Here is a 71432-nt window from a genome sequence, read left to right as displayed (position 1 = left end):
AAATGTAAATGAATGACATCCTGCCCCTTCTGCAGCCTGGTCCCTTTGAATAGAGGGCTCTCTTTCCTTGAGCCTTCTGAAAGAGTAGATATGATTCAGCAACCATTTCTTACTCTGACATCAGAAACAGAAAAACAAGTAAAGCTTTGTTGAAATACTATGTGAGCACAGAGAGTAGGAGAGAAGAACCAACAGAAAAAGGGTTGAAACACGGTGGCACAGATCAGACGTCAGTTGTTTCCATCGGTTCCACAACTACATCCCCAGTTTTCACACACAAAATGCGCTCAAGCCGTTTACCTGGTTCTGACCCGGCCACGTTTCACAGGATGTGAGGGCAGACAGCCGAGGGGACACCAGACGGCCACTAAATCATTTCACACTATTCCACCAACGCGGCTGACGTCAGTGTCCGTGCTCAGAAGGCAGATGTTTGAATCCCAGGTGGTTTGTAGTAAAATGAACCCGTGACTTGGTAGTTTACCTCTGCTGTGGTAATGACTCGCTTCAGGCTGCAGCTCTGTGACACGGAGTCGTCGAGAATTTGAATGAGTCAAGCCGAGCGATGGACGTGTCCTCACAGCGAGACGTCCATTTGCTTTGGGATGACAGGAAACGTGCAGGCGCATTTCAGGAAATAGAAATTACAACCTGAGTAAATAACTGAGCTGATTTGCAACGGGAGCTATTTGTCCAACACGTTGACATTACACGTTGATCATCTTCCAGCGGAGCTCTCAACACTAAACGACACAGGGAACAGCCCGACTGGAACATTTACTGACACCAGCCACTGTTGATGTAATTGTCATGGGAGAGGAATTCTAATAAATAATGACTGTGATTGGAACTTTGACTTCTGAAATGCAAATTCGGAGAAAGATAATGTACCAGAGTCCCTGACAGTGTTTTGTTGATTTGTTTTTGCAGCTGTGGAGAAGCGGTTAGCACTCACAGCACAAAGGTCATCAGTTCAAATCCCAGTCGGATTTTTTTTTGCATGTTCTCCTCATGCCTGCAGGGGCTCTCTATGTTAATTTTCCTCTGTGGGATAATCCTTGACTTTCTTAATAGCTTTAACATTTGTAACTTTATCTCCTGACATTTCCATCTTTGATTCTGATTTTCAATTCATCCTAAATTTGTATTTATGAGCAAAAACATGCAAAACAAACGATGGCAGCCCCAGGACCTGGCTCCGATCGCTCTATGACATTGTGAAACAGACTCTGTTGTGTTTGCTCTGCATGAATCCAAAGATAAAGGCAAATTGAAAAGGTAACCTTATCTTTTAATGAAGGATCAAACAGGTTTGACTTGCTCAATTTTATTAGGACACAATAAAAATCATCTGTAAAATTAACATTACCTCTGAGATGTTGCCGTTTAATCATAAAAAAAAACAATACTAGATGAAAAAATGAAAACAACTAAGCCTCAAGGATATGAATGAAAATGAGATGGGTTAAATACCGACTTCACAGAGTGGGAAGTCGCTCAGGGTCGCTCTGTTAAAAGGTTGATGCTCGAAGTTTGAAGGATTCATTTCCCCATTGTGGTCGCGTACAACTCTCTGAACAGCATTCCTTGGCCCCTGCTCACCTAACTGCCTGCTTGTGTAACAGACAGGAAGTGGCTGCTGCTTTTAAACAACACTGACGACTGAGCTGCTCCCTTGAACCGCTAATGGTCACTTCCGCTGTCGAGAACAGAGCCTTCAGAAATCTATTAACCTCACATTTATCCCTTCAAAGGTTGAGGCTTCAAAGTTATTACACGGCACAGTGAGTGAAAGATCTCAGGTGGGTTTTTGTGTTTGCCTGATCTTCTACAAAAGATATAGAAAATAAATCCATTGATCTAAAAGCAGCTTTTATTTACCTTTGAAGTCCGAAGTTCTCGCTTTTCAGCAACTGTGACACGTGAGAATCATTCTGAATCAAAAAAACACCAAGAACGACCACACACATCTTAAATTTAGAGAAAAGCTCGAACCGTCGAAAGAACTGTGAAGCACATCAATGTTTTGACAGTAAAGTGAAGGAGGGCTCGGAATCAGGGTTAGAGAGAAGTGGAGAGACGATCTCAGAGATGAACCGACAACCTGCTGCTCAAGGGGTGTGCGCCCATGAAATAAGGACTCGTACATTAGGTCACCGGGTCGCGTCTACATGGTGCAATTATGTGTTTTCCACGAACATGCAAACAGAGGTTTTTCCCTCAAGGGTAATTTCCACATCTTCATACCTGAGATTCCTTTGTGTTTTTCTACATCTCGTAATTACTCCCTTTTTTTCACAATATTAATTTTTTTCAAAAAGACAGGGACCCCGGTTCAAGGGTCATGAGCCGACATGAGTTGAGCTGGAGGAGGAAATGAGCAGGAGCAGGAATCTAGAGGGAGAAAGAAACACCGCAGGACGAGTTTGATCATCGTGGGAACTGACAGGTTTCTATGTAATTTTTCAAGGTCTGAACCTTACTATGTAAATTGCCTTAAGATCATTCGTGTTATGATTTAGCGCCTTTCACGAAAACATATCCTAGTTTTGTTGCTGTTTTACATTAAAACAACAATTTGGTAGAAGGAGTGCAGGGCCCATTTGAAATCTGCCTGTTTGCTTTAGTGCTCTGGAGCTTTATTCCTTTTCATTAGTGAGTCCTTCTCAAACAGCACTAACCTATACTGTCACTTTAAAGTGTTAACGTGCTGGAAGCTGTGTGCAGAGCTTTTTAACGAACAGTCTATGGTGAAGAGCGAAGTTAGAAAAACCTTTCTTTCATTCTACCTGGTTTATCTGCATAAAATTCATCAAATTAAACCGAATGTGCTTAATTAATGTTCACGTGTGTGGCTTTTACTTAAGTTGGAGAATGATCGAGTCAACTGACAGACGTCTGTGAATAGTGCGTAGATACAGGATCGCTTTTAATGTGAAGCCAAGGAAAGTACTGAGAGTACAGGTTGACACCTGTTGTCTGAAATGTGAAGGGAGTAATGGAGCACGAGGAAGCTGCCATCCTGAACTGTGAGAGGAAGGTTAATCAAATGCATTTGAACCAAACAGGAGGAAGTGCACAACAAGTCCGGGGGTTGAACTGAAAACAGAAAAGTGGGTCAAATGCTGGTCTCATAAAGCTGAGTCACCGGATGTCCACAGGGACACTCCACAGACTCAAAGTCATTTCATGCCACTGGCAAATCCATCAGGGGACGATCCAGATGTCCGAAAAATCCCCCCCAACAAAGAGGGTGAAAAAAAATGAAATTATGACGTCACCGGAGTAGCAGGAAGAAGAAGAAGAAGAAGAAGAAGAAGAAGAAGAAGAAGAAGAAGAAGAAGAAGAAGAAGAAGAAGAAGAAGAAAGCGGCCAGCCTCAACAACTTCTCACAGACCTTGTTCACTCCTGTAGACACAAATTAACCGGTCACTCACGCACAATCACACACATGCACGGTGCACGGTGCACGGTGCACAGAGCGAGAGAGAGAGAGAGAGAGGGACAAGTGAGTGGGCTGATGGCAGTTGTCGAAACACAATGACAATATGAATGACAGCATCTCAACAGCTGAAAGACGCCTTTGAGTGCAGATGGTGAAAAGAGGCTGAGAGCAAAAGACAAAGAGGGCGAGGCAAAGTGGAAGGATGGGAATTCAGGGTTAATTTGAAAAACCACAGAGACACACTCACACCGAGGGGATCAACAAAACACACAACGCTATTTTTTAATTCATCTGAACAGAATGTGCATCAAAAGCAAAGGAATTTGTCATTTTTCTTCTTTATTCTCCGTCTGTGATTTGGTTTGATTTCATGTGAACCACTCCAACTTCACATTTCAGAAAGACAATCCACCTTAAATCAAAGAGCACACCGAAGAGGTAAAGCGTGTGTACATTTGTGCGATGTGCCAATCATCATTGTGTACAGACGTCATTCTCCCAATACGAACATGTCTCTGCACAGTAAAATGCTTCGAGGTTGTACAATCACTTTTATTTTGAATACTTTTCTAAACAACAAAGTGCAGCTGTTTCACCTTCACCGCAATTCCACCGAGTCCCCCTCTGGCCTCTGCAGTTCATTTCTGGTGGAGTATTGACTTTTAAAAGACAACCAGGGAGAGAAAATTGGGTTTATGCAGCGAGTTCGCAGGTGGAGATGATGTAGAAAGTCTCCGGAGTGTGTGCATGCGTGGCCAGATTGTGTAATGACCACATTACAAAATAATGGCCATATTTTTCAGTTTTCAGCCAAAGGTATGGAGCCTTTGCAGATGGTAACGATTTGCATGTGAGCATCGAGGAGATTTATCCTCTCGGTGAAATCACTGTCTTCACCCGTTTCTGAAATTGGGCTGAGAGCAGCAGTGACTACAGGATGCATCCATTATCTATATCGCATATCCTCTCGAGGGTTGCGGGGTGGGGGGGCATAAGTCCATCACCCTTTGGTCAATTCAGAGTCTCCAGTCAATCGTTAATCTGCTTGTCTTTGGCCTGTGGGTGGAACGTTGAGGAAACATGCAAAGTCCACCCCGGCCCCCGGCAGCACAAGGCTTTAAACCAGGACGTTATATCTCAAAATATATAAGTTTGAATTGCTAATTACAGTGGAAATGGCTCTATATAGCGGAAGATGGTAAAAGGCTGCTAGCGATTCTAATTTGATATATTTCTCTGCAATATGTAAGGAGATAAACTCACCTGGGGCCACATACTCTGGGTGGAAAATATACATGTTTGTGATAAGCTTCAGTAATCTGTTTTCCAACTCTCATATCTTGCACACACACGTGTTTCCTCTTTGTGTTCTGTAGATAAAGGCGTGTTCACGCTGTGAGGGATCCATCATACCATGGGCATTCTTCAGCACTGCGTTGAAAGAGATTTATTTGAAAGGACTCACACAAGCAAAACTCACCACACACATCTTTACCTATCGCTGTTCAAGCGGTACAGTATCAGTCCCTTTATTGCTTTGATAAATATATATATATATATATATATTGAAACAAATGTCCCTCGCCCACGGTGAAGGCAGAGGCTTCACCTCACTCCGACTCAGTCATGAGCTTCTGGTGGCCAAGATGCAGCAGAGAGATTTGCCTCACGCACGTCCACTGACGCACATCACTGTAAAAAAAAAAAAGGGATGCTCGGTGAGGCAGGAACATGAAATCAATTCTCTGCAGGAGCACGGAGCTTCTTCTACAAGCAAATTGAATATTTTCAGATTTCTAGTGCGGCAGGTTTCTGCAGCAAATTGTCTTTGCACGTGTTGCACAGCACAAGTTAAAAAAAAGCTTAATCTTAATGTTTTATAAATAAGACCACCAGGAAGAGGTCAGGCATAAACACAGGCTGCAAGAGATGATCTGTGTCCCTCAGTGTGCACCAAAGAACGTTTTGAATTACCACGTTAACATCTGCACATGCGAACACACTCTTTGCATGAGCAGATGCATGCTGGGAGTGACTCAGCAGGCCACAGCCGGAAGTTAACACCAAACTTAGAATATTATTGTTGTTGTTTTTCTCACCTCAAGGTAAAATTGCACTTTTTTCCTTTTCAGCCAGACGTCCCGAACCTCCTGCACATGGAGACGCAGGGAGCTCCTCTGAGCCGGAGCTTCACCGTGAATCATGTTGTCACGGTAACCGAGCCCTTACATATGGAGGAACCCTTCGCTTGTGATGGCCGCGTTGCCATGGCGATGTCATTCCTTTTAGAAATGCGTTAGAGGAGAGTTTGAACACGTGCCTAATGTCACAATAAACAGGTTTTATCAATGAGATGTGAGAACAGAAATCAGGAAAGGGAATAATGATGCAGAAGTGAACTTGAACCTGACCTGATTTCATATTTCCGATGACACAGACGTGTCCTGGTTCACATATTGAATATTTCCACTTTTGTGAAAATTCATTTCGTGGGGAATGATTTATTATGAGTGAGGACAAAAGCTCAGATGCAAGAAGGAAATAGGAAATAGGCGCTGTGCAGCCTTTTTGAAGAGAAAAGATTGGATAAGAGATGGAGAACAACAATCTGCACACAGTCAAAACAAAAGTTGAGCACATGGGTTTTCAGAAGACTCAGACAAAGGTAATACAGAGGGTCTGCTGTGTGGTTTTGTAAAACGGTGGCTTGCAGAGGCCCTCGGTGTCTGGTGGAGACTCGGCTTCCGGACGCGGCTCAATGCAGAATACTAATGCCGCAATTAGTGTAACCCAGCAACACGAAGTCGGATGCCCTTGAAGAGAGGCGAGAGAACGGAACTCTGACACCGACAGGCTCCAGTGGCTGCTGCCATGCTCTCTGCACAGACCCTGAGAGGGACGCCGGATCAGAGGGGGCACCGCCGAGGGCTGCAGCAACCCGAACGGCGGCGAGGACAGGGAGGTGACGAGGTCAAGTGGCGCAGGATCTCTGAAGGTCATCCCTGCGGCGGTGGACATCAAGTCACATCCCAATGCTCCCATCTCTTTAGAAACGGTGCCACAGCAGGTTTTGACAGCGGCGTTGTTTTTCAGAATATGTAATCTATCCTGCTCAGCATTAACTGGACACAGGTGGCTGAGCGTGTAGTGAAGTGTTCATCAGCTCAGGAGCCAGAAGAGACTGAGAGCAGAGATAAAAAAACACAACTCTACACAAATCATAGTGTTTCTCTGTAAGTGCAAAATGTGTAACTTAAAGCAACTGTAATTGTGTCTGGAAAGTTTTCGATTTTGAACTTGATTTTGTTCACAACTTGTTATTTCCTCCGCTGACCTTTTATAGAACAGAAGAAGTTTTATAGTTGGTTATCGGTTTGGAATATTTAAAAGGAAGAGCCATCAGCCTCATTCAAAGGTTTTTTGTTTGTTTTCTGACACAGTCCCCCCCCCCCCCCCCCCCCCCCCCCCCCGCTAAACAGTGTGTGTGTGTGGGGGGGTTAACATGTAGTTAACTTTCAGTCCATGTGAACCTCAGTGTTCCATCAGGTCGCCCCCAAAAGACTGAAGTTATCGACCAGACGTCTGCTAATTGAACTAAATGGCTGCGTTTGAGAGTCTGTGGAGTGCATCAATCCCTCCTGTCTGCCCCCCCACACACACACACACATATACACAACAGAAGTGGAGACAGATCGCACGTGTCATGCATTCTGATGAACCCGTAGCCATGGCGACCCGTCCTCGAGCGCTCACTCGTTCGATACAACACACTTGGAAGCGTTGCACAGCACTTTTACACAAGTGCAGTTTCCCCCCCCTTGACATGCTTATTACACAGGCCCTTTGCAAACCACCATCCCAGTATCGATTGATAGACACAATCCATTTTTCAACAGATTGTACACACAGGCGCGGCGGGGGGTGGGGGGATAGTGTTTTTTTTCTACTCATTGACAGCGCTGCCATGTCTGAGTCTCTGCCTCCATTCAGGTTTTTGTTTTCTTGGATTGGCGCCAGGAGGAGGAACGAGAAATGGGAGGTTCACTAGTTGTCATGTTTGACACAACCAACGCACAACAAGCTTTATGTTTGCATTCCAGCGGGAGACGTGACATTTATGCGGTAAGATAATTATTAAATCAAACTCTGCGAGGGAGATAAGATGAATGACACAGAACCAAATGATTATGAAAGAGCTGGAAACCCTTTTGATGGAGAGAATCACACTTTTGGAATTACTTTTTTTACACCTTTTTTCGTTGTCTGTCACCGGCCTTGTGATTTAATTTGCTCAAAAAGTTACAAATCCACTCTGAAGAAAGTTATGAAATGTGTTTCATAAAGATTATGTGATCCATATCCTCCTGCTCCTTATACAGTATTTTCTAGAATGATGGATTTTCATCCTTCCTGCTGAGGAGTAACGTTGATTAAAGTCTTATTCAAATTTTTAATTGATTTTAATTGATTCTTGAAAAAAGTTTTCTGTCCTCATTAACTTTTGTCTAAATTAGAGTCCGCTGCTGGTTTTGTTCTACAGGGGGAGGAACAACAAAGGTGGGAAGACTTCAAATAGAACAGCACATGCATTGTGGTTCAGTGGGCTGAGCTGTCTCACCAGTCACTATCTTTAAACTGTTAAATGTGTCACTCATGATTATTTTGTGCTTTATTTTGGAAGGCCATCAAACGCTTTCTTTTAAATCCAAGGATACAAAAGCTCTTCACGTGTACAGAAAATATCTTTAAAAATCAGATGACGAGCAATGGAATAGATATTTCCACAGGCAACCTTTCTGACAACAATAAAGAATTGTTTACAAAAATCACAGTCAAGACCTTTTCAGAGTAAGGTTTCCCCAGCGTTTCACCAAATGGGTTTTTCTAGACTGAACCTAAAGAGCGAGGACACCGATGAAGCTCTGCAGGTTTCTACTGCGACAAACACCAGATCCATCAAACCCATAAACTTCCTGTCTGCCTATCAGAAATATGTGCCTGCACCTAGATGTAACCCAGCTGGAGGTCGTGTTTCATTTCCTTGAGCTTATTTTGAAAGATCTTCGCCTCCTTCCTACTTTCTAAGTTTAGATTCCCCTTTTTTTTTAAGCTGGCTTGATTCCTGGAAGAACCATTTCTATCTGTAGCGGGCTCCATTTTGGGACGACTATGCCCTATAAATACAAGTCTTGCCAATGAGCCATTGGTTGTGCGTCACTAGTAATTATCTTTGGTGCCTAAGAGCGGTTCCAGGGACTATTTTGAGGCGGTGGTAACCGATCGTTTACTGGCGTGAGGACCCATTTTGTATCACAATGCCTCATCCTAAAGAGGTCCCTGTCCGAGCAGTGCACGCCCAACATCTGCTGAGTGGGCCCCTGCATCACAGGCCCCTTGTGGAGCCCCCCCCCCCCCCCCCCAACACATACCACTAATGCGAATGGAAACCGTGCAAGCAAATTACCCTCCAATCTTCTTTAGTTATTGCAGCCCTTCTCAGCAGCGGTGGAGGGATCTCTCTGGACCAAATAGCAGGGAGTTGACCTTGCCTAATTTGTACATCTTTCCTTCCTGCGGCATGAACAAAAGTGTTGAGTCACGCGCATTGTCGATGGCCTCATTCCTTCTCTTTGCCTTCTGGGTGCTGCACAATTGAGACTTCGAGCTAATGCGCGAGAGCAAGTAAAATAGCCTCATGGCATGCGATCAAAGGTACCTCAATGCGTGAGTACATGAGCAGCATTAGAGAAACAAACAGATCTCTCCTCATATGCGGAAACTGTAATTCCTGCAGGGATCTGCTCTAAGCCACCTGAAGTGCACCGTATGGATCTTGCAGAAGTCAAATATTGAGTATGTACCCCTCTGTCTCTGTCTCTCTCTCTCTCTCTCTCTCTCTCTCTCTCTCTCTCTCTCTTTTCCCTCCCTCTCTTTTCTTCTTGCAGGAACTCCGTTTATGGAGCTCCTGCAGACTGGAAACCTGTTTCCATGGGGATGCCGTGATTTAAACTCGCCAGACACGTGTGCATGTGAGGCGGCCGTGCACTTTAAAAAGTTTTTGCTTCGTTATATACCGCAGCCTGTTGACCTAATATGAATCCCGGTCGATTTCTCTCCAGTTAATCGATTGGCCTAGTTGAGCATGATTGCGTCAGTTTCCAGTGGAGCCGGTGACAAGAGGCTGCAGAGTGGAACTAAGAGCACGGACACAATAATAACTGTCAACATCACAAGGAAATCCATTCAAGCCATTTGAACATGTCTTTATTTTCTAGGACATAAGAGCGGATTTATCCATTCTCTAAACCCACTGATGTCATGAAAGGGTTTGTGCACACACACACACACACACACACACACAAACACACACACACACACACACACACACACACACACACACACACATATACACATCTATGCAGGTTCGGTTTCTGCATACAAAGTGAGGACACAACTTGCCACTTGTTTCTAAGTATGTGATCAAATTTGGGGTTTGGGTTCAGGAAATCAAGGGATGCTGCTCCTCACTGGTTTATCCATAGGTTTATCAGCCTCTTGGTTCTTGTGTAAAAGGTGAAGACTGCCCCCCAGTGGAAAGGAATCCACAGGAGCTTTTTGAAGCTGCTGCAGCAGCAACACTTAAAGTTAAATGTCAAATGTATAACATAGTTATGAACACATTTGGAATTACTTTGTATTTAATGATTTTGTCCCTTTGGCTGTTAATGACATATTCATGCATGTGCAGACTGCAAGTACCATACCATCCATACCTTGTATTTGTATATGTTTATTTCAAAATAAAATGCATGATGCACAAAGTTCACATCATCCTGTGCCCCTGCACTTTCCTCGAGGCTCTTTCTTTGCAAATAATGTTTCTTTTTATTTAATTTAAGGTTAAAATGTTCTACTTTGTTGTCTATTTTATTCTATTTTATACATTTACATGTTCTCTTGTCTTCCTCACTCTGATTATCTGCAACAAGAATCAACACATTTTAACTTTACTTATATCTTTTAATTCTAAACATACAAATAAATGTGCAACAGGCAGAAAAATATACAATATCCAGTTTCTATGAAACTTGAAATGTTACTCTGACTCATTCAGGCTGCAGACTATTGTGTAAATGAGCCCCAGCCGTAGAATGAGGTCTACTAATTATTGTGGCACACTGGCAATCAACAAACCTGACATGGCCTTTACCACAGTCGGTCCTCGGAGTTGAGACGTGCAGTGAAAACCTCCTCCTTCCTCAGCTTGTGACGTTCTCCACACCAGTGACTCACTAATTGTAGGCAACGGTCATGAATTAAACTGAGGGGGCACCAGGGCTCCGCAATCCATTGTACAAGTGCTGTCTTTTATCTATTCTAACAGTGTTTTTTTTTTTATGTCGGTAAGGCAAAACCAACCCTGTCTTCAGAAGAAAAGGATTTGCTTCACAGAAGGTCTCCGGCGGATGGAGAAATAAACAAGATTCAGCTCATACTAAGCTTCATGAATAAAATCTACACCATGAACTTCACATTCACAGATTTTAACAGATCCGTCTCACATTCTATGACCTGTGAAGGACGCTGCAAACTGAAAGTCCTGAGCAGAAAAACCTTGACATCTGATGAACTCTGCGGAAAGTGACGTACAAGCAAAGTATAATTTATGACCATCGTCAAAATAACTCTCTGTCGGACGGAGCATCATCTGTTAAATGATTGAGACGTCTGACCTGAAGTCCTGACACTGCAGGTTTATTAATATTTATTTCCAAAGGCCTCTGCGTGAGTTGGCTGCACTGGCTTACTTATTAAATATTTCATAGTTTAAGTAAACTTTGCTGAGATCAGAGGGACTGGTAGAAACTAGCGTGAAACAAGTGAGAAGAGAAGGGTCTAATCTTCACTGCATATATTACAGATGTATTTGTAATTTGTAATTTGAGGCTGACAATGTCGAATTTTATGATGTATGATATTTCAAATATAGATAGATGGATAGGTAGATAGACAGACAGACAGACAGACAGACAGACAGACAGACAGACAGACAGACAGACAGACAGACAGACAGATAGATAGATAGATAGATAGATAGATAGATAGATAGAAAGAAAGATAACTAGATAGATAGATAGATAGATAGATAGATAGATAGATAGATAGATAGATAGGTAGATAGATAGATAGATAGATAGATAGATAGATAGATAGATAGATAGATAGATAGATAGATAGATAGATAGATAGATAGATAGATAGATAGATAGATAGATAGATAGATAGATGAAGATTCCTACAGTCAGAGACATCTGCTGTAGAGAAATCCCTAAGTACTGTGCACATCTTGTGTTTATTCCATTCAGTGTGTGCTTTGATTTGACCCATCCTGTTTGTGTGGTGCTGAAAAGATTCTAAAGAGTGTTCTCTTCCTGCAGAGCCCACAGGAAGAGCTCTGAGGGCTCGAAGAGCAGGATGACATTTTACTGGATGAGAGAAATGGAAGGAAAATGATGAAGAATGTGTAGTGTATGCCTAGAATCTCCAAGGGTTAAAACTGGTGATTATTAACCAAAACACCTCAAACCCAACATTTGTTCTAAAGATCACATGTCCAAGATAGAAAACAGCTTTTGAGAAATGAATATGACCTTGACCTTTGACCTCCCCTGTCCATGAGGTTCTCCTCGGGGGCGGGGCCGAGTGAATGTTTGTGCCAGATGTAGAAACACGATAACAACAAAGACACAATCATAAACTTGAACATTTTTTTAAATCACCTTAAAAAAACTCTTTATAGCTCAAATGATGTATACTAGCGTTTGGACAGCTACTATGTTTAAAAATATGAAGTATCATTTTAGGGGATGTAAAAGTACATCATGAGGTGAGTTAAGGGCGACATCATTTCACCAGCCCCCCCAAGCTTTGAAAAATGGTCAGAAATGTGTAATAATACGAGCTCACCCGCTGCTCAAATGAGGCAGGATGTGATGAACCTTTCAGAAGTTGGGTAATAGATGGATAAACACACAGGGAGCGGGAAGTGAAAGAGAGGGGGTGTCTCTAATGCATTAAAAGAGACAGACCACTGCACTGTAAATCATCGGTGCCACAAACACCACGGACGTCACAGGGAAAGTGCTTCTCCCTCCTTCTGAGAGTTTTTTTTTTCATTTTACTGCAGGAAATCCTTATATGGTCGTGCAAACCATCCAGCGGGAGATGATTCGTTAAAGGCTTATTTGCAAACACTAATTTGACATTAAACACATTCAGGGTCATTTAATAAGTCTCGAGGTAATCACAGCACACAGCGGGCGAGAGAAGGACCACACACCAGAGAGAACAGACTATCACGTGACAGATTCTGACTCACTTTCATTGATTTTCATGTAGTCTTCAGGAAATACATGTTTTTTTTTTGAAGGTCGTGATTTTTTTCCATGTAGCTCTTCATTTTATTGTCGGGCTTGAGAATTTCATTGAATGTTATTTTCTGGGTGCACTGCATTGCAGCACAGATTTTTTTCTGGTGAGGATTTATTCTGCACGCTGTGAGTGTGATGTCATCTGTTCATTACCCCGACTGACATTGTTTTAAAAACAGCAGGAGTTTCAAACCTGCATTCACTTCTCAGTGGCCTCTGGTTTTACTGTATATAAATAAAATACATTTTAAAGCGTTTTCACGTGTTTTACAATTTTTGTTTTTTTAAACTGGACGTTGTTGCATGGATGTGGCTGCAGACCTGGATCCCCACCACAGAGAGGCCTCAGGACCAAACTCCAAACGTCTTAGCCTTTTGGAAGTCATGGAGGGATGACTAAAATAATTTATAATTCTTCCACGACATGCAGAAAAAACAATACAACCTGCAGGTTAGAGTATTGGGGCTATATACAAATGTATGAATGTTCAAGTATCTGTAAAACACTAAACTGTCACAGTTTTCACTACAATTGGAAATAATGGTTATAAAATTAAACTTGTTTTCATCACTTACATAAATGTTTGTCATGTCTCACTCTTGACTTTAATTTGACTATGTTATATGTTATACATACATTCATATTACTTAATTTAATATTCACTTGACTGTGTTATATGTTATATGTTAAAATGTTATGTTATATGTTATGTTACATAGTATGTTATTTTTTTTTCATTTTGTAAAGTCGCCTACTGCGTAGATGTTTGCCTGCCATGTCATTGATGAATTTCACTGCTCCGATGACGCTGTCATTGGTGCATGTGACAATAAACTTTGATTTGATTTGATCATTACCCAACCCAATAGAAATACTAGAACTCAGTAGAGCCCATATCTGCCCCAAGGCCCAACAGTCCACTTAAATTCAATCAAGCTGCACCTGATCACACATGCTAGAAATCTGTTCCCTATTTATGACTGACTAGTTACCATGACTGGTGGGAAAGGAAAGGTGTGATTGTGTTGGGGTAAAACAAGTTTAAAGAAAATCTCTATTGGTATCAGTGAAAGTGATAAAAATAATTCCTGTTTATCTTGATATGATTTATTTTTTTATTTTAACTTATATCATAAATAAATGTAACTCAAATATTTAAGTAAATTTAACTCAAATATTTATATTAATTAAACTAACACTTTGAAAAGATTGAGATGACGAGAGAACAACATGGACACTGAAGAAATTGTGTCTTTTATGGAAGAGGAAATGTTTAGTAGGGATCGAATATAATAATAAAAAAGTTTCATTTAATTTTTTTTTACATAGTATAAGATATTGTGCAAGTAATAGTCAGTTGAAGTCCTACCAATTTTAGGGGTTCAGTATCTTGCCAAGGACCCTTCGGCATGCAGCTGGGGATGAGTGGGGATCGAACCCCCAACCTTCTTGTTATTATTTATGAGTAACTATAATGTTTGTCTGTGTTCATTCTTATAATATAATATAATATGGTTTATAACATGGTTTTTAATTATGTCTCTGTTGTGATCTTCACTTTCTCCAGTAGGTGGCGGTAGCAAACGTTATTGCAACAGGTAGACAACCACACAGCATCCAACGAAGAAGCGCTCCACCCAGGTCCAGGGTAGTGGTTCGATCTTTAGACGTAAACAACGAAGAGAAACCCGCTGAAGCAGAATCACTGTGGGACGAACATCCGCTCAGAACCAGGTGAGGGATCCACTCGGTTCCGTTAGCATCCGAGCTAACGTTGTCTGCTGGTTTAACGTCCAGCAGAGGCAGGAATCTAGTGAAGCTAGCGTTAGCTTAGCAGCCTGTTAAATACCCCTGAGCAGGGTTAGCAGGTGGATTATTTACTGCATAAAATTTTGTAAGTTATCACAGATGCTGGATCAGTTTCCGGTCTCATATTGTTCCTCCATCATGTCTGAGGCTATGAAGGTGATGGTCTCATGCTAACCTTCTGTTCTGTCCTCAGGCTCCTGCTGAGGAACCTCCGAGCTGGAGATGATCAGCGCTGGAGCTTTGCACCCATGGTTCCGGGAGAAGATCTAGAAAACGAGGACCTTCCAGATTTCTCCCCCCCCTCCCACCTGGATGTCAGATGGTTGTGAGTCATGGATCCAGCTGCTGTGGACGGTCCCGTCATCCTCGTCATCAAGGCTCCGAACCAGAACTACGACGACCAGACCATCAACTGCTTCCAGGACTGGACCGTGGAGAAGCTGAAAGCTCACCTGTCAGATGTGTACCCCAGTAAACCAGTAAGTATTTACACTACTAATAATAATAACACCCCAGTAAACCAGTAAGTATTTATACTGCTAATACTAACCCATTAAACCAGTAAATATTTAAAATAAAAATACTACTACTTGAGTAAACCAGTAAGATTTTATACTGCTAATACTACCCAGTTAAACTAGTACTAGTATTTATACTAATAATAACACTACCCGAGCAAACCAGTTAGTATTTATACTAATAATGACATTCGGTTAATGACATTAACCGAATGTTAATGACATTAACCGAGTAAACCAGTCAGTATTTATACTGCTGAAACTAGCCCAGTAAACCAGTAAGTACTTATAATAATAAGACAACTACCTGAGTAAACCAGTAAGTATTTATGCTGCTAATACCACCCGAGTAAACCAGTAAGTATTTATGCTACTAATACTACCTGAGTAAACCAGGAAGTTATTTATGCTACTAATACTACTCGAGTAAACCAGTAAGTAGTTATAATAATAATACTACACAAGTAAACAAATAAGTATTTATACTAATAATACTACCAAGTGAACCAGTAATTATTTATTCTGCTAATACTATCCAAGTAAACCAGTACTAATACTACCCCAGTAAACCCGTAAGTATTTATGATAATAATAACACCTAAGTAAACCAGTACTAATACTACCCCAGTAAACCCGTTAGTATTTATGATAATAATGACTCCCAAGTAAACCAGTACTTTTTTATGAAAATAATAATAATAATAATTTATTAATGGAGCACCTTCCAGCACAATGTACTAAGTGCTCACACGCATTGAGTCACATGCTTCATCTTTGTGTTGGGATTTGTGAGTGTGAACTGGTCAGTTTGCCAGTGCGACAGGAAACCATGTTCCCAGTCCCCTGCATACTGTTAACGTCTGTCAGGTATTCATAGATCAGGTCTATTATATTTACATTTCCAATGTGACTGGAGTGTATTTCACCAGTGGAGAACAAGAGGCAAGCATTTAAACAGTCCACAATCTCCAGTTGGACTTTTTACTGTTTCCGTTCTGCTGAGATCCCCTGAGAGAAACTTTCTCTGTTAAATAATCATAAAAGTGACCTGGACCATTAACCGTTCTTTGAAGAACAGATCAACCTTGATCTGTTCTTTGAAGAGATATGGAGTCCCAGCAGCTGAAGGAGCCTCGGAGTCTGCAGATCTGACATCGCAGTGAAAGGAAGCTTTTCAGATTCCTGTTGCTTTGTGCTTCTAATCTAATCCTTTTCCTTTCTGCCACTTGTTCTGATGCAATCATTGTAAACACACTGGGACAAACTGCTCCCTCGAAACGCTGCAGTGTTTTCTCTGTGACGGCTGCACTATTGTTTGGATTCAACCCATATTCAACCCAGAATAATACTTCATCAGTTGCAAGTGGCCAAGATTTAAAATTGGCACTTTCAATTCCCAAATGGCGGCACGCAGTGAATGTATGTCTGAAGAGGACAGACTCTGACCTTGTTGCACCGCCACTTTAATCCACCGTTAAGACCTACTTATCCCAATTGAGGTTACAATGAGCTCATCCTCACTACTTACTCACAGAAAGTCTCCGCCTTTTGATGTTGTGACCTACATTTGCAAATTAGCCATTTTCCTTTCTTTTGGTTTCAGTCGACGTTAAATAAAAATCTTCTAAAAGGTCAAAAACAAAACGAAGCTAACCGCAGTTCACATCCTGGAGTTGTTACTGAGATACAGAACCTTTCCTTTGACCCTGCTGTCGTTATCATGAACGTTTTCAGAGCTCCAAAGACCAGAGGCTGGTGTATTCTGGGAAGCTGCTTTTGGATCACTTCACCTTAAAAGATGTGCTCAGAAAGGTAGGTGCACTCTGTTGTTACAGGCCTGTTTAATCGTTACAAGGTCAGGGTAAAAAGGTGAAATCTGTTTTCTTCAACAGTAAACAATAACATAACAGGCCCTTAAATTATTTGAAACCAAAATGTAGTAAAAGAGGAAAATAGGCCGATTTTCAGTTTGAAGAATGTCTGAAAACACTAAAAACTGGGGTTTGTGTTTCATGTGAGTTCAGATACAGACATCAACCACATTACCAGGGACAAAGAGAGAGTTATTTAGTTCTTTATTTGTGCTTTTATTTAATTTGCTGCTTCTATCGCACCTCGGGGCAAAATGTCACACCAAAGAATTTTTTGTTATTGAGATGTACAGAATTATAAAACTAAAACTTCCCTGTGATTGGGTTGTATTTTACTGTATTTTATTGTATTTAAATCAATTTGGTATAAAATATAACATTACACAGATAATATAAAGTTATTTTGGAAGTGTTATGGAGTTTTTCTGTGTTGGCTCCAAAGTTTATTCTTGTTTTCTTTGAACCTGCAGTATTTTGACTCTTGATAATGAGCTGTATTGGTTTCTACAGCAGGACGAGTACCATATGCTCCATCTGGTGTGCGCCTACCGGACCCCTCCCTGCTCCCCCAAGCCCCCCCGTAGCACCGGTAACAAGCCTCAGGAGAACCCGGCCAGTCCCACGGTGGGTCAGCCACACACACACTCACACACACGCATCACACCTTGCCATCCATTTCATCATCAGAACATTTCCTTTCATCATCCAGCTCCAGGAGGACTCGAGATGTTTTGCTCCTCTTTGAGCCGTGACGTGTTTGGTATATTCAGAACTTGTCTTTCTGGTTGCAGCCCTTTACGAACTCGAACAGCCCCCCCACTGGTCCACAAGCCCAGTCGTCCACAGGGGAGATCAGCGAGGGAGCCGGACCCTTCCCGTACCACCAGATGTATTCACAGTTCATGCACAGGTAAGATTCTGGAGTAACTCATGCAGAGCAGACCCCCCCTCCCCTACACATAACTGTCTAGTTTTAATAGTAGAAATATAATTGGTCTGAAAACCTTAATTATTTATATGTCATAACTTAGAAAGTGAAAAATCTCTATCTTACCCTTAAACCCCTTTTTCTCAGGCCCCAGCTCGCCATCAAGTTTGGTGGAAATCAGTACATTTAAACTTGTTCCTCAAAGGAAACACACAAAGTCCATGACTTTCTTCCACTTCGTGTACCGACTGCATTAATTCGGCTTTTAATGCTTCAAACTGTAAAATCTCCTACCTCTGATCGTGGGACCAGTCAAATGTAACCGTCTGTCTCTTCTTCCAGCTGGAATCAACCCCCTCCACAGTCCTATTACAGCCCCATGACACTGATGTGGTGGCAGCAGCTCTACGCCACACAGTACTACATGCATTAGTGAGTTCCTTCATGATCCCTGAATGGTTTCTATAACATTTGTCAAACCACACATCCTCAGCTCAGCTCACATCCTGTCTGTACCCTGTCCCCTCCCCACCTCCTTCCAGTCAGTTACTAGCCGCTGCCGCCGCCTCCTCCCAGCACCTGAGGCCCGACCAGCCCCCCGCCCAGTCCCACCAGCCAGACCCTCTGAGCCAGCGGCCGCCAGCCAACCGCCGTGGCAACCCGGAGATCCAGATGAACGCCCAGGGGGGGGAGATCCTGAACGAGGAGGATCTGAACTGGGACTGGCTGGACTGGGTGTACACATTCTTACGCGCCGCCATCCTACTCAGCATAGTCTACTTCTACTCGTCCTTCAGCCGCTTCGTCATGGTGATGATGGCCATGCTGGTGCTCTACCTGTGAGCGAGCCTTTTACTCTACGTTTGTGTGTATTTACGTTCTGTGCTGTATTGATTTTGCATGTACAGCTTTGTGGAAAGGTGTAGGCAAATGTTAAAATGGGTATTTTTAATGAAAACCCCAATAGTTGAATGTGTTGTTGTGGGAGCTTCATTCTGGTGTTGGTGTGTGTGTGCAGGCATCAGGCCGGCTGGTTCCCTTTCAACCTGGAGAACGAACTGCTTCTCCCTGAAGAACGAGCCAATCAGGACGACATGGAGGCGGAGCTACAAGAAATGGTCAGTGCGTCTCGGGGCTGATGGGGATTTGAATGGACTTTGACTCCTTTTGAACTGGTTATTTTCCATATGATACATTTCAAATGCTCAAAGAAATTGCTGAAATTATCTCAAATATGTTAAATCTGTTGTAGAGACACTGCATGTTACCGTCGTTTGGTTCATATCCCGTGTTCTCATATCCTCATCCCGTATAGGAAGGACTGATGGACGACAGCTCGGACGACGAGGGGGACAGCGGAGAGGAAGGAGCCGAGGATCCGAACAGCGACCCCCACACGGGCTTCCTGGCCTCCACGTGGTCCTTCGTCGTCACCTTCTTCATGTCACTCATCCCAGAGGGGCCGCCGAACGCTGCGGACTGAAAACACGGGCGAGCCACTGGAGCGGACTGATACCCCGAGGAGGGAAGCTGCTGGGATGAGGTGTTCACAGTTTCCCAGTGAGACAATTTACTCTGGAGCTTAAGACTTTGAGCCGGAACACAAATGACTGATTGAGCCTGAAAAGGAGAAAACCAGTCACTTTCTAATGACTTTGTATTGTTTGTCTGCACAAAGACCAACATGTGAAACTGTGCAATGACGAGAACATTAGTTCAACTTCTACAAAGGTTTGCCAGTGAGGCCTTGTAAACCTAGTGAAAAAGAATATTGTCTGCCCATGCAACGTCTCTATGATTCATAAACAAGGGACAGCCGGCACGTTTACAAAGAAAACTAATCACAACACTACTTGTGTTTAACAACTTCAAGCTACAATATTTGTTGAAATAGTTTTGTCTGAATTGCATTGGTTCTTTTTACGCGATGGTTGTTTTCTGTGGGCCACGTTAGTGCGAAGCTGAACCGCAGCAGGGAACCCTGATTCATGTGGCACTTTGTGGTGAAGAGTGACTTTGACCTGAGAGTTCCTAAATGTGTCTGAGCACATTGTGCAGTGTGTTTAGTGTAACAGAGTGATGTGAATCAATGCACCGCTCGTCCTCTCAAACAGCCTGAGAGAGCAGAGGGAGACGGAGGAATCGACCCGCCGACGCTGACAGGAAGGTCGGTCGGGGTGTGAGCGGCGTCAAGTGGGCGCGGCGAGTTTCCCTTCTGCTGCTGAGTCCACGTAGGACAAAGCCTCAAACCCGTCTGGTTTGTGAAATGGCTGCAGCTGTTACTTGTGTTCTGTAAGATAATAATAATCGTGTTTATTAAACCTACAGTTGTGTCATGTGGTTATCTGTTCTTCCAGAGTCTCACTGAGGCAAAAAGCAAAACAAGATTAGAGTAAAGAAAGACACAATTCAGAATTCTCTTTGTATTCTCTGTACACACGTTACGACTGTCCAAGCAAAGGTCCTAAAAAGCCTAGAAATGATTATTTAAATGGTTCCAAATTTAAATCCAAGCATAGAAACATCACACCTCCAGAAATGTGGAAGTGGAGCAGAGGATGTAGAGATGTGATGTGGTTGTGCTGCTGAGCAGTTGTGAGCAAAACAGGTCTCTGCTGCCCCCAATTGTCCTCAACATAAGAAAACACCCCAGGCTTTTTAGAAAGGGAACAGAGCCTCTACATCAATGTGCATCTGTATTCAGATCTACTTCATTTCACTCTTATCGTTGAGTTGGTTTTGACTAAAGCTCAGCGGGACTTTTGGGACCAATACTGATATGAATATTTAAGATTTTACAATAAGAATATATAGACTATTGCAGAGGTGGTTACATTATTCTATATGTTTTCAATTTTGAGGCAGATCCTGGATTTATTTTTTCACTTATAGCAAGATTCCGTTTTTTTTGTTGACATTTCCACGAACTTTCCAGTGAATAGATGAATCTTGATGAAAAAGAAATATGGCATTTTTAGTGAACTGATATCTACTGTATGAGCATATGAAATGTGGTGAAGCTTGATATGTTTTAATGGGCTGTTGGACCTTGGTAGTGGTATGAGCCAATCTAGTTTTAGCCTTGTACATCCTTTAAATGTAATAATCAAATAATTGTGATCAAGATTCTGGTTGCGGGAATTCAACAGTTAAAAAACTTACTTTAAATAGGAGGATTTAGACATTTACATGAGAAACTATGCGATAAGCGTGAGTTGAGGATGAGGAGGGTGAAGAAAGTCACTCACAGACGCAGCAGGAAGTCACCATGTTTACACTTTTATTGCTTTGCATCAAACAGCCATGACACGGAAGTCATCATTCCAGACAACAGCAGGTGGCAGTGTGCGTCACTGATGTCACGTCTGTTCGTGTGCATTGTCGTTGTGATGATGGTTTGTTGCTGATGAAGTTCGTCCACCTCTTTAAGGTGATAAATCTTAATGAGATGGATGATGGGAACATTGGGTCTTTAAAAAAATAAAAATAATCAAAATAATGAATATAATTAAGAAATAATAAGTTAGAAGTCGGTGGACAAATTACATTATCATGTAAAGAGCTAGAACCAGGATTTCAGAGTAAGATTTGGAGTAAACGTCATGTTTGAGGATGCCAGTAAAGTTATTTCCCAACTCACTGATAATAATAAAAAACAAAAACACAGTACCTCAATACTGATGACAGAGCGTTTGTGCTGTGGCAGTAGAAACACTGTGCCGGGGTAGAGTTACAGCAGAAGATGGAAGATAACACAGATCACATGGTGCGAGTCGGTGGCTCAGGCTACGACCTTCACTCGGACGTGGAATCCCATTCAGACGAACATAACACTGAGCCGCGTAAAGTGACCATGGTCAGTCTTTGGCGTTTGTGTGCCATCTTGTTTGTGTATGTAAATGTGTGTACATCTGTTCTGAACACTTATATTAGACTTGTACATTAAGATCTCCAACAAGGCACGTAGATAAGCTATTGTTCGTATAGTCACTGCAGCTACACACAGACAGAGCCGAGGAAAACGGACACGACAATCGTTTCACTAATTATCCTTTTGCCCGAACATGAGCTCAGGGTCACGAGTCCACACGTTGCCACAGTATGGAACACTCACTTATTGCTAAAAACACGACTGCACGCGGCAAAAATAAGAACAACTTCATAGAATAGAATATTTTTTACACTTACTGTAGACTTGCATAAAATGATTTTGCAACGCTAGACGTTCACTAGTCTTTACACCACACGTACACTATTACTAACATTATAACAGACAGTATAAAAACAGGTGCAACTAACCGGGGGGGGGGGGTCACAAATATACTGTTGCTTTTCTCCTGCACCCTCTAGGTTGAATGATTTACAGCATTTATGAAAATAGTCGCGGTACCGGCGATGACAGGGACACAGTGGACAGTTAACTATCGCCGCCTGGTGACAAAAATATCGAGTTACTACAGTCAGAAATCCTTCGAGATTCCTGAGTTGTTTGACATTTGAAGAACAGCTCTGCAGATTTGGTGGGTGAAGAAACCTTTCCGTTAAACACACTATATAATCCATTTTCTAGGTAAGAATCTATACTGGGGAAAGTGCTTACTGTACAGTACAGACTTAATATGGCCTCAGAAGTAGGTTTTCTATATGTTTCAAATGAAGAGAACACAGTTTACATACATACATACATATCGTGATATTCTATAACAGCAGATATTGTATAAACAGTGAGGTTTACAGTGAAAATAAACTGACTGACTTTCAAAGCAGCAATATGAACACTGAGTGCTCCCCCTGGAGGAAGGAGAAGGTATTTGTAAGTAGGACTACAAAGATGTATGCAGGTATCGTGTGGAGTCTGACTGACCGTACCTGGGTTTTGGTTTGTGTCGTGTACTGTAGTGTGCCGGGCCAATTCTGAAACACAACATGGCCTCATTATCGAATGTGTGTTAGAAGCTGGTGTCGTTTAGCGAAAAGGTCTTAAATCGACCTGGAACACACAGAGACAAACAGGACAGGACAACGCACAGACATCTACGGGACTGAGACCAGCTAAAAGAAAGACAGTAAAATTGAAATTAAAATACACGAGGGGTTAAAAAATAAAATCAAATTCGCACAGTCCAACATTCCCCAGGAGGGAGGCCCCCTTCCTTTGGCATCTGTGGTTTGAACGGCCGATTTGCTAGAGAGGGTTCCTAAACAGTGAGCGTCGGTGGGCAGTTGACAGCAGGGTTCCTCTGTTCCTCGGAGGCGTGCGCTCTACAGCACGTCGTGGCAGCTATTTGTACATTATGTGCTTCACCCCTCAAAAGACTGGAGAGGACTCACCGCCCCGGGGTGTAGGGGAGGGAGCTGGTCCGCCGCCCCCTGGAGGTGGCCGCTCTGCAGGCAGGTTGTGCTGCTTCAGGTCTACGCCCCTCTTTCCCACAAAGATGGAGTGTTGGTGTGCGAGAAGGAACCAGGAGGGAAGGAGGGCCTTGCTTTGCTCACAGGAAGGACTCTGAAGTGGAACCTGCTGCAGGCGACTCGGGGCTGACGTCCACTCTAACGCAGGCCAACTTCTCCTGGCTGAGATGGAGAGACAGAGACAAGGTCAGTGCCTCGGACGTTACTGAGGCTGGAGAGCAGCTGGAAGTGAGATTCTGTTAAGATGCAAACTCCTTTGATTTTACCACCGTAAGTAAACCTGAGGGATGAGAGGACTGTGACTGAACTGCGATAAACATAGATCAAATATGCGTTTTCATGTTTTCCTCATAAAAAATTATTTAAACACGAGATGAAATTATACTTTAAACTGACGGGGATGAGAACAAAGTCATATCAGCTTGAACAAAACAGATTTTAAACTTAAGAGGGCTACACAGAAATATTTGGGAGTGGAAAGATTTCCACGAAACTTTCGAAAAAGAAGAAGAAGAAGAGGAAGAAAAAGAACTGGATGATTTTCGGATGAACTTTATGAGTTTGTGCAGTTCGGTGCAGATCCAAATAAAAATCCAGATCTTGTGAATTTAAATGTATTTTCATAAGGCGGCTGCGGTGGCAGAGGTATTTGCCGTTCTAGTTTATGTTAAAGTCGTGCGGCTGAGAGCAAGAACACTTCTGATAGCCCTGACACCTTCCACTACACTTCTCTGGTCGGGCAGACGAATTGAGTTCACTTCTTTACTATTTTTTATCAGAGATGTATAAAACCAAGAGGTGAGAATCAGGACTACATGCTACCATGCAAACAGAAAAAGAAGAAGACAGGCATCTAGACATCAAATCAGCAGCCGAGCTTCACAAAAGTTCTAATCAACAGACGCAAACATGCAAAGGAAAAAAAAAGAATGCAGATTAAAAATCAGAGCTGACAATAAAGAGCACACGTCCCTTTGCATTAGAAGCAGCAGGTATTAGTTGATTGGGTGACCATTACTTGTTAGTCACACAAGAACCAAACTGCTTATCTTATGATCTGATCTTATCGCAGGTCATTTATCCGCAAAACAAAAAAAAGCACACAACAACAACGACAACACACGTAGCAGTGCGTTTTCCTCAGTTGTGGCCATGCGCTAAGTGTCTGAGAATCAGTGAGCGAGGTTAGAGAGCAGCCGTGTGACTCAGATGTTTTGCATCAGACACAGCCCTGCTACCTCTTCTTCCATTGGAAGGCTGTGGGTCAATACTCCTATTCTGTATGATCTGTTCAAGATGGACATAACAACACACAGCTGACGACCAGAGTCAGAACAACCATTTCAGTTTGTATATGACATGAATCTGAAAACGCGTTCACAGCTCAGGACTCTGGGCTGGTTATGGAGGAAAATCATGTTTATTAGGTTTCGTCCATAAAGCATAAAAGCATAATTGCATTACGCGGCCATATTTGGATCCAACCATTAAAGATATAAGATTACATTTTTGGGGAGCGATACATACAGTGCAATTGGAAATAGAAAACACTTAATTAGACGTGAAGTCTTTGCAAAATGCTGCTGTTCATTGTAGAACCGTGTGTCATTGTCTCTACTCACCTCCCTGAGAGGGTCTTCACTGGGATGCTGAGGTGGTTGGCTCCATCAAAGCCGACCTTCAGTGCCATCCCCTCTTTCTGCCGCCTGGCCTCGGCCTCCTGGGGGGAAACAGCAGCAGAAGCATGAATCAAAAACCAGTTGTTAATGCAGTCAGGCTCTTACACCACCATCTTTGTAGCTTGATATTAAGACAAACCACTGATTTATGATCACACAGGGAGTTTCATGTAAAAAGAGTAAAGCTTTTTTGTCCTGTTAAGCTTTATTAAAGTTTGGACTTTAAGCTTGTGTATATCTTTGACAAAGGGCAAAGTCTGAATATGTTCAGTTTTTTTTTTTCTAGCTGGAGTCAAAGGTTGAAGTGATCTCACCACTTTTTTTCCAGATACATATAAAAGATCACTGTGGCATTTGACAACTGAAACATTAATCACTTTATCTTTGAGTCTGAGTGACAATTGATCAAAAGCTGTGGCAGTCCCGATGTGTCTCATTTACAGACACATGAGGTCCCTGTGACCTTGACCTTTGACCTTTGGCTATACAAATCTAATCAGTTCAGGTCAATATTTGCACCAAATTTGAGGAAATTCTCTCAAGGCCTTCTTGAGTGATCTTGTTCATGGGGATGTGATGTACGTACAAACAGACGTACAACTTGAGAACCTAATGCCGCCGGCCACTGTTCTGCCGCTGGTGTGAAGCCATTCAAATTAGTCTTTACCAGTTTTTCCCGAGCTTTCTTTTTCTTGTCGTCCTCTTTCTTCTTCTTGCTTTCTGGAATCAAGTCGTCCAGCCAGCTCATCTCTCTCTTGGTGAAGAAGAAGTCCAGAAGCTTTCGGATGAAGACCAGCGCCAGAACCTGGAGAAGCAGACAAGACAAGAACTATTATCCCAGGTTTCATATCAAAAATATGATAAAAAAAAATAATTGCACTGATACTGGGAAACTGATTGAAGATTAAACAGTTCCACCACGTCGTCATCAGTCAAATCAACCATTTCACTTTTCCTCAGTTGTTTCTGTTTGGCGGTGGAGTGGGTGAGACTTTCTGCATCTATGTCCCTGTTAACTAGTCGAATCCTGTTGTAGTGAAGTGGTGACTAAACAAGAGACGTCTTTACCATCATGGGAAACACAACAGCCGCTGAAGAGGCCTTGATGACCCAGAGCAGCACCAGGCAGGTGAGCTGCACCAGGGTGAAGACATGGACCTTCCACAGCGGCACATAGCGGAGATAGATCAGATCCGGCTGGTGCTTGGCCGGCATACCAAACAACTTGATTCTGTCAAAGAACTGCAGAGAGAACGAGAAGAGGAAGAGACTCAGAGAGCGAGATAAGATATGCAAAGGACGTGAAAGATGAGGGCTGACAAGGATCGGGTCAAATTCAATATATTATTCAGGAGCTGGAACACATTGAACAAAAGCTTTTAAGGATGCTGAATTATGATCAAAGGATTTGGAGCTACAGGGGCCAGACGTATCTGTACTAACAGCTTGTGACTGCTTGTGTGTTCAGAACTGAAGAGCGCACTATCTTCAAAGACCAGCAGAGGAGAGCCTTACTTGGATTCCTTTGAGGGAGGAGACACCCATGTAGAGAAAGACTCCGTACAACACTGGCATTGGAATGAACTGTAAAGAGCAGAAGTCAAATGACATGATCAATTATTCAGCTTCCAGTACAAATAAGGGAAAGAATAGCAGGAGGATATATGACGTAGGTAGAAATACACTGATCATAAACATGCGTATTGCGTGTCCCATGTTAGACATATGACTGTAGCCGCTTCCAGACATCCACTACATTCCTGAAATTTTGCCTATGAGACTGCAAATGTCTGAGTCAGTTACTCCCAACATTTTCCAAAACTTTTTCCAGAAAGCTCCCTAGAAAAAGTTCCGGGGAAGATACAGCAGGAAAAATATTGTGTTGATGACGACTCTAAAACAAAACTTGTATCTCCTGCTTTACTAAGGCAGCCCCCCCTCCACAAGAATGTTCCAGAAACTTGACCCAACTACATTCCTCTTATGGGAAAACTGGGTCACGTCTGAAAACTGCATGTGATTTACAATAAGTGAAATCAAACAGAAGCCCAGGAGGGTGTCATTTATTTCTGCAATGATTTTTCTCACCTTGAGCACTGAGGTCATGAAAACCGAACAACCCATGAGGACAAAGATCATGAACCCGGTGACGCGCTGCTCTCGGATGCCCAGGAACTTGGGCTGCTCTCCGGGAGCCGAGCAGCCGGACTCCACCTTCAGGCTGTTCACGTGGGAGATGGAGAGGACCGTCGCAGCCACAAACCACGGCAGGCCCATAATGGAGCACACGCCCAGCATGATGGCCACGATCAGCAGGTCCAGGTGATAGCCACAGCCTTTCTGTAGGACACGCAAGGAAACAAGTGACGGTTGAGAGATGCAAGAGCAGCGATGAGATGTTAGTCCCTGTTGAGCAAATGTACAACAATAACAGAAGAACACAGGACAAGGAGCAACATCGTTAACAGACTTGTATTTGCCAAAACATACTTGGAACCTTCAAGGTGGGTTGAGTTTATTTTCAAAATATTAGCACTCTAGAAATCTGAAAAACGAAAATGTCTCATTTCTGTGAGATGAACACAAAAGAGGAAGAGACTAGATCATATTTTACCATCAAACTTATTTCAGGATGACAGAAAGAAGTGGTAAGAGATGAGCAAAGTACAGATGATGAGAGAAGTGAAGAGGTTACAAAGAACAGACTGAAGGGAAACAAGCTGGAGGCTGAACGAATGAGCACAAGGTGAAAAGAAAAACAGGTGTACAGACTTGTGGAGCGGAAAATGGGTTTAGTTGATAAAGTCTTCATTACAAAACTATCTATCGAAAAAACTATTTAGTTTAACTCCCATTACAAGATTAATTTACATTTATTTTGGGATAAAACCAGTTCCCAGTAAACTCGTTCTGAATCACTGCAGTGTCTGAGGGTCTTAATGGGGGAAACAATTACTTTTGGCATCATTCAAAATAAGACTTTAATCTGTTTTTAATAATAGATGACAAATATTTTATGGCTTTTTTAAATCCTTCCCTGATACATATTTCATACTGCAGAGTTTTACTTTGCACTATATAAGAGGCAACATGAGGAGAGATGCCTGGAACACTTTAAGAATGACTGTGTGTGTCTTTAAGATGAAACTCAGGCTCGAGTCAATCCCCCCCGGCAGGTCTGACCTTGAGTTTGTGCTCCTTGCGGTTGATGATGACTGCAGTGATCTGCTGGTCCATAAAGATGAGGATGGTGCAGAGCAGGGCAGGAAGTGCAGCTACCAGCAGTGTCCACCAGGGGTTGGTTCCTAGCGGGTCCATTAGCCAGCCCCGGTTCTTTGAAGTAGGCTGCAGGCAAAAGGCAGGGATGTGCTACTTTTAGTGTTGAAGGCATAAAGGATTTACTTGAGGATAATGTGAACATTAATTAAGTTTAAACAGTGAAGGTAGACATTTTTCTTACAAAGGAATAAGGATATACAGGGTTTGACATCCATGGATTGAGATAAAAGACAAAGTAGAACAGATGCCTACCTCAAAGCGGTCAGGAACATTCAGTTTGGGAGATGGGACGCCCATTAGATAGTCGACCAGCACCATGACCATGATGGTTATAAACACAGCAAAGTCGCTGATGGTGGAGCGCACCTGCAAACACATTCAGGCATTAGATAATAAGCTTGTGTGCTACTTTCTACTGTGTGTCAAATGTCATAATAATTACATGTGTGTCCACAGTAACAGCTCAGACAAAACCAGCAGCTGCCTACACAGAACACCAAGTGATAACAGAGAAGCTGCTGCTGTGTGGGAGGATGCAACTGGATCTTCTTTTTGTGTGCATGAGACTGCTCCTGCCTACTGATGACTGATGCATTGTAAACATTTACATAGTAGGTTGTATCTAGACAGACACACACTTGCAGTCACAGGAACACATAAATGAACTCATTTAAATATTAATTTACATTACTTACTGTACTCCAGGTTGTTTAAATCGACTCTTTGTGTTGTTTACGGTAAAATATAACAAGTGCACATAACAAATCTCACCATGGTGGGGAAATATCTCTCCGTCTTGAATTGCTTGAAGAAGGAGCAGAGGAAGAAGGTGGTGAAGAAGAGGATGATCGACCAGAAGAGAACATCTGGGATGTAGGGACCATCGTGACCACAGGCGGGACCCTCAAACTCCCCCTTCAGCGTTTTACACATCTTGAGAAAAAGGAAGAATTAATGAAAAGTTAAATATTGTAAAGCAAATTCAGTAAAGGTATGCGCATGTGCCTGATTAAATTAAATGACTGTACTGAGTAGTAGTGGCTGATGATGTTTGAATCCTTTACATGTGACGCAGTGTGGGTGTAATTACAGCCCGTCACACTAGAGGTCACTGTGTGCTTCCCTCACCGAAACACTGAGGCTGCTCCACGGGACAGAGTCTGGGTCGTAACCCGACTGATTCCACTTCTGCTCATGCTCGTACGTGACGTTGGCTGGTGGAGAGCACTGACACCTAAGGAGCACAGAACAAATCAATTCTCAACCTTGATCCTGTGCAGAAGAGCCTCTAGGTTCATTCTGACTTCAAAACACAGGCTGCAGCATTAGTTGTGTTTTTTAATGTGTTATTTTGAAAGGGAGTAATTTACATTTAAGCTCTGTGGAACACCTTGAGCCAACACAATTACAGTGTTCAGCAACAAAGGCAGAGTGTTCCTAATGAAATAGTATTGAGATTGGGGGGGCTGATTTGGTCATAGAAGAAACCCCTGGTGTTTCAGATTAGCAATGAAGGTAGATTTGGCTAAGAAGGTTTTAAACCTTTTTGGGGGGAACTCTGACATTGACTGGGAATATATCCTTTATTATAGGTCACAGACAAATAGTTCTCATATATAGTTTAAGGTATTTTCCAGCTTCACATGTTACCACAATAGTATAATATAATAATTAAAAATAACAGCATTAAGAAGGATTATGACAGCTAAAAGGGGACTTTTCTAACAGATTACATTTTCATCAAAACCTACAAAACATTGATCCTTGGTTTTTGAGTTGTTGCTCCAAATAAGTTGGTTCTTAGTTTGCTAATCTCAGAAGAAAAATTATTTATAAGCTGTGTAAATTAATATGTGCTTCACAGTGACTGAAATCTCAGTACTTACGAATACAGAGTAAGATTGTCCAACTCGCTGTGCATGTTGACCGGGTAGTTCTCCCCCAAGTGAAACAGCTTCTCTAGAGCCTCGTAGATGAAGATGATGCAGATGAGCGCGGCAAAGGCCTCCTCCGTGAATCTGGTGATGTAGCAGACCAGGGAGCTGGCATCCGTCGCCACCAGGACCAGACACAGGAAGGCCGTCCACAGGCCGATGCTGGTTCGCAGTGACAGGTAGGAGAGGCCATAGTCGCTAGGGAAGGAAGGCAAAGACGACATGATAGAGGTAAACATATGCAGCACTACATTGCTACGATGACCATTATTATTATATTATACTACTATTTCATCATCATAGCAAAGGTAAACTTGCTCGAACATACGTGCAGAACTTGAAGAGGATCTTCTCAAACACTAAAACGGGCCCCGTGCTGCCAAGAATAGTGAGGGGCTGGCCCGCGAAGAGGGAGTAGGCCACTCCGGTCAGCGACGCCCCGAACAGAGACTCGATGGCACTCTGTGGACACAGAGGAGAGGGGGGGCGTGAGGGAATGAGAAATAGAGGATGGGGGAGATGAAATCACGCAATGGAGGATGGAGAGGTGAGGGCTGAAGGAGATAAAGGAGAGAGATGATTCAAAGAGACGAGTTTTGATTAAACAGACACCGGCCTGCGACCGAGAATAAAGACAAACTGTTTGGATGTTTCCACTCGGCTGACTTGTCCAAAGTCATATCTCTGTGGAGCTCCCGCCTGCTGAGTTTACTCAGACGCATCACACACACCAGCACACAGAGCGCGCCTACGCTAACAGTCCCTGGTCTAGTATGGACAGTAATAAAAAGACAGATACCCTATAGAATAGATTACAGTGTGATAACAGATTAGTGCACGGGAGGATGAATAATTATCACACCCTTTTTTTTTGCCAGTGAATAAAGACCTCCCAGTGAAAGACATGCGCTCGGATGAGTCTATGACAGAACAGTGATGAGGGTGAGAGATAATGGCATTTCTTCTTGTCACACTAAATTAGCTGCTTTATTAAAAAAAGGGGACAAATTGGGTAATCAGAAAATGACAATGTGCGCCTTTGTTGTGAAACATTAAGGAGGTTATTAACTAGGATAGTACATAGGCTTTTTATAAAAACTCCTCCCACTTTACAGCAATGAAACAAAAATACCCTGGATGAGCAATGATCACTAGGGATCAGGGGATTGAGCCATGAAAGAAAGGTCAAATAACGAATTAAAACCAAATTGACTAGGAAAATAAGCAGTTTGGCATTTTAGCAGTGGAACAACCCAAATGAACAGAATCCATCTTTGAGAAAATTGGTGTTGTTTGACTTTTTAGCTTGTCCCAATGTCCCATGTGCTAGAGATCATCACAACTACATATAACCGCTGCCCCATGTGTTGCATGTATGTGTTTGTAGACTCACTATGTTGCCTTTGGTCGCCTCTCCCAGCAGACCTCCAAATGTGATGACGGGGGACATGCAGGCGCAATACAGGAAGAGGACGGAGGCGAGACACTGCAGACTGAGGGAGTCCCGGATGTCGCTCCAGTAGAACGGTGCTTTCCGCTTGATGTCCCAGATCAGACCCCCGAATATCCTGACGAGGACAGAGGTGGATTTTAAAGTTCACATAATAATGGCGGCACGGTCACTGAAAATATTCACATCACATAAACAACACAACCAATTAGGTAAATCGTTAAAAACATTTATCATATCATTAGTTGACCCTGTGAATTCCAATTCTTACGATGTGTAAATTCCTGTTGCTCTATTTATAGTTGAGATAAGTTTAATGGAGCGCGTTTGATAATGTTCACCACCAGAAACTAGTGGGCACCGTGATCCTGCTTCACAAGTCCAAATGATTTCAATCCAGACACCGTTTGCCTTGGATGTACATTACAGAATGACTCCCTATCCACACTTCCTCTCTCTGGTCCTGCTTTTATTTTTAAACTTTGCCTTGGAGAGATTTGTTTAATAAATCCATTTCTCACCTTGCATATCTTCCCTCCCCCCCCCCCCCCGCCTCTTCTGTGACACCTGAGCAATTGCTCAGCTGTGTCTTCTTCCAATTTCTTTTAACAGACACCTCTGGAATCTGTCTATCTCCTGCTTCAACCAACCCCTTTCTCTCTGCCTCTTTTTAATGTGAACCCTGATTTTCTCAGAGCTTTTCTTTAAATTAGCTCCTTGCGACTCCCTACAAGCCTCCGTCCCAGAATAGCTTCCTCTCACAGTAGCGGTGAAACGCAGAGTGAATCAGTAAATAATACAGGGCCTCTCCACTGGTGTGTTTGTGTGTGTGTGTGTGTGTGTGTTTGTGTGTGTGTGCAGAGTACGTATGTCTGTCAGGGGTTTTAAAATAAACACATTGTCCTCGCCGTGTGGACTGGACTTGAGAGACCCAGCAGGAGATATCCATAAATGTCAGCATCTGAGGTCCGTTCTGCTCGGTCGAAAAACATCTGCACACATCATCGATTTTACGATTCGAGGCTTGTGATGTGTGAGGAATCCAAATTTCTGATTTAAAAATGTTGCTTAGAGATCAAGTATGACTGCTGTCTACTAGTTGGGATACACATATTGCAAAAATCCCTCAGCCAATGACTTGTGATTAATCTCATCATCATCTTCATTATTCTCACCACAAATAAGTGTCTTTAACTAAAGAAGATAAAATGAGGTCTTTTGTCTTTTGTCTCTTAAATGAGCTTTTTCCTGCGGCTCTTGTTGTCACCGGGCACTTGTCTGAGTGTGATCAACATGATGTATTACACATGTCTACTTACTGAATAATGAACTTGTTAATTCCACTAGAGTATGCATTTAATTATAAAATGTGTCTTTGTCAACACAATTCTCAAGTGGTTTTACAAATTATTCAAGTGAGTGACGTCCCCCTACCTAACAAATGATCGTTTAAGTTGTTAACACTCACATCCCCGTCCTCTGCAGCTCAGGTCCTGATTCATGTTCCTCTTCCTTTTCCATGTCTCCGGCTTGAGACGCACTCCCGTTGAGCGTGGTTGGTATCTTCCTCTTCATCTGCAGATCAAAAGATGTCTATATATGTAACATGGCTCCGTGCATTGAAATCCCTTCGCTGTCAGGATGCTTTTAATCCATAAGAGGGTTCTCTGCGTGTGACTCTAGTGGTGAGAATTAAAATGATATGTACAGAAATAAAAGTCAGTGAAGTCAAATTCTAGATTGGGACAAGACCTTCACACATCATTCAAGGTCAAATAAGTGTCTGTTGTGTTAGTGTGCTGCTTATTGGTTAGTGTGCAGCTGGGTAATGATTTCTGAATCAATCCCAGCGAGGGAAATCTCTAAAAGTTTGTGGTACATTGTAATTTAAGGTTATTTAACACTACCTTGACCATAGAAGCCCACTGACCTGTGATGGGACATTCTTTGGGGGCTCGATCCGAATCGTGGGATCCCATTCTCCAGGAGGCAGGACAGTCACTTGATCCAGGAACTCGTCAATCCCAGAGAGGAGATCCGTTCGGTCTTTGGCTTTGTACGCCACATCATGGAAAATCTACAAAATCATTATTATTAGCTGTTATTGAATGTACCTGTACATACAGATTAAATTATTCACAACGAAACCAAGAGCGAGGGAAGTCCAGCAAAGAATAGAACACCAACAGCACATCCTGCATCTTAAATCCACCAAAAATATGATAGGAATTCCTTTGACACAGTTTAATGAGGCGATTGTCAAGATAAAAATTAATAAATACTAATTAGATTCTAGCTCGTACCTCATCTGTCATGAGTGTGGCCATTGATCTGCCAATTTCATGGTACTGTGGCCCTTTACCGTGAGGACCCAGAAGCAGGAAGAGAAACCTTTGAACAAGACACACACAGTCAAACTCAAATTCACCATAAACCACAGTAACTACAACACTCATCACAACAAAATGCACTGCATTCACTTAATGACGCACTGTGGGGTTCAATCAGTTTCATTGATCCTCGCTAAAATTGCCTTGTGTGTATTCATGAGTTTCTTTCATGTAAAACTTGTGTAAAGATGGATTTTCAAATATTATGATACCTGCATTCTGGCAGTCTAGTAGTCTAATAACTCATTAAAAGTCTGATGATGATATCATTCAGTTCCTATTCAGTGTACCTCGTGGGGACAGGCACCTCTGTGAGGCCCGTGATAAGGACCGCTGGAGACAGCCGTACAAAGGCAATAATGGGCTTCTCCAGGAAGTCCACTTCTCCCACCAGCACGTTGGAAGCCTCTGCACCCGGAGGAATCTTTTTCATGAAGTTCATGTCCACCTAAAACCGTAAAGAACCAAAGACATTGAGGAATTAGAGATGCTGTCAAACCCTAACAAGAAAACAGAGCAAATACTGAGACCAAGAAGAGGAAAGTTGTGCTAAAGAAAAAGAGACTTCAGGTCACAGAAGTTTACGCATGCAGATAGAGAAGAAGAATGTAGAGGATGGCAGCAGGTCGTTAGCTATGATAGCAAATGAGATGAGGTGAGTTAGTAGCTATCCTAAGAACTACATAGTACTGAGCAAAGATTGTCTGTTGCATTGATGCATTTCTCATCCTGTTCCCTGAATAAATATCTCTCGAGTACAAAGGCTAAATACAGATTCGAGAGGGGGAACATTTTTTAAATCTCTGTGTAGCAAATACTGTGTCTTCATCCCTCTTTTTCATCCTGTGACTCATGTTAAAACAATGCATCATATAATGGATGCCATTTTTTTATGGCATACCAACTGAAAATGGTCGGATGGATGACGGCCATGAGAGGGAGGAATGTTTAAAGCTAAACACAGTTACACAAACGTACTTTAGACTTTTATTCTGTATTCTCAATTCTTAGTCTGTTGCAGGCGAAGCAATGACTGAAGCTGCTCATCATGGAGCCAAGAAAGAAAGGGCAGATGTGTCATGTCACATGGGCTCTCAACCTCAGGCCACTGAAATGACTGTGAACGTCCAGAAACTGAAGCAAAACACAGATGGACTTGGTCACGGGCCCCTCCACCATGAGAGACAGTTTCTGTGCTCAGTACTGTGGCTAGGTTACCTTGCTGAAGTCGACACTGCTGCTTTCTCTACTGACCCCTACTTTGGATGGCCTCCTTTCCACTGGCTTATTGCCATCCAGGTTGTTTGGGAAGGAGTTCGGAGACGCCATGGGTCCTGGGAGGAGCAGGAGCAGATGGAGGGAAGAAGAGACAGAACAGTGTTGGACAGTGTGTAAGGACAGCGAAAAGCTGTGTGGTTTACGATGAAATACCAAACGTGATGTCATTAAATGTCATTTGTCTTTTCTTCCTAATCAGAGTTTAATCAGGAAAGAATGGAAAAAAGTTAGAAGCAGTTTAACAGGCGTTTAATCTCTCTAGATAAACTAACCTTTAAAAATAAAAACTTGCTATTTTATTATATTCTTTGGTCATTTAAAATCTGAAGAAATATGATCATTTTAAAAGATGTACAGTTAATTACACTCCTAAGCCCTGGATGATGTTTCTACAAACCAGTTCATTTCTCCATTATTCGCTTTGAGATCCAATCAAATGACCAAAACTTTATCCTGCAAATTTCTTTACACATGAATGGGAAGAGAACCAGTTTGCTCTTGTACAAGGTGGTGAACTACATTCCAGAAGCTGACAGATAAAATACAGTTGTGATCAGACTGACTTTAAAACTTTACATCTTTGGCTGCGAGTGTAATGACTCATTTCCACCACCACCGTTACCAGCTCGATGTGATGGTTTCCTACAGGACTCAGCACACTGTGATGGCTCAGCTACACTGAAGGTATTTTGGACTCAGCTCTGTTGCCGTCTGATTCCTGTCAGTTAAGCTCATTACACTGGTGCATAAGTCCGTCCTGCTTAGCTTGAAGTTATGTCAGCTTTGAGCTATATCTGAGTGGACTTGTTTGATATGCCTGACAATTCACCTTCCTCCTGACAACTGCGAAAATTGCCGACACGCTTCAACACCGCCTAAGTCATTTGAGCCGAGCCAGACACAGGAAACGCTAGCACTCGAGGGGACATGAGAGCGGGAGATGAAATGAGGGAGTAATGTGTTGGATCAGAGAATAGCATATGAACACTATTCCCTGAAATTCTGAAGTAACGCTTCTTTTACCAGGTTTTAACATGTGTTCACAAATTTCAAATTTTTCCCATAAAGAAGAAAAAAACGAAATAGATTTACAACAGTTTAAGTATTGTGACACAATCTCATCTAGAAACAATCCTACATTTTAATGTGCCGTTTCTCCATGCATGCATAGTGGCCAGTAAGCAATGCCTTTGAACTGTACCCTGTGGATGCTGGGTAGCTGCGGTTGCTGAACAGGAGCATGATTGCTCACATACCCCACAAAGCCTCTTGGAATAAGGGAGGGATTATCTAAGGTTGTGTCAGTAAACAAACTTCATTCAGGAAGGCTAAGCCCTGGAATGCTCCCTCATACCAACCCTTGAAACAGTGGTATCACACTTCTCACTCAAATGCAACGGGAAAACAAGAGAGTCAACCCAATAACAACTTAGGAGAATAAATGTGGGGCTGGTTGCACTGGGACCATTCATTCTCATTTTATAAAGTATATCTGTCTAGTAGCTGCAGGGATGTGTTTAGTCAGAGAGCTTGATCTACTGCTGGTAATCTACAGCTCTTCATTTAGTAATCAGTTCTCCATTATTCTGATTAGATCTGTTTCACACAGGACTTCAGTCTATGTGTTCACTGCCTGATTATGTACAAATAAGCCATAGACAACTCAGTCCTATTCACGTGCACGTCAAATAACTTTTAAGAAGATCTACAGCATGTCGCTGCACAGCCGTCTATTTGGAACCTGTAAGCCAGCTATTTTTGGCATCCAGGCAAATTCCTCTCCGTGACACATTTTCCTGTCAAACACTTTATCCCTGTTGAACAAATGCTAGTTACCGGTGCTGTACAACAGATCAATTTGTACGACTTACATAGCAAATTATTAAACTGTGACGATGAAGGATTACCCCCCCCCCCCCTTGAATAACCCACACGCTGATGTCAGATGCGTACCTCTTGGGAAACACTGTGTATTTTCCTAGAAGGGGTACAATTACAGAAGCTCGTCAGCTATAATAAGACCGCCCCAACCTTTCAGATTCAACTCCTGCCAAGTGATCACTGCTTTTAATGACCCACACTTGGAAATGGAGCCATTCCCAGAGCGGAGCAAACAGACGGCACAAGCACACGCACACAGTCTAATTATAAACTGACATGGCTTGGTTTGGGAAGAACAAAAAGTCACTGTGGTTGCCCCTGTGATAGCAGCAATACCCCCCCCATCCCCCGGTCTCGGGTTGCTGGCACACGATGCCGTCGCAGCATTCGGGTAAAAGAATGTTTGTTCAGGAATTGATGAAGAAAAAGAGCAGGGGAGCCAAATGATCCGATGGGAAAAGAACAAGTTGCATGAGTGTTGTATTTGTGTGTACTTGAAATGAGACAGGCACCCGAGGATGAAAATGAAAGGATGTTTTAGATCGGTCTATAAACATCATTACAAAAGCTTAATGACTTCACAGTTAGGGGTGTTATGAGCAGCTATCTGAAGCAATTAAATGCCCAATCCAATTATCTTTATAATAAAGTGGGCCTTGTTGTTTGCAATCTACCAAAAAGGCCCCAATGAACACAACTTGATGCTGTGAGTGTACAGCAGACCAGCATTAAAAACAAACAGCACCCAGTCGTTCAAATTACTCATAATCTACAGTGAGAGAGAATCTCAACAAGTAAAACCAGAGGAGCTCTGCATTAAAAGAATGAACCTCCTGGAGTTTAAGCAAAATGTGGAAATTCAAGACTATTTTAATGATATAACTGAAAGTTCTAAACTCCCTGGGGCAAGTTCATCAACGGTGTGTATCCAAATCCACTCTACTTTAAAAAGGTAGAAAAGGGGTCACGTTTCCTTGTGAATGCTTCAAAACTGTTGTACATTGTCCTTTAATAATTCACCACTTTGTTTTGTCCCTCACTTAAGATTTAAATGCCTCAGAATGTCAAGTGGCATAAAGGAACAATGTGATCAACTGTTTTCCTCCCAACAGATCCTACATGAAATAACCTGAATGAGAAGCTTAACATAGTTGAGTAAAACATCCCAGGACGAATGATGAAGTGTACGACAGACACACCAGCATATTTCGAAGGCGACCATGCAATCACAATGAAGGGGGCAGGGAACAGGGACAGGGCCCAGCAAGGCAAAGATGCTGAGGAATGTCTTATATGTGGGGAGACCGATTTTGAATGGCAAAGGGAGCTATAAGGAGTTACAGGAAAGCAAGAGCGACAGTGGAATAGACAGACACAGAGAAGGAAGAGAAGCAAGAATCAGGAGGCGGAGGAGGAGAGAGGTGTTAACAACATCGTGGGTAATAAACAGTGGGGAGAGCGTCTTAGCAACTGAGCCTTGCTGTGGGTTATTGATGAGATGGCCGCATGGTTGGAGCAATACAAGTTAACGGGGAGCAGAGCTTTCATGCTAGTGCTAGTGTTCTCTGTTCAAGCCGTGACTCACACTGGCAGGCTACACAGATATTTGCCTTCTAAGGGCAGCATCTCCAGGCCCTGGGATGCCGAGGATGCTCGTCGGCTGAGCCGTGGCGATGCCGCCTTGTCTTCTGTAGAGTTCGGTGGGTCGTCATCCTCTGGAGGCGATACCACCACCTCTGGGATGCCATGAGGGCCAGGGCCTGTGCCACGGGTGCATGGCGGGCTTTGGGAGGAGCGCCGGAAGAAAGAAGGGGTACTTTGTGGGGTGGTGAGGGGCGAGAGACCTGGGGTGGACCCGAAGTTGGAGTAAGAAGAGGGCAGGAGGTGGTTGAGCAGGACGGAGACTCGGGACTCTCGTCTCTGGGACAGGTTGGAGACAGAGGAGGATGCCCCTGTCTTGAAGAGAGAAAGACGGGAAGAGGACAGGCCCTCTCCTAACAGAGGAGACAATGGCAAAAGAAGGGAGAGGAGAGGGGAGAGAGAACAGGAGGGGAAAGAAGGAAAAGGAATAAGGGATGGAGCCGAGAAGAAAAACACATGAAGTAGGAACACATCACAGAAATGGTATCTGGTTGGGGACAGGGCCGGAAGGGGTGGGCAGCAAGAGCGTGGCAGAGCTGGAGAGATTTGTGCTTTGCAGAAACGTGAGCAGAAAGCGAGGGTGAGAGCAGGGGACACTAAGGATGGGTTTGTGATGCATGTGGGAGGGTCTGCACCACTGTGTTACTCAACTCCAAACAAACCAATCGCGTGGCGTGACTGAACTGAGTCACAGATCTGAGCTCAGCTTGCATGCAGGAGGGGGTGACACAATGTCAGTGCACTGTAAGCAAACAAGTGCTCCACTGCAGACAGTCGTAAATCACGGTGCAGGTAACGCAACTTTCACACTCCGACTATCACCATCACCGACCATTAATGTAGAACCTTTCACAACTGCATTGCAGGTTTAATGACATGACAGTGGAAGCCCAGCGAGAACTACACACACACACACAGAAGTGGGGAATGTGATATTTCCTTTCATTCTTTAAACCTCCGGCCGGAGCCCAAGATCTTAAAATGCAGAACATACGTTACCACCACTGTGGCCATGCCCAATCAAAAACACACAATGCAGATTAAGCAATATTTCATGATCACCTTAGGTTATGAAAACACTCAGTGGTCAAATCCCAAAGCCAGGCCAGCAATACAGGTTAGCACGATCATTAGCACCCAGATTTCTCTTTCGCTAAGGGAACTGACCGCTTCAATACGGATCAATCTCCAGATTTTACTCACTTTTACCTTCCACCTTCTATGCTGGCATTGAGGGGATTTGAACAGGGAATTTTTAGTGACAGTTCTTGGGGGGGTGGTTTAAAAGAGTGTAGGAAAAAGAAATGCGAGTGCGTCAAAAGGAATCTCACCGTTTCTCTCAAGCAAGAGCGGGTCAGAGTGTTTTTTGCCTATGTCAGCGATGGAGCGCACCAGAGGGATGCGATTGCTGAGCTTCCTCTCGTTCTGGTGGTGGTGCTTCTTCAGCATGGCTTCTCGCACCTGGAAACGGAGCTCCTCCTTCAGCTGGCCCGACGCCACCATGCTGTCTATCAACATGTCTGAGTCGGACGAAGGCAGGACCACAAACACACACAAGAGAACATTCAAGTCATGAATGGGGCATTGAAAATGATATTATTAGACTAATGATTCATTCGAATTTTATTAATGCATGATAAATTCATCCATTAAATGTACCTGCGATATCCTCGATAGTGTTGGCTCTCATATCCAGCATGACAGTGCCGTTGAGTATACAGCTACGTAGCTCAAATAAGCTGTGTAGCGACAGTGTAGCCACGTAGGGCTTACTCCACCTCTCTCCACCATCCTCCACATCCTCCTCAAACTTCAGCCATCTGCAGAGAAACAGAATTTCTTCAATCTTCTGTTGATAGTTAACAATAAAGATGTGTAAACGTGTCTTGCATTATCTTTCAAGAACATGTCGTTCTGTCTCAACTTCCCCAGTTAAATGACAAATTCAAATCTCACTTTTCAGAGCACAAAACTGAGTGAGTCATCCTCTAAATCGGTCCCTTACTACACACACACACAAGTTTTATCAGGAACGGACAATTTCTGAAATACCAGCCAAGACAAGTCTACGACATAAAACTCAAAGTTCTTAATAAAACTAAAAAGCTCCCTGGTGAAGTGATGCTTGTGGGGAAAAAAGCAGAAGGAAAGTATTTCGGTATTACTGCACATTCGAAGAGATACAGTAAACAGAAGTACGAGAAGTTGTTTTACTGACCGGGCAGTCTCCTTCCATTCAGTGGCATTGTTTCCGTCTCTGAAGGAGAGCTCGTCCAGCTCAGTGAAGAGGTCATGGGGGACGTGCTCCAGGTCATCGTCCTCTGTACCCAAGATGAACTGGACCCTTTGGGAGGGAGTGTCTGGACACAGGGTGTGCAGAGGACAAAGATCAGATTTATATTGTTTACAGTGATAACAGCTTAATAAATCAAAGCATTAGGTGTTATTAAAAGGTATCCTGAGGAGACCTGGGTGAAATAACACACAGGCCAAGGTTTAAGGCTATTTCACAGTTACATTTTGCTTCAATGAGTTCAGAAATGCAGCAAAGTGCCAGGAAATGCAACATAGAAGAAGTTAAACTAGTACAAATGGTTGCAAATGACACTGTTCAAAATTGTTTCTGAGGGAGGAAGTGTCTTTTTTTTAGTTGGCTTAAATACACACAATGCTTTTAGCTGGGAATTCGGTAAATGTAAACACATTTTGATGGCTGAATGAATTAGAGAGGATATATCGGGACATCTGGAACCAGAGAGTAAACGGAAATGGATATGACATATTACAATAAAATGCCACTGGGAGACAGAAATGGAAATGATTGGAAGATATAAGTGTGCGTGTCTCTGCTAAATTTGGGCTTTGTGATAATATTTTGGCACAGGCATTAGGAACTGTGTGGGTGAAAAATACAGTCAGTTATGATAAGGATAACTGTCGTTATCATTCATGGCATCGTTTGGGTACCAATGAGTCCTGCAGCTGATTCAGCAACTTCTCACAGAAACACGTGCACACGTCCCTGAAAATGTCAGTCTTCAATCAGTGTCACAGGCTGGTTTCCTGTGGCCGTCAATGCCTTTTAGAGCTGAATGTTTTATTCACGACTGTTGGAAAGCAAAGAAACGCTACGTTTACTAAGATGGGACTTAGTAAGGTGCCCAAAGTTTGCTGCAGGGTCTGTATTTACTTATAATTTAAAACTAGAGAATTGAGAATTGTTTTATCACTTCAAAGTCTTGTAAAATAAAAGCACAAGATAACCCCCAACCTATACAAAGATATTAAAAGTATAAAGAGTCTGACATACAGGTCTATCTAATCTGGACTGCAAGGGTTTGTGTTATTTATCTGAGACGAGTCCAGAGTCCTGAACAAAAGACGGTAGAACTGAAGAAGTGTTTCTTGAGTTAAACAGTCTAGGGGATTTCCACTGTATGCTTGGGGTTAAAAACAGTGCCTAACCATAAGATGGGGATTCCCGGCCATCTTCCTTCCCCTCGTCAGCGTCTCTCTCTCTTTTCTTCCGGTGGTGTCTGTGTCCTCGGTGACGATGCCTCCGCTTGGACTCTCTTCCAAGAGGAACGTGGACACCTACGTACACGGCTCTGTGGCCTGGAAGACAAGAAAGACACAACTCAGGCGGCTTTCCTTCTAGACCAGCTTTCACACAACCAGAAAAATGAAAAAGGAGGAGAAAAATAAAAGCAGGAACAGTACTTTGCAAGAAAATTAAGAGGTAGAATAGCATAGAAGGTATACAGTTAAAAAATTATTAACAATAGGATATCAATTGTATTTTAAATGCAATAGATACACTTATGAAATACAACTTTTTGAAAAAGTTATCAAAGTTCCAGGGATAAACTTTAACAATTACGGTAAAATAAACTCCCTATCATTTGAGATAAATTACAAAAAACTCATTTTGAGTGCTCTTGAATATCTCCTCGAAGGAAACCAGAGAACAGCATTTAACTTTTTCACCCATCCGATTTCCTCCAAATGTTTAATCTACTTCCCTTCATCGCTCCCTCACAGGAACAGAGTTTTCTGAGATGCAAACGCCCTATTTTTGTTCTACATAACGCTGCCAATAGTCATTTTTCACAGATGATTTTTTTCACCCTATGATTTGAGAGGAAGCCCAGGAGGACTGAAACCAGGATGCGGCGCTCTGAGGAGGCAGTGAGAGACATGAGCTGCACAGATGAGGCAAAACAGAGTTTGAGAGGAGGAAAGAGGAAGAGGGGGGGATACAGGAGATGACAGAAGATGCAAGGAAGACAAGTGACGGTGTAGTTGGACGGAAAGCAAAGTTCTACATGGGTGTGACAAAGGGAAAGAATGCGATGAAAGGAGATATAATGGAGAGGAGTGAGGATGACATGAGTGGTGGATTTTTTTTATTCAAAATGTCAAGAAAGTGTAATATTTTACATATAATACACAAACTTAAAACAACTTAAAGAACATATATTGATTTAGTAAGTTAACACAAAGTATTAGTTTGAATAATTTCTGTTTCCTGCTTCAAAGCCGGGTTATTTGAGACTTTAATCTGATCAGCAACAAGTGAATGATTTGCATTGATTTTGCCTAGGGATGGGTATCGTTTGTTTGATACCGGTGCCTAAACTGTGCCTGAACCGATACTTAAAAAAAAGAAAGTACACAAAAAGACGCTTGGCGACATTTAAGAAAGGCTTTTTTATTGCCAAATATATTAACTGTTTAAAGTAGATTATAAATATAAATAAATACAAAACACACACACTCTGACTCGTGACTCTGACATTGGTGCCTGAGCCAATTGAAGACTGAGGGTCGCTTCCATCACACGGAGACCCGCGTATCTCCGCGGCTGGGGCTGTCGCAGGCAGGCTTTGGCCCGCCTTCGTCCCCTCAAAATGCAGACGCTTTTGTGAAACCTTTCTCTGTGTTGACTTCGTTCCTCCCGCCCCCAGCCTTCCCAAGCTGACCCAGAGCCGGTCGCGCTGCACCTCCACGGAGGAAATGCACCCGGCGGGGGCCAGCCAGCGCCGGGGAGAGGTCTGGTGAGGAGATCCTCCCTAACCTGCACGGAAGCCCTGACGCACGCGGGCAGAGTTTGTCCACCGGCAGACGCGCCCGAGTCATGCAGGGGCCCGACGGGAGGCGCCCCTTCCCGTGAAGGAAGGAATGGAAGTCTGAGGAGGCGGGAGCAGCGACGACCTCAGTATTCAATTGGCTCAGGCTCCGAAATGAAGCACCGAAATCTGCGTTGCATTTCGGTCCGGGTAGGTACCGGTTGTATTGGGACCGGTGCCATATTGGAACCGGTTCTTGGTACCCAACCCTAATTATGCCAACTAGCAATAGTTTCCCCTTGTTGTGGGCTTTCTTAGGGTCTTTCATTCCGATCCCTGAAAAAAGAACATAAAAACAAGAAAAGTCTTTAAACTTACTTTCCAAATCTTCCGTCTCATAGTTGGAGTGAGTGGTGAAGCTTGTCTTTCCATGGTCAACAATCGCCTCTTCGTCTAGACCCTGAGAATGACAATGAGAGACAGAAGAGGTCAATAGCTAGCATCACTTTAACAGAACACACTGATAATAAAAACAATATCTAAATCAAGCTTAGATCCAACTTTTAAAAACTCTACCTTTCAAAACCTAAATCACATATGTCTGGATCTGTCAGTAAGAGATGTAGTGACTGTGTGTAATATAACAATGTAAAGGAAATTTGCTTCGTCATGACTCATCATCAAGTCAAGTGGGAGAATCCAACTAGCCACAGACACAGGGACCACGGACAGCTCCATAGTCCGAGTGACAACCTTTCTCCAAATGCAACAGACATCACAATCAACAAGTGCTAATCTCTGTTTGTTTGTATTTGTATATTTACAACCAGATCAAATTACTCCATAGCTCTAGGGTTGGGCCCAGACGAGTAACAAACCAAACAAGCTGACAGGTTGGTTCAATTTGGCAGAAGATGTGATACCTGAATAAATGATCTACAACCTCAAGCGCTCGTAAAATGTGACATTGACTCGTGAAGGATTATCTATGAGCTGGTTTCCACAAACTAATTAGTCTGTACTGGAAACTATATCCAGTGTAAAGGTTCAGGCAACAAAGGTCGAGTTTCATGGCAACGTCGAGAGGTTTGCTATGCTCATTAAAAAAAAAGGTTATGACCTTTGTGGATATATTTTGCTTAGTATCAATGTTATGGAAACATCAAGAGAGAGAAAGACCCAATTAGATGAGACATAAATCCGTCAGGATGATGCCCGCCAGCAAAAGGTACACAGCATTACTAATATTCTTTATGAAATTATAACGCTCCAACACAATAATTACAATAGCCAAACACAAGTGTACACACCTAACCGTTTGTGCTGGACTCACACATATGCTAATACACCAGGTTAGCCAGCTGCCTCTGCCTCCTCTTTAGCATTATCATCATTTTTTCTAACCCTAAAAACTATTCTTAACAGCCCATTCAAAGTGGGTCAGAAAGTGAGGACTGTTCTCACTTTCCCAAAATGTTCCTCACAAAGATCTCTGTACAAGTACACACACATGGAAAACTGTAACCTTGAACTGTACATGCTTAACCTACACCTTTAACCTGAAGTAATCCAAATCTCTAATCTTTCAACTAAACCATCGACGGAAAAGAGCTTCCAGTTTGAAACACGCACTGGTTCTACCACACACACACACGCACACATAATCCAATCTCAAACGTGTGGTCCTTGTTATTAGTGGTGCCTGGACTCTCTGCCCTGAAGTGCTACGACATTTAGAAACACTGATTCCTATTACTGCTGTATACGCCAAGACGACGTCCCTGTGGGTCGACCACCAGAATACAGAAATTCGTACAGATGTTACTCCAGCAAGAACTGCAAAAGTAATGAGGGAAGCAGAATCCGTTCTCCAATCAAAACAATGCACTTCCTCACCCACTCCCTCCACCAATCACAACAGTGAGCCCCTACTGAGTCTGCATCTCTGAGTTTTTAAATATGTGACATTGAGTCTTTTTATCATGTCGTTTTAAAAATAAACATTTCTGCTCTTATTCTGCTTTGTGGACGAACACATTGAGGCAAGCATCTCCCCCGATTGGAGGATCCTTTAAATCAATTCGACCAATCACAGAGGGGCACTGCTGCTAAGCAGGAGAGAGCGGAAACAAAAGGTGATGATGTTCGCCACATGATGAAAGGATACATGATACGTGGCTAATATCAGGGCCTCTGGTTGTGTCTCAGGTTCGGCCACAACATGCCGTCACCTCCACTGACCACACTGAAGTGTCATTCTGATGGAAAGCACTTTCGTTTTGGCATTCTCCTCCTCTCCCTGTCTCATTAGTGACTCACAACTCTGAATAGGGCCTCAATGACATATAGATTTCCACACGTGCATTTGCATAATCATTCTCTCGTTAGAAGTAGGATGAAGGAAGCCATCTGGGATTGTGTTTGTGTGTGCACTTGTCTTTGCCTGTAGCCTGTGTGCGTGCCTGTGTGTGTGTACACGTTCTTCAGATGCTTGTGGATTTGCATGATAATGAGCAGGGTTGTTCTGTGACAGTGCCTTGATGAGGAGCAGGAATAATTCAGCTGCAGTGACGGAGAGGAGCGGTGAGAAATGAATCCGAACCAGTAGCTGGAGTTCTTCCTCCAGCAACAGACAGAGGGTGAGTATGTGGTGGGGGGGGGGTCATTTGTAGCCGAGAAGCAGAGGAAACTGTCAAGGAGTTCAGATCCAACACATTCTCGGCTGCAATTACGTCAGAGAGAGGAAATCAACACTGCTTTCAGACATGTACTGGACGTGAGAATGCTAATGTCCCAGCAGGCCCTTGTGTGAATACAGCAGGAACACGTCCAGAGAATCCACCACGAGTGAGTGGGGGCGCATCTGATATGGTTTTTCAAGCATGATGGATGCAAATACTGAAAAGACCCAAAGAGAATAGGAATATCTTAGGAGGAAAAAGGGGTAGTCACACGTGTAGAAGAAAAATATGTTAACTTGGAAGGATAACAAGACCCAGAGCACCACTTGAACTTCACACACTTTTCCTGTTGTTGTTAAATCCTCTGAATTGGACAATCTCCTGCAAACCCATTTTGCGACTCACTCCAAGAATCACATGAACCCATGTTCACGAGCAGGCCAGACAAAGCTGGTGTGAAACTACGGCTGATTTGTGAGTATCGACTTATTCCTAAGCTTCTTAAAATACCACTACACAAATCTGTGAATTCTGCTGTATAAACACATGTTTATATACAAACATCCAGTTTCATGTGGTCTGTATTTGCCGTTGTTGTGCCTGTTAGGGGACATATACACACACGTTTAACTCTGTCGTGCCCTCAACCCTGCATTGCTCGGTACAATTTAAGGACATTCAACCTGTCAAATAGTTCCCAAAATAAAAAAAAACTGACTGTCACTTGCAAAGTCCTCAGGCAAGGGAGGCAATCGGCCATTATACCCACAAAGCACAGCTGCGGCTGGACAGGGGCAGTGCCAGTTGGGGAGGGACTGAAGAGCAGAAGCTTAAAAAGAACCAAGACACCATACATCAATGGAGGGCTGTTGACAGACGGCAGATGTGTCTCTGGCTGCGTCTGGTTGACAGCCTGGATATTCTCAAGGGGCCGTTACAATATAGAGAAGAAAGATGCGTTAGAAAGAATGTGAAATGATTGAACCTCACCTCTGGTGTGAGGTTAGAATATCTAAAAGTTTTATCTAAAAATGTATGATCGTCCGTCACCAGTTGATTGACAGTCATGATCAAGTTCAGCACAGAATCATGTTCAAAACTGTGTATTGTAAAATATTGACAAAAACATTTGTGGTCTCTTGATTGTAGAATGTCTGCCATAGTCACGACTTAATTTTAATTATTTTGTGACGAGTCATTTCACAACTGAAGGTCAAAGTTAAACAACACTGAGTCTTTAATCTTATTTATATCTTCAGGTTCGAGGATGTCATCACTGACAGTGATAGGTCGCCAAACACTAAGATGTCTCACTCGGAGGTGGGTTTTTTCACAGCTATCTTTCACAATACAGAGGTGTACATGAACTTAATGTAGGCCCTTTATCAACTTAATATGTTAAAGCTGATCCAACGTACAACAAGCATAGACACTCTGCACCAGCTGCATGTTTTCTAAACAGTTTTGCAAATTAATATTAGCGACTGACCGTAGGTTGAGGATAAAAAAAGAAATACCTAAAACAACATCAGGTTGGTGTTGGTCGACTACAGTTTTCAAACAGTGGGAACTCTTACTTCAACATTTCACGCAGCTGGCTAGAACCGATGAAAAAGCATTTCCGTGGCCATTCATCTGAGAAAAAGCCTCGCTTAATAATAAATAAAGCGGCCAATAAAAACACACAGGCCTATTGTGCACTTTGCAGATAACATGAAAGGAAAAACACCATGAACACATCAATTCAAAACACAGAGTGTTCCACAATATACTTAAGTTTCCAGGCTGCATCTTGGAAAGGATAAAGGGCAAGAACAAGCGTTACTGTAAGTGTTTCTGCGTTTCAGGATTTTCTCTGCATGGTCTTTACAGCAGCTTAGATGGTAAAATCACAGTTGTGTCAGGTTTTATGCATGTGCAGGGATTTAGGGTTCACATGGACTTTTAAGAGTAAACACAAGGCTTACCATGGGCCCATTCCTCTAATCTAATGTGCTGAGGTCACACAGGAGACCTCTGTGTGACCTCGCTAATGAACTACAGAACACCTGAACTTTCAATTCCCCCCAAAAAACCTGTGGATGCTTGGAGAGTTGGTGTTCAATGAAAATAAGGGTCCACCCGAACACGGCATCCAATATGACATTGGTCAAGTTAAGAGTTTGTGGTCCTGTCTTGTATCTTCAGGGATAAGAAACGTTTTATTCTACAGAAAAGTATTTGTATTCATGTATTTATAGTTATTTACAATAAATAAATGAAGGTTACACTATAAAATATCAAGCCTCAATTACATTTCTACATAAGAGTTTCTGTTGACATCTTTTGAATCACTGCCATTTATAGAATATATACTGGTCTATATACTGGTATCAGAAATCATTTCCTCCCCGATGTTGGCATCAGCTGCCAAAAGTCTCCATCGGTCGTGCTCCATTTAAAATGAATTTGATAATTCACTGCGAAGAGGTTAGTGCGTATCACTTCTGTGTTTGTGTGGGAGTGCTTTGGCCACGCAGCAGTCACACACCTCCTCACTCGGCCCCCAACCAGCCGACAGGCCTGCTTCTCTCTGATCTCACTTCCTTGCCTGTCTTTGCTGGGAACTGTTCCAACAGAGACTGACGTAACTGAGGTGTTACATAGTGAGGGACCTGTCCCTTCACATTACTGAATATCTGTCTGTCTCACGTTGCCAAATTAATTTATTAAAGACACAGCACAGATGAGAACATAGACATTAATACACTGCCAATTATTGTTAAATTATTCTACTAGATTTAATTGAATTACATGAATATAAATTGAATTGTCTCAAAACAGAAGGATAAAAAGAAAGAATGTATGCTTCTGACATATAAGGTGCTGCACATATAAGGTGTGTGTAGTGTAAGCATTGGATGTTCTGGTCAAAGTCTTTTTTAGAAGGACACGGATATCCGCTGGTGCTCAGCAGGTGCTTGAAGACAGAGATAATTATATAATCTTATCAGCCAGTTCTATTTTGCTGACTTTTGCTTGCTGGCAATTCAATTACTTACATCCCCCGAGTCCCTGCATGTGAGCGAGGCAGTGAGAGGATTGTTTCCTGCGTCTCACGCCTCCTAACTCAAGATGTAGTTGGATGTTTGAGCATTAAACAACTGGGAAGATATTTCAGATATTACCAGCAAACACATCCCCGTCACAGGTTCCACTGGTTGTAATCAATATTCCCAACCACACGCTGAGACGCACGAACGTAAACACAAAGATGGAAACCGTGCCCTCTATCTGCCTCTCTGTATCTGTGTACCTGGTTTTAACAGTGCATTCGTCCTTGCTGCCTCCCCCCCGCCCCCCCCCCACCGCCTAGGCACATGTTGTTGTGTCGGGTGCTTTCAGCGAGACTGAAAAGGCAACAAGCATTTGGTTCAACTCCCCTTCAGTCAATAAAAGCTCGTTTGAATTCAGCTGCCTTGGCGGACCTGTTTTTCACCCTCCTGTCCCCGGCACTCAGCGTCTCTCTCTCCTCTTCTCCTCGTCCCGCTCCTTCAAGCAGCCATAACTGTCGCTGTCGGCTTCCTCTCATTCCTGCTCCTTGAGGCAATTCAAGAGTGGAGATGATATGCTCCCATTTCAGGAACGCACGTCCAATGAGGCAACAGCTTCTGACTCGTTCACCCCATCTCGTGTTTTTTCCTTTTTGGTCGAATGTAACGACCACCTGCCCCGTTCCATTAGCAGAGACCTCTACTCCACTCAACAGTAAATGATCACACCAGTAACAGAGCACACACACACAGACACTGGATCCCATTCAAGTGCACGCCACAACAGTTTGGAAAACAGGAACACAGAAACACACAGACGTACCGTGAGCGCAGCCTCCTCGTCACTCTGTTCGTCCATTTAGACTAAAACATCCGCAAAGCAACGGCAGACAGGACGTGAACCACTTCCTTCTTTCCGATTGTTATTTCTCTTGTTAAAAAACGTGTGCGTGAGCTGAGCGCTAACAGAGATGCTGTCGCACTCGTCTGTTACCTCTTCCTCGGCTCGTCTCTTTATACAGAGAGAGAGGGAGAGAGGGGGGAGCGAGCCGCTTCAGAACACACAGCGCTCTGCTCGTCCCTGTCAGCCCGCTCTTTGCTCGGCAGCCAATCCCACCATGCCAACATGAATATTTTATTCACCCAGCCAAGAGCTTAAAAACACACATATACACAGCACCACACGGGAGGACAGACGTACATATTTGGAGGACACACAAGTGCTCGCCCGCCGAGGTATTCAGGTCACAAACGTGGAGCCGCCCCTCAGCACAGATAAATAGAAACAAGCACACGTGTGGGCCCGGCATTCCTCGGAGGGTGCAATGAACAGAAGAAGGACAGAGTGCCGTTTATTAATGAAGAATCCAAGTGACTTTCACTTTGACATTCACAACTGTTACCATATTCTCCAGGTTGGACACGTCTCTCAACAAGCTGCAATTACTGGGGTTCATTTGTTGCCTCTCAACAACAAGAGGTGTCACATGAGTAGGGCAAAACGAACATGTATCTGAAACCTAAGAGTCAATTTTTTAATTCAGGGAAACACTGGGGACCCATAGGTCCAGCTCCAAATAGACTGACCACAAAGGAAAAGGTCAAACCAAACCTAAAATGAAGGTACTTCTCGTAATGAGGAATAGAAAACGAGCTAAATAAATTGAGTGGTCAGACAGACAATACTATGAGAACCATATCAGACTGAACTAAAAGTGAAACCATGTGCCGGCCAGGGTGGGAAACCTTTCTCCTATCAAGGGCCACTTTCAATTTTTAAACATCCTTAAAGACTTTATATCAAAATAATCTATGGCTAGAACTGCTTCTCACTGGGAAGATAACTTTGACTTTGTCTGGTGTACGCAGCTCCCTGCTGAGTAACTATTACATCTAAGAAGTTAACAGCAGTCCCCCTGTCCCCATGCTAATGAATGGTTGTTAACTAGCAAAGTGGAAGGCAAAACAGATGTCATGTTGAAAACCAGCTCAGTTTGCCAGTACTTTCCATCTAGAAAAGGAAAATAAGCTTATAAGTAGGCCAGGGCTGTACCAGTCTAAGGATTCTGTCAGTCAAACTAGATTTCTCAATACAGATGATCTATGATTTATGTTCGGAGACCATTCAAGTAATGGTTTATTGAACAGCCAGATAAGCCATTATTATCAGGGTGCTAGCAAAGTTCACATGAGTTGCATCACATGAGTTGCAATATTTTGTGTCGACACCAGATATCAAACAAAAGCCAGAGACTGTATTATATTAAGTTGCTTTCTCCGACTCACTCCGAGCCAGCAGCTGCCAGACGTCTCCACCAAGCAGACAGGTTAACTTGGAAGGATTGATTTCACTCAAGGAATGAAAGCAAGGAGCACTCGCCCCAGACACTGACTGATTAAAAAAAACTCTACCCCTAAGGCTGTGTAAGGATAAAGTATAAAACCACTCGACTGGAAGAATGCATGATGACAATCAGCACAGGCATGTGGACATTAACCTGCAAGGAAAGAATGCTGCAGATGCTAGCAGCGCTAATCTTGACCAATCAATATGGTATAGTCTACACTGTGGATCTTTTTGAACTGTGCTCAACTCTTTTCTGTTTTGTAATTGTTTTCTGATTTTCAGACTCGTCCACTTAAATTTCTGTTCAATCGACATTGAAATCTGCTTTTAGGAACATCTTTTTTTACTTCCTATAAAAAAAAAACACTTGTGGCCTATTGTACTTTTTTAATCGCGTCACACTTCCTAAAAGTACATTTAATTCCTACAGAAAGTAACAATCGGGCTCTGTGCTGTGTGAACCAATTAGCCTATGGCTGGGTACTGTAGAAATTAATTACTTTTATCGTATTATAATAATTGTAAAGGTGAAGAGATCAGAGCACCGTCAGACTGGCACAGAGGCTCATTCTGTGTAATTACCCAGTCAAAGCAGTGCCACACGGTAATGAAGTAAAGTTCATAAAACACCCACTTACTCTGGCAGCAAGGGGCTTAGCCAATAATAGTCCAGGTCAAAGGGGCCAACAGGACTCAAACACTTTCAGTAGTGGGACAGCAGGAAGCACTATTGTCCTCCTGGAGAGTCGGCAAATATGATTAGAGTTCATAAACGGTAGTCCCAGGATAGTAGAAATTGATAAAGAGAGATTATGGTATCAGCGACAGAAAGTGTGAATGTATTCAAGAAAATATGACACATGGACCAAACGCAACAACAGGAAGCTGTGGTCTACTAGAAAACAATTCAGTGTTGTTTTTGAATAAAAGACACAAACATTTTCTTCGCAGAACAGGTTTAACCTATGTAAAAATTAAATCAACACTTAAACTAACACACGTCAGTTAAATGTAAAGTCAAAACCCCGCAAGGAGATCTCTCAAAGTCCTGTGTCTTAAATAAACAGCACTGTTGCACTTTCAAAAAGGGACAGTTATACACAAGTGACAAAACCACTGGTCGACCAGCAAGCCGGAAAAATATCAACCGTTGCTTTTTTAACATCAGAATCCTGTTTAATAAAAAACTCAATGTTCCACTCAAAGCTTAGGCTGACGTTGTGCATTCTGATGGATAAAGAATTAATAAGCACAGAGACTTAATCAGGCATTAGGCAGTTTCCCTTCTGCCTGGAGGGTCCTGCGTCACACTGACTTCAAGGCTCGGGGGACGAGGTGGGCAGCCACCCAGCGGCTCCTTTTCATTGAACAGCGTGGGGTCGAGTTTCCTCTGACATATGCACATGGAGCAGGCACACACATAGAGCACATACCTAGGCGCACAAACACAGTAGTAGACAACCCTACACCAGCATTGATGTCAGACAAGTCGCCTGCCTTTTTTAAACTTAGCTCAGCCACCAGTTTCTTTTTTGGGCGCTTACACACGGCCGAGTGTTTGATGCTCATCATCATGTAAAGTTACACCCAGACCCAGCAGGCAGGAAGTGGGTCTAACTGGAAACATCTCATACACCAGAGTCTGCTGGGTGTAACTGCACCTCGTGGCTCCTACATTGAGCAGTGTGCTTTCTCTTTCAGCTCAGTGGAGGTTCACCCCAAAGTGTGAGCTGAGGTAACCTTGCACGTGTTGTGTAGATGGTCCTGCTACTGTGTGTGAGAGAGACAGCAGGAGAGGATGGGAGACGTCTCAGAATGGTAGACGATAGGGTGGTTTAGATGTTTGGTTTCGGCATAGATGTGAAAATGTGCATTGTAATAAAGATCCAACTCTTGAGTGATCTCTGGTAGCACCTTTGATAAGAGGGTGTTAACTTTCTTTTAAAGATATATATATATATGTGATGGCGGTGAGACATCGATTCCACCCAAGCATTTGACCCAAAAATGTTGCATTACAGTGAAAGGAAGCAGTTTATGGAACAATCTCAACAAAGAAGCCAAAGAATTGATCATTATACAAATAAACAAACTATTAAAGACGGTATGTTGAGAAAAAACAATGAAATGTGTTAAGTTTTGTTCTTCGTTTTGTCGTTTAGTTTAACTCGTATTGTGAGTTCCTTTTGAATGGTATGAAATGCAATGCAACTTAACAAAGAGAGGGACGTGAGGAGCTGTGTTTGCGTGCATTGGGATTTGATTGAATTATATGCTTCCTTAATTGATGTCTCGTGAAAGAGGAGCAGATCCTAAACGATTCTTCTTCTTTCTGATCCTTTTCATTTTAAGATTTTAGATTTTTTCCCTTTGCTTTGGAAATTGTTTTGTTTGGTCGATGAATGAAATTAACGGTGCAAGACGATTTGAAACACAAGGTGGCGTTATGAGCCACGTTCAACACACAAATTGATTATGTTTATGAAACTCTGAACTATATTAAAACTAGAATTCAAGTATGAAAAGCTCAGAAGCACGTGAACTCGTGCAGCACGTCTCTAATGTGCGTGTCTCCTCTGCTGCTTTCACAGTCAAATCAGCAGCTTTCTCCTGACTCGGAAATGTCACACATGAAAGAGTATATACTACTCTGGCAGCATTTGGTTTGGAAATGAGACTTTTTGTTTGTTTTTAATTAAAACCATTTTCTCCCAGTTAAACCTGTGTGAAGATCGCATCAATGTGAGCAGCTGGGAAAACCCCACTGGAGCCAACTAGGCTAAACCCATGTGTAACGGTCGCGTTGATCAAGAGCAGATATTACAAAGCGCTCGGAGCCACCGGCGCGACACTGAACTCGTGTTTAAACTACTTGTGTGTGTGTTTCAGTCCCGGGACCAACACCGCGGGGGACACTCGGTTCATTTAACCTCCGTTAATAAGGTTTAAAAGTTCGGGAGACAGGCTCGCGAGCGGCTAATGCCTCCACCACTTACTTCCTCGAACACGAACCGAGCTACCGAGCCACGTAGCGAACACACCGTTTGAATGAACCCACCACCCCCCTTGGTCGACTTCCCCACAAGAGACCCCCGGGCACAACTTTGTGTCCCTGCCACGTGTCAGGGGGAGAAAGCCGGCTAACAATAGTAGCCGCCGGATGGTGCCAAACCCGGGGCTCTGCCTCCCCGGCATCCCCTCGCACCCCAGCGGCGGCTCGGGGCAAAACCCGGGACAAAGAGCCGTGCTAATGTGACGGTGAAGCGGCGGGCTGCACCGCGCTGGGCGGGGACTTACTGATCTCAGGAGGGGCCTCATCTGATCCGAGGGTTCGTCCATTTCACCTGGCGCCGCTCCTCTTCCTGCCGCTGTCTTTTCTCCGTCTCCACCGGTGGATGAGCGTGTGTGAGCCCGGGGGCCGGTGACACTTCTCCGGGCTGAGGCGACTGGCTGGTTCCCGGCGCTGAGGACACGCCTCCACAGAGACTGACAGTGAGGGAGGGCCAATTGGCTTTCAGCGCCCGGCGTAGTCAGCTAATCAAATGAGACTACGTACTGATGGAGGCGGGACATGTGGCTCCTTCGCCTCAAAGTCCGAGCGGGTCTTTTGTGTTGTGATTTTCTTTAAAGAAACATTTCAGATAATATGAGGAATATTTATTATTATTCAGTTTATTAATATAACTTAACTGTCCAATATTCAGTCAGTGCACTACAATGGTTCATGTGGAATACATTCACTGTTCATTTTCTCACACTGCACATAGTCTCTTCTTTTTACACTGTATATATATAATTTTTCTATAATTTTGACATTTACTTATACTTAAGTATTATTATCCTAACACATAAGTCTTTCATGTTACTTATTTTTACTTACTGATGACTATTATTGACTCTTGCTGCTGTAATACAAGTTGGGATCAATAGCCTGTAAATCCGTGTGTAAGACAAAGAGTCTTATCTTATTAACACAGAGGTAATTCAGTTTGTTTTTAAAGCGATAGAGGACTCATAATACTGCACATCAGACGCATTGACAAACATTGAACAGCATAGACAATATTATTTATTCTCCACATTCTCTCATTTGTAAGGAACAGGCATTTATACAAGTATATCTGCAATTTATCTACTCATTGTCTTTAAAGTGAAAATACTTTAGAGAAACAAAAAGTACTTTGTATGAAGATGTTCATGAGGTTATTTACTTATTAATATATTTAATTTGGAAATTACATTAGAGAAGATTTTACAATGCATTTCCTGTGTATGTAAGTATGGCTAAGCCTATACACTATATAATTCGAAGTGAATATAAGCTTCCTAACTTTTTGGACTGACATAAAGATGCCTGAACGTCTTCGTTGTGTCCATCAGAAAACATGGACATCGGTAGAGGCTATTTCAGACGTAAAACACTGACTGAAACTTTGGTCTTGAAGTAGGAAACCAATAATCATCACTATTCTCAGCAATGATATATTATCAACCACATTAAGATAAAAGTTAGACACAATATTTGCACAAAACCTGATATTAAATCAATCACACTTTTGACACGCGTCCCCTTCTGTTCTGCCTCAGGAACTGGAACAAACCATGATGACTTTTTTTTATCGAGCTGTTATTGAGTCTGTGTTTCCCTTTCCTCTGGTGTCACGGTGTGGTTCTCTCTCTCTCTCTAAAGGACAGAAACAGCCTGCCCCAGATAGTTAAATGGTCCAGTCGGCTGATTGGTGGGTCACAGCTGAGCCTAGAGTCCCTGTATAGAACAGCAGATAATCAGCTCCATCTCTAGTTATGACTCTCATCCCTTGTCCAGTGACTTTCAGCCTCACCCGTCTGGTCGGAGGCTTAAAGTCCTGAGGTGTAGAACAAAGCGCTACAGGATAAGATTTGTTCCACGTGCAATTGTTTATGTAAAGAGTCCTGGCAACCTTCAGTTTATGGAAAGTCTGTTCATTGGCCTTATATCTCCTGTTTTTGTTTTGCAGAGTCCAGACTATAGTTCATCCCTTGAAGTGACGCAGTCCTCTATTGTTACTTCTCTATAAATCTACCAACAGACACTAATAAAATCCCCTGAACCTGAACCTTCCATAAAACCATCTCTCCTTTATATAACCTTATATGTATTCAAATCAATGCGACGACCACTGTGCAATGTTCAATGTACACCAGCAGATGGCAATGCTGTACTAACCAATTCTCTCCACTCGTGGAAGTTGGCTTTGAGAAACCAACACGCTGTAATTAATTCACCTTTTAGAGGCCATTCCGTATCTGTTATACCTGGTTACATGTAAATATCAACGTTAAATCACCTGTAAATGGCCTTTAATATATAGTGGATGGAACAAAGCTTAAGTTGGAACATTAAAGAATAATATCAGCCTTAGCAATTGAGGATAACCTCTGTTCCCTAGACGTTTGTGGACAATAGAAAGCTAACTGCTGCCACAGTTTCAGACATCACCCTCCGTCATGTGAATTCATGCATCATCAAATGTCCTAAACTTAGATTAAGATTAAGATTAAGATGCATTTATTAGTCCCAAACACATACACAGACATGCAAAGGCACACTCATGCAGGTAGGGAAATTATATCTCTGCGTTTGACCCATCTGGTTCAGGACACACAGAGCAGTGAGCGACCATGTACGTCAAACCAGAGATGAACCAGAGACCTTCTCTGCCCACAGTCCAAGTTTCTGCCACTAGACCACTGCCTCTGCAGCAGAAAACATTACAGTCAGATCAGAAAGGTGCAAACGGCAGAAGAAGTCGGTTTCTTGCAGAGGTGTGCCTTCCTTTAAATAGAGCCTGTTCCTCACCCGCCCTAGCAACCTCAGGCATAATCACACGGCGGCTCAGAAATAGAACTGCGAGGTGGGAGATCAAACTATCACCTCTTAATTGTACCCCGAGTCTTAAAGATGCTGAGAGCCCATTAGCGCACAAAAACGTGTGCCGTGCATCGCTCTGAAAACATGCATCCACATAATGCAGCTGGGAGATGAGTCAGAAGTTAGACAAGTGGAAGAAGCACCACACTGGCAACCGCCTGTGCTGGGATCACATGAAGAGACTCAAAGGTGTGGTGGTGGTGATGAGGGGAAAAAGTTTTCTCTTCCGAAGCTTCATAGAGGGAGATAGGTGTCGGAGTAATTGCACTAAACTTGCTGTGGTAGGATGACTTGTCTCTTAGTGCCAAATGTTGATACCAAGTTAAAAAAACAGATATTCTATAGCCATGCTAAAAGCGACAAATTGGAGAGTTTAACATGTTAGACACAAGCCACTAAATGAATATTGACTTTGTGGGCTTTGGTCCCAGAAGCCATCCAAGTTAAGAGTTCCCTTTTCCCAGAAGATCTAGTGGATGTTGTTTTTTCTCCAGCGGCGAGGCCTTCTCACGGCGCCAGGAGAGAACGAGGAGAATGTGAAATTCCCAAATCTGTTGCGGCGCTCCCTCAAAGTGCCAATGCATTGATTTTGACCACAGATCTCTTCCACCTGGCTGCCCCTGCTTGCCCTACCCCAAACATCGCTCTCCAGACCGGGGTCTTGCGGGAGCCTTAGTGCCCCTGAATCCTGTTCAACTCCTCTGGGACGCTCCGAGGAGGAGGGGGTGGAGAGGCCAGTGACCAGCATGGTGTACCCAAATCGACGCAGGGGTGGGTAGATGGCGGGAGGGGGAAGCGGTGGTCAGAAGGGGTAAGTAGGAATGGGGGGAGGAAGAGGGAGGGGTCCGGGCCTGTTGAGGTACGACCCGCTGCCCTCCAGAGGGAACACGGGGGTTTGAAATCAATGTGCTGTTAAGTGCAGCTTAGCCGCGGGATACTCTCTTCAGTGTTATCCATGCACCAGTGAGTCCGGGCCCTTGGCTGCACGCCGCACACACCATCCGGGGAGGGGGGGGGGGGGGGGCCAGCACGAGGCCCCCTTCCCCTTCCGCGCCTCTGGATCCTCTCACCTCGGTGCTCGATGCCAACACTCAACGCCCTTCTCCAAACCGTTGTGGCCCTGCTAACTTGAGACTCATCTCACACCGGGGTCCTGCTCCGGCAGACCCGTGAGCATGACACCCGTCTGCTGCAGTCCGGCCCGACCCCGGCTCAGTGCTGACGGACCGCTTCCACAGGAGGCTAAATAAAGCTTTATGCAGCGTAAACACCCCGGGGTGAGCTAAAAGCAGCGACCTCGTCAGCACCATTAGGACTGTCAATGCCTGACCTCCACTTATTAATGCAAAATACATATGCTCGAGATCCGCACAACAGATTATCCCACGAGGTGTGTCAGTGCCAGAAGGTACATGTGTTACTGTGTTGGACTAAATGGTGAGGTATGGTAACTTGTGCGTGAGGATTAAGAATGTCTATGTCGGACTTATTGAAATCGATTTGTCGTTAACCTCAAGCGAAACTGAAATCCTCTTCAAAATAAAAGCGAATGGCTTGATCACGAGCGAATGCATCCCAAAACAGCCGAGTGGCCGTGTGAGACTAGCGCAGTCCCAGAGGAAGACTTTATATATCAACCCATCTGAAAAGGGGACATACAGTGGGAAGAGGAAACGTGATCACCACTGTCTCCCTTTTTTTCTCCTTCTTTTTTGAAAGAGAAGTCTTAAAGAATCCTGACCCAGACACACATCTGCCTGTGGCTGCATTTAGCCAGTGAGAGCAGTAACAGTGTGTGACTGAAGGTGAGGAAACAGCCTCAGGCCTTCATCTGTGTTTGGATGTCAGCCCTCCTTGAGTACAATGTCTCCGTAGCCTCCTCGGCCTCTCCTACATGAAATCTCTACATGGTCGCCAATGATCGGCCTGGGGGAAGGGCACAGACACACGACAAGGAGGAGGAAGAGAGTTTTTTACTAATTTACTCTAAACTGTATAAAACCACTTGTTGGTCGTTGTAGACGTTATTACAGAACTGCACAGCAGCCGGTTTTTCAGGTCTCATCCCAATGCGCATATCTCCCGTAAGTAAACATGCTCTGAATTTGTGGAAGCATGCTGTAGAGGTGTCTATTGATTGCTGTACTTCTTGCATGAATGCTTGAGAAAGACACAATCTATCGACTTGTTGCTAGATTTTTTTTTTTTTTTCAGGGGGTTGCTCAGGAATCATCTGTCACAAAGGCGTGGAGCATCCATCAAACACGTGATGGGAGAGTGTTGGAGACTGAGGACGTGGGCAGTTTGAAAACAAGGGAAATGTCGGTGAATGTAAAACATGATGTTGTACACGTTACTGCACGAAGAGGAGATTTCATTCCAGTCAAGGGATGATTACATGCATGTGAGAGGAATTTTACACAACTGCCTTCTTCCTACATGATGCGTTTGTTGGAGGTTAAACTGCAGCACTGCATGGAAGACGTGAAATAAGTATAATCTATACAAATGGTCCAATAAATTCAAAAAATTGAGAATAATCAAAAAGTTATATAAAGGATTCTGACTGAGAGACATGCAATGGTTGTCGCAACTGCTTTTTCTACTTGGGAGGTTTTCAATCAGATACATTTAGGGAACTGATATCTATGTGTGTGTGTGCAATTTGGTTTAAGGGGACTGTCGGGCCTTGGCAGAGGTAGGCGCTCCTCTGAGTGCCACTCTAGCAGTATTGCGTGGAAGGTAATTACTACAAATACTCCCACTAATCCAAAATGCCAATATTTGTTGGCATGGGAAGACTCAAAAGTTATTTAGGAGATTCTGGATTGTAGCAACTATTAGTTCCACTTCACAGAAACGGGTTTTGTGTGTGTACAAAATTCAAACTGGTTTTCTCCTCCGATCTTTCAGAAGATCAGTTATCATCAAATCTCTGCATCTCTAATGTGTGTAGCCGCTGTGGTCGTCCAACATCCACTCCTAATCTCAGCACACACGCACACACACACTCCACCTCTCCAGCACCGCGGAGCAGAGGTCAACACAACAGACGAGGATGAAAACATCATCACAGGCCCTGAAATACGATTCGCTGACACGCGCAAGTGCAAACATTTTGATTCTCCCAGCTCGAATCCCCCCGAGGAGCCTTTTTTTTTTCTTACAGCGTTTCCTGAGAGGCCGGGGCAATCAAGCACTCTACCTTGTTAGGAGGTGTTAATTGGAGTTAGTCAGACTCCTCACTTTGTCAAGGAGTCTGACAACAGAATTAATTAGAATTTGAGTATGTAAATCAATTCAAATTGGGGTGCTTAGTGAGGGGGGGGGGGTGGATTTGAAGTATTTTCACGCAGGAAAAACAGGTGCTGCGAACACGAGCCAAGTCGAGTCTCTGTGTGAATCCTATGACTTCTCTTTTTGTGGATTTCATCTTCGCTAATGCACGTGCGCGGAGGCCGTGCACCGGCCGTATAAATAGACGTGTTGAGCTGTACATGGGCCCTAGTTGGACGGAGGACGGACCACTTTCTGTTTACCCTGCTTTGGCATTTTCTCAGAACTCAACCCTCACGTGTAGTTAGATTACTGAGGTTAAATTGTCAAATGTGTGAAAACTCCATGGCAACAGCAGGAGCTATAGTAGCTCTGTGTTCTTTTGTGCGGTTGTCACCTAACCGGGCCTATGTTGTGAGACGAGATATAGACGTGCACACATCTCGTGTTTAAATCGCACTTCGCTCACTTGAAGTGGTGTTATACCTTGTAACACTTGTTTGTAGCTTGACGGATTGCTCAGCTCTTTTAAAAACGCACGGGTTCTGAGAATTTCTGTCCACGAGCCAGAAATAAAAGCCACACATCACTTTCTGGTATTTACAATGCACATGCCTGTTTTTATTTATGAGAAAAATGTTTGTATTTGAAAATCTTTCAAGAAATGGCACCAAATATACTTTATTTGTACAGGGAAAGAGATTTAAGGCAGAAGAAGCTTATGAAATGTTAATTAGCAATGTAATGGTGATAGAAACGGCCTCATAAAGTCGCATGGCTCACATGGAGGAATATCGATTACTTCCCTCATCTTGTTAAACTAAGTTAAAATGTCAAACTGGCTCTTCACTTGTGCCCCCTCCCTTTCAGCTGCATGGCTTTACAGTTTATTCTGCTCATTGCAGTGTCAGCTTGATGGCCTCAACCACTCAGGGGCTTCCGGTGCAGAGGCCCAAATTCCTGGCCTCCTTAACAAGCCATAAAATACAGTAGCTTTGCAAGTCAACACTACTCGGGTACGTTCTCTGCTTAACAAGACATGCACAATTTCCATTTTAACGTGTCGCAGCCTAATGTTCCGCTTCCCGCTGCAACAAGCACACGTTAAAAAAAAAAATGCTTTTAGATTTACAGCCTTCAAACCCTCCGCAACTTCCCCTTGTGAATAAAACATCCAGAGAACGACATTTGGACAATGCTTTATGAAAAGCTGTTTTATTATCCATTTAATAACACCTCCATGAAGACACTTTGTACAAGATACATCACATTTCTAAAGTGCACGAATACTGTACAACGAAAATGACTTAAATACGCAGGGGGGCGGGGGGGGTTTATCACATTTGTGAAAAAAAAATAAGTTTTTGTAAAATAAATGAATGAGAAGGGACATGCTTTTTTCAAAAACAACAATCACTATGCATGTTCAGGTATGTGAGAGGGGCTGGCCTGGGAAAATAACCGAGTGCAGCTTGCTTGGGGGGGAACACTAAGCTTTGGCACCTTTAGAGAAAAGAGAAAAAAGACATTATCAAGGAATGGAGAGCACTCAATAAGCAAAAAAGATTTTTATATAGTTTTAATAAATAGTCTCAGGGGCTTGTGTAGAATGCATAATAACCCATGCCTTTTGGGTTGTCCTTGTTGTACTCCTCCGTGGTCAAGTCCTCACACTTGATGGTGGGGGAGTTCTCTGTGCTCGAGCCCCCAGGAGACATCCTGCGCCTCTTGCACACCATGGAGTACACACCAGAATCAGTAGAGTCCACAGATTTCAGTGAGTGGGACGTCTCGATCCAGGTTGAGGCCGGGGGCGCGCTCTCGTCCGGCAGCTTGTCTTTAGTGGCCCCCAGCTGGTCCTCGGGGAAGGCCGGGGGACTCGGACGAGGGGACCAGGGCAGGCCCGTGGTCATCTTGCGCTGGTAAGTGCTTCTGGTGCCCCAACCAGCAGCCATGGAGGCGAAGGCCGAGTCTGGGTAGTAACTGAGGGCATGGGAGGTCTGAAGGGACAGGGGCTTTATGCCATAGGAGAGGAGGCTACTGGTGGAATAGTCATTGTCATAGGACAGGTCCAGCTTGTTGGAGCCCGGTTGCTGAACCGGTGGGACGAACCAGCGCTGGGCAGAGGCGGCGGCGCTGGCGTCCTCACTCTGTGGGGAGAGAAGGCTGTTGGTTTGGGGAACCGCCCGTTCACCAGTGTAGAAACGGTTCTGAGGCAGGTTGTTGACAAACTGGTCCTGAAAGAAAGGCTGCATGGCGTAGCGGGCCCCAGGCACAATCTGGGTGGAGCGAGGGGAATCTGTAGGGGATGGAGTCAACCTGTCACTCTCTGGAGCTGTGTACATCCTGTCCAACAGAAAGAATATCATGCATAAGAAAAATATATTGAAAAAAGGAAATTCAGCATCTAACACATGGATTTAAAAAAACAAGTGACTGAAGTGTACGTACGAGTCATAATTGTCCCGGAAGCCTTTTGCAAATGGGTTGTGATCTATCTTCAGCTGTGTGATCTGAAACAACGAGCAGAAGAAGAGAAAAACATTAAATATATTATATTGTATATAATTTCATGTAGTTGAATCTAAACACATTGTCTATTGAATTCTTCATCAAAATGCAGAAGCTTACGTCTGTGTTCTGGTACGCAGTGACGGCTATAAACTGGTTCTCTGGGAAGGTGAAGGTTTGAGTCCTGGCCTCGTTGCTCATGTCCTCCACTCCGTCCTCCGTCACCTCCACAATGTGCAGCCGCGGCTGGTATTTATGAAGCGACTGCAAGACTATCATCTGCATAGAGGGCAAACATGTAAACACGTCAGATGCATATCTTGTTGAGAAGATGGCCATCGTTCTTTTAGTGTCAAAATTATTTTTCTTAAAATATGAACTAAATAAAACAATAAAACAATCAATGTTGAAAATAAATTGGAAATCATGGAACTTTTAAGCAGGTGAGAGATCAATATCTAACCTGTGTGTTGTTGTTGTTGGCCCCTTTGTTGTTGGTCAGCTTCAACTTGCCAAATGAGATTTCTTGCCTCATCCAGTGAGCACCAGTGTTTGGAGATTCGGGATGAACATACATCTTGTTACCTAGAAAATTGAAATAGATAGTTAGTGAAGTGACAAACAAAAAACAGCATCAGTCTAAACAGCCAACAAAACACAATGCTTTAAAAAACAAATGTTTGTTAAGGACAGCTCATTCTCTTGGAAAATGTACCATTCAACAGCTTGATTTTAAAGTATATGAAAATAAAATAAAAACACATTCCTATTATTTAAATACAGATATTAGATGTTACTGACTTAAAGAGCCTTATTTCTCCCTGATACAATATAAATATAACCTATTCCATATTATTGTATTGTAAAAAATTCCCCTTATAATTTTCTATCAAGATTTAAAAAGGTTTAAAGATTATTTTGATTGATTTATAATTCTTGTTGAAAGCAATCTTTAAAAACAATGTCACACTTCAGCTGATTCATTTTAATGGTTTGACACTTCAAATTAAATATATTTAGCAATAACACTCAAAATTCCAACCTGTCAAAAGTTAAATAAGCTTTTAAAAGAACTGAGAAACTGTCATTTTTTTTAAAGAATTAAATCCACTACTAAATTCTCTACCCACATTTTTGTATCCTCAAGGTCTCCTGACAATACATCTGCTGCATCAATATTTTTTAAAGCCTTAATACAAACTCAAACATACGATTTTCCAGTGTTAAATACTTGATTGAAAAGCTCGAACCTCACCTTGCATATTGTTGTCCGCTTTCCCACAGGTGACCCACTTTCCTCCCTGAAAGCGCCAGTGGTTCGGGTCGGCCAATATGACTTCTACGAAGACGTTGTAATGTGCCGTGAGGTTGAGTCCGGTGATGTTGAAACTCAGGAATGGAAACATCCGTCTGGAAGAAGAAGAAAAAGAAAGGAATAATTAACAGCTGTGCTCGTACCACGCAGGGACGATGGAGATTATTCTATTTGGCAGAATGTTTTACGATTGTTAAAAATGTGAAATAAAATAAAATTGTACGGGGGCAATGACCAAATCGTGGCGTAATTGTGCACTAACAATTTACCAGAAACGAAAACTTTAAATTCAAAGCACAGAAAACGCAAAATAAATGCGTCACTGGGATATATCGACCGTGTATGTAACTTTTACGCGTGCGTAAAAGGTGAGAATACAAATGACTGCTGCGTCTTAAGGCATTACTAAATAAATGTGCTAAATGGCGATGCATAATAATTCCATTTTCATGCCCGTTTTATTGATTTAAATTAGGCCTTTAAATCCTCCGGCAGCGCGTCAGCTTACCTGCCCTGCTTGGTGATGATCATCTCGGTCTGGTGCCGGTGGAATTTCAGCCACAGAGGCCGGTTGCACAGATACACCTGCGCCCTGGCTCCGGCGGCAGACCCCGGCAGCGACATGGAGCCGATGCCCGTCCCCGTCCCTGGATAGGAGGGGTACAAACAGCCCGGACCCTGGCTGAACTGGTACCCTCCGGTGCTAAACTGGCTCCGGCCGGTGCACACGGACGAGGAGGAGAAGCCCGTGGGCGGCAGGACGGATCCGTAGTGAAGCGACGCCGGGTACCGGGAGCCGCTGGAGCCCGTGTACACCGAGCCGGTCTGTCCTGCATAGGGAAAGAGGGAACAGGGGCTTGCCATGTCGGTACTCGCCTGGGACGAGATGAAGTATCTGTCAGAGCCAAGTTCGTCTATGTTGTACCGCCGAGCGCTCGTCAGCTCGTCCTCGAGCACCGGGGAGCCTTTCCTCCCATCGGGCCCGGATTTAGTGAAAGTGTCCCCCGCCTCGCCCAGCATCCCGTTGCCCACCCCGCTCAGATATTTCTTGGGCACGCTGCCGGACTCCGACTCCGTCCGGTCCACCTCCTGGTACTCGAGCTGGGACGACGGCCTCGGGCTGTTGTTGACACTGTCCGACGAGGAGAGGTTGTAAAAGGTTTTGGGTAAATTGATGCTCGCGCTGGGAAGGATGTTCTCTAACTGCATCGTTGCAAATAAATTAGGAAAAAGAGTTGTTCAAAAAAAGAGGAAAAGGCTCCAAGGAGGGTGAAGAATCTCAGCCGTGGAGGCGACGCAAGCACCGTGCGCCCGGGTTCTCTCTGTGTCTACACGCCTCCCTCCCTGAACGAATGATGGAAGGAGGTTCAACCTTCTCCTCACCTACGGATTTTCAGATCAGATTATGGGCTGGACGTGGGATGTCGAGCGGCTCTTATAAGACGCACTTCTCCACACACACAGCACCGAGGGGAGGAGCTTTTTGGAAGAGCAAGCAGGAGCACTGTGGCTGTTTAATTCAATTAGAAAGTGTCTCGTAGATTATAGAGAAACTCTGATGATGACTATCGATATATGTATTGATTCGTTTAGGCCTGTTTTTAATTTTTAAAAGAATTACAAAACAGGCCTAGACACGTCTCCACGCGCAACCTCTCCAGATCATATCGTTTGCCATCAAAATTCAAATGTAAATCACATTCGATTGGTTCTAGAATTTAAGTAAAACATAAATTGTAAACAATGAGGTTTTTCTTTTACATTTTTACCCCAATGACCGAACAGAACGGTAACAAAAAAAATAAGATTAGTCCTGAATTTCTACTTTTACGCACAAGGTGTCCTCTCCAAACTTTCAGCTTCAAGTCCCCAGCTCGTCCAAACCCAGCGTTTCTCAGAACGTACTGTAACTTCTGCTCACACACACACAGTCACACTGAGAAACGCGGAGACCTTCCCCCCACCTGCGAAACACAAACACAAAAAACCATCACATGTGCACCTTGTTTCGTATAATTGGAGCCCGACGCCTCCTCCTTGTCCAGGTTTTCAGCTCCTGGCTCCAATATAACTACCGACTTTCAAAACTGCCTGTATCTGAATATAAATTTAGAAATAAACTTAAACTATGTATTTTCTGATAATTATATGTACAAGTCTGGAGGTAAGAAAACAATTTAGAATGAAATCTTTTCCTCTTTTTTGTTGAGAATAAAAATAAAAACATGTATAGTCCTTTTCTATATTTTAGAGGTTACTGTTAAAATTATTTTAACCTTTAAATGATCATTGAATTATTCACTGACTCACACGATAATCAAAAATCCATCAACATGATAGATTGTGTTGGAAGCAACCAAAATATATTTCTTCTCTGATTTAATTTAACTCTAATTTTACCATTAAAAAAAAAATGAAAATCTTTAAATTAAACTGAGGCTCTGAATAATTGTATTTTAAGGCAATTTATGAAGTGAGGAAAAAGGTGGCAGTGACCGTGAATAATTGGTTGGAGACACACACACACACATGCACACACACAAAGACACACACACACACGTAAGTAAGTAAGTTCACAATTCAAAAATCAACATACATGAAAATTAATACTGGTAATACTGTGTACGATAATGAATCAAAGAGTTGAACAAAGAACAATATTTATGTAATTATAATTAAAATCATATTTCTGATTTAAGAATGTGGGAGGAATGCACACACACACACGCACACACACACACACACACACACATACACACACACACACACACACACACACACACACACACACTCACACATACACACTGAGAGAGAAAGCTACTGAAACACGATCAAACAAAACAAGTCGTTGATTCTGTCTCCATAATAAAGGAATTTCTCAACGGTGACACCGAGACAGCGCCCTCTAGTGACCCACCGAGCAACTCCCCACATCCCTGTTTACAGAGAAGCCACCTCACACTGTCCCGCAGCTGCATGCAGGCCCTCAGCTCTCACTTCTTCCACTTGTATCTCACTTTACATCATCTTCAACTGCAGTGAACTCAGCCTCTGTGTGTGTGTGTGTGTGTGTGTGTGTGTGTGTGTGTGTATGCCTGTGTGTGGGCAGCCTGTGCATGTGTGAGTCCTAACATGAGCTGGAGGGGGAGTAGGGGGTGAGATGAATTTGGGGAAAACGGGGATACAAATCTGTGAAAAGCTGAGGGAGACTCTCGGCTGGAGGCAGATTGGCTGGTGTCATAAATGGGACAGTAAAGCTGGCAATTGGGCCATCAGGGGACCACAGGCTACATGCGCACGGCACACGAGCTGTCAATCAAGCCCCCCCCAGACCCTTCCCAGGTTACCGTGCACGCATGGAAACACCGGGCACGAGATCAGGCTTCCTTCGTTTGATTCAGAGTCAGCTCCATTATTTATTCTGACCCGTCTCACAACCGAGGATCTCACTTATCCCAGGCATAACCAAATCCTGATTTTCACCAATCACCTATTTTACTTGTGCTTCTTGCAGCAAATGCAGAATCCCTGAGGGGGGGGGGAACTTGTAAAAATGACGTCTTCTGAGCAGCTTTTGTGTCTTTGTGATACAAGTCAGTGATTCCTTTTCAGCTAAATCAGCTTGGGTGAATAACTGTTTTCCACGAAACCGCCAAATAATCTGGTAAATCATGAGATGCAAATTTACAATCACTGAAAATAGGAGTTGTAAGGATCCTGACACACCGACACACACACACACACACACACACCAGAGGAGGTGCTGCTCCCTTGACTCAGTGTTGCTACAGGCTGTCACTCTATACATAGAGGATGTATCTATAGTTTGAAGGAAGCTGCATCTGCATTAAAAGTCTAAAGATTTCACGCCTCTACTGTCATCGCCTCATTAGTACAATGCTGCCGTGTGCGTTTTCTCCCTTTGCATGATCAGCAACTTACCCTGATTAATGAATTATCATTATAAGTAAAAAAAATGGGGCTTTATTCCACCTGCACATTGTGACTCCTTTACAGTCCGTCCTTTTAATCATGTGAATTCTCCTTTGCACAAATGATTTCACAGCTGATCTGGCGCTTTACAGCTCTGCTGCAGAGGATTACAAGCCCGTGGAGAGAGAAAATCCCTGTAACTTTCACGTTATTGTTTTAACGGCCGCGCTCTGAAGTATGTTGGTTTTTCCAAAGTGACCCCGAAGACTCGGCAAGCCGTTTTAAAGCTAGAAAACTAAATAAATGTGATTTACAGGCCACCTATAAGTCAACTAATTCCAAAAGAGGTGGATGTTTCGGTCCGATTGGCAAAGGAGCTCGCACTGGTGACCTGTCAGCATGTTTCTTGACCACCTATAAAAGTCCAAGTGCGTCTGAGATGACCCTCCTTGGCCCCGGGCCAGGGCCCGCACGACAGGGGGAAGGGAAGTCTCAACCATATTGTTGTCAGAGTAGATCATCAACAGGGCACATGAAAGGGATACATTCCAGGTTTTATGGGCCAAGGTGGCTGCTGAAGCCTTTGCTCCGGAGTGAATTCATGTACCCCATTGCAAGGATTAATAACGCAGGTCTCATTAGAGATCCTCGCCACCGAGACCCCTGGAGGGAGGGGTGCTGGGAAAAGAACTGAGTGCAATGTGCACCGTGCCAGCGCCGCGCTCCTCCGCAAATCATCATCCTCGAGAACACTTTTATTGGAAAGAATTTATCTGGCGAGTTTATCAAAGATGTCCCCCAGTACATTTTCCAGTGTGTGGGAATTGCTAACATTTAATCAAAGCCGGAGTCTTTAGGCAAGGGGAGCTTATGTTACAGACATGCTGCTGTCTTCAAAGATGTGAAGGTGACAGCTTTCATGAATTTCCATTGGGGGTTCATATTGCTCTCATCAATTACTTTCTCTTGTTCCTTCTTATTTCCTCGTCCTCAGACCTGTTTCTTCATGATTTAAGCAGCGGAAGGTTTCCTCCCTTCAGCCTGGACAAAACCTGTTTGCATAACGTAAGAGCGTCTTGCCTTTTTTTTCTTTCTCCTTATTCCTCCTACTCAAAGAACATTAGAATATGTAAAGTAAATATTCATGTTTGATGTCATGGAGGCTATTTCAGATGTCATTCCAGCAGAGCAAATTATCAGGAGACGGGGGGGAATCTTCCCCCATCTGCAACCAGTCAGTGAGGGAGACCTGCGGGAATTCTCTGTCTATATGCAGCACGTTTGAATTCCTCAAAAAATACATTAAAATAAGAATAAAAATCATCAAATGCTACTTTGCGTCATGTCAACAGATAAGTCTCCATGTCAGCATGCTGCTGCGTGCATGCACGTGTGCGTGGCGGTGTGTTTTCTGTCTGCGTTGCGGAAGGAGCGGTGGATTACTGGGTGGAGATGTATCTGGGGGATACGTGAGCCCAATGTGATGCGCAGGTTTTTTTCAGGGGGCAATGATAATCCACTGTGTTAAGACAAATCTTAGAAGAATAAGGTGTACCGGATGTATTCAGGGAAATGGGATTGGAGCTGCACTCACTGCGTTTGATTCCCCAATGCATGATAACATGATTTTTGGATTACTGCATTACAGAAAGTGTCACCCGGGGCCGCTGGGAAAAGCAGCAGGAACATGGAAGTGTTGGAGTTTCAGGTTCTCCTCTTCTTCACTGGTTTCTATCCTCCCGCGCATAGAAATGAGCTCTGTCTTTTTTCATGCTCCAAGCAGTGTTGAAACTGTTTTCTCCCTAAATGTTTACCAGATGTTGAAAAAAAATAAAAACATAAATGCACATAATCACTGTTAAACTCCCAGTAATTCCCTTACAATAGGGAGTTAACTACAGTTTTTCCTTTTCTAGGAATCGGGTAAGAAGATCACTGGGCTGATTTTGACACATCCGCCCTTTTACTTTCACTCACTGTGTCGTCACGGGCAGAACACAAGGCCGAGAGTGGAATGGCTGTCCGCTGGCCCGAGTCTCACCCTCGTCCCCATTTTAGCATCAACCTTTGTTGACCCACTTACTCCCGGCCCATCCTCTGGGAACCCCCAGGAGGAATCGACATGAGGGACCCGGGCAAACTAGCAGGTGCTAAAAGTTTGACAGCGTAGACTGGATATATGTGCTCCATGGAACGTGAGGTGTAAGGGAGGGTGGCGGAGTTGTATCGACTCGGCATTAAGCCTCCGAGATATCACGCCGCCCGCTGTAACAGGCAAATACTCTCCTGGCCGAGAGAGAGAGAGAGAGAGAGAGAGAGAGTCGGGGTGGGGGAGTGGGGGAGATGGTCCCACGCTCGAGCTTGTCGACCAACCGAGACGCAGCGGCCCGACCCGAACACGCCCCTGGTTCCC

General features: G+C 43.4%; 3 protein-coding genes across 14 annotated transcripts; 1 reads left to right on the top strand and 2 right to left on the bottom strand.

Annotated features, from left to right (window-relative positions):
• Window positions 1-14480: 14480 nt before the first annotated feature.
• Window positions 14481-20343, top strand: LOC133971974 (homocysteine-responsive endoplasmic reticulum-resident ubiquitin-like domain member 2 protein). Of its 2 annotated transcripts, none has more exons than XM_062409128.1 (9): window positions 14481-14611; window positions 14880-15165; window positions 16939-17016; window positions 17589-17699; window positions 17867-17985; window positions 18346-18435; window positions 18546-18842; window positions 19022-19121; window positions 19319-20343. In XM_062409128.1, exons 2-9 carry the CDS (start codon window positions 15019-15021, stop codon window positions 19484-19486), a joined length of 1110 nt encoding a protein of 369 aa, XP_062265112.1. In that variant the 5' UTR covers window positions 14481-14611; window positions 14880-15018; the 3' UTR covers window positions 19487-20343. The 2 variants fall into 2 exon arrangements, with proteins under 2 accessions (XP_062265112.1, XP_062265111.1); XM_062409127.1 differs by having other exon boundaries at window positions 17586-17699.
• Window positions 20344-21261: 918 nt separating this feature from the next.
• On the bottom strand, window positions 21262-55516 carry LOC133971971 (sodium bicarbonate cotransporter 3-like). 8 transcript variants are annotated; one of them, XM_062409116.1, is made up of 26 exons: window positions 55371-55516; window positions 44392-44473; window positions 42410-42559; window positions 41163-41304; window positions 40604-40764; window positions 40276-40464; window positions 38914-39297; window positions 35363-35478; window positions 34435-34592; window positions 34058-34145; window positions 33685-33831; window positions 33223-33329; window positions 31698-31872; window positions 30633-30766; window positions 30257-30502; window positions 29499-29604; window positions 29142-29303; window positions 28623-28736; window positions 28275-28436; window positions 27180-27431; window positions 26607-26675; window positions 26160-26333; window positions 25759-25896; window positions 25035-25132; window positions 24651-24699; window positions 21262-23574 (listed from the first exon to the last, which is right to left on the bottom strand). In XM_062409116.1, exons 1-26 carry the CDS (start codon window positions 55410-55412, stop codon window positions 23551-23553), a joined length of 3669 nt encoding a protein of 1222 aa, XP_062265100.1. In that variant the 5' UTR covers window positions 55413-55516; the 3' UTR covers window positions 21262-23550. The 8 variants fall into 8 exon arrangements, with proteins under 8 accessions (XP_062265100.1, XP_062265103.1, XP_062265098.1 ...); XM_062409119.1 differs by having other exon boundaries at window positions 35399-35478; XM_062409114.1 differs by lacking the exon at window positions 24651-24699.
• Window positions 55517-61886: 6370 nt separating this feature from the next.
• eomesa (eomesodermin homolog a) lies at window positions 61887-67066 on the bottom strand. Of its 4 annotated transcripts, none has more exons than XM_062409123.1 (7): window positions 65595-66907; window positions 65027-65181; window positions 64235-64356; window positions 63892-64050; window positions 63712-63773; window positions 62888-63606; window positions 61887-62763 (listed from the first exon to the last, which is right to left on the bottom strand). In XM_062409123.1, exons 1-7 carry the CDS (start codon window positions 66293-66295, stop codon window positions 62750-62752), a joined length of 1932 nt encoding a protein of 643 aa, XP_062265107.1. In that variant the 5' UTR covers window positions 66296-66907; the 3' UTR covers window positions 61887-62749. The 4 variants fall into 4 exon arrangements, with proteins under 4 accessions (XP_062265107.1, XP_062265106.1, XP_062265108.1 ...); XM_062409124.1 differs by adding an exon at window positions 66922-67066 and having other exon boundaries at window positions 61888-63606; window positions 65595-66218; XM_062409126.1 differs by adding an exon at window positions 66922-67065 and having other exon boundaries at window positions 61891-63606; window positions 65595-65916.
• Between the last annotated feature and the right edge of the window lie 4366 nt (window positions 67067-71432).

The sequence above is a fragment of the Platichthys flesus genome, chromosome 17 (assembly GCF_949316205.1).
Source record: "Platichthys flesus chromosome 17, fPlaFle2.1, whole genome shotgun sequence".
Taxonomy (NCBI): domain Eukaryota; kingdom Metazoa; phylum Chordata; class Actinopteri; order Pleuronectiformes; family Pleuronectidae; genus Platichthys; species Platichthys flesus.
Note: the sequence above shows the minus strand (reverse complement) of the source record. Positions and strands in the feature narration are given on the sequence as shown.

Coding starts and splice junctions, on each gene's coding strand:
- LOC133971974 (XM_062409127.1), top strand. CDS start 15,019: ATGGATCCAGCTGCTGTGGACGGTCCCGTCATCCTCGTCATCAAGGCT. Junction 17,017..17,585: donor TAAAAGATGTGCTCAGAAAG/GTAGGTGCACTC, acceptor TGGTTTCTACAG/CAGGACGAGTACCATATGCT. Junction 18,436..18,545: donor ACACAGTACTACATGCATTA/GTGAGTTCCTTC, acceptor ACCTCCTTCCAG/TCAGTTACTAGCCGCTGCCG.
- LOC133971971 (XM_062409114.1), bottom strand. CDS start 55,412: ATGGACGAACCCTCGGATCAGATGAGGCCCCTCCTGAGATCA. Junction 31,873..33,222: donor GAGCTGCAGAGGACGGGGAT/GTGAGTGTTAAC, acceptor TGTCCTCGTCAG/GATATTCGGGGGTCTGATCT. Junction 29,605..30,256: donor GACAATCTTACTCTGTATTC/GTAAGTACTGAG, acceptor TGTGCTCCTTAG/GTGTCAGTGCTCTCCACCAG.
- eomesa (XM_062409122.1), bottom strand. CDS start 66,295: ATGCAGTTAGAGAACATCCTTCCCAGCGCGAGCATCAATTTACCCAAA. Junction 65,182..65,594: donor ATCATCACCAAGCAGGGCAG/GTAAGCTGACGC, acceptor TTCTTCTTCCAG/ACGGATGTTTCCATTCCTGA. Junction 63,607..63,711: donor TTCCGGGACAATTATGACTC/GTACGTACACTT, acceptor TCTGTTGGACAG/GATGTACACAGCTCCAGAGA.